This window comes from Diadema antillarum, unplaced genomic scaffold (assembly GCF_040938485.1).
Source record: "Diadema antillarum isolate AM-2024a unplaced genomic scaffold, OU_Dant_1.0 seq00000903_RagTag, whole genome shotgun sequence".
Classification (NCBI taxonomy): domain Eukaryota; kingdom Metazoa; phylum Echinodermata; class Echinoidea; order Diadematoida; family Diadematidae; genus Diadema; species Diadema antillarum.
The window spans coordinates 349,495-410,442 of NW_027271762.1; the positions used below are offsets into that span (position 1 = coordinate 349,495).

Here is a 60,948-nt window from a genome sequence, read left to right on the forward strand (position 1 = left end):
GCCCTTTATTCGACGATGAAGCTGTGTGTTGATAATAGCTATTATAACTGTACTATAAAATGCGCATTAATTAAAAAATCAAATTCCTTACCAAAATCCTCATTCATCCCGCAACAGTGGTCGCATACGAGTTACTGCACAAGGTCTCAAGGACGGTATTGAACATCTTGTACACATCGGTCGCGGCGTGGGTGGGGGCCGGGGATGGTTGGGGGGGGGGGGGGGTGGTGGGGGTGGGGGAGCGTGCCAGATGCGCACTTACCCGGCCCAGCCCTGTACAGGCGCTGGCCTGGGGATCCAATGGGCCATGCCCAAGCAAGTAGACTGGGGTGTCGGAGCTCGTAAAGTGGAGCAGTAGTAGGCCTACGAGGTGACTAACTGTCACCCTGAAATGTAGTAAGGACACGAGGTGAAGACCTTTGGTGTTTGTTTTTTTTCTTTCTTGTTTTTTTTTTTTCTTTTTGCTTGTCAGCGCCGAAGAAACCCGGAAATGGAAGGGGAGAGATGAGTGAAGACCTTTTTTTTTTTTTTGCTTGTCAGCTCATGAAAACTGGAAGTGGGCCCCCACTTAAATCGAAAACGCTCCGCCGGCCCTGTGTGCTAATGTGATCTTCTCATTCAGGTGGAGAAAGAAAGAGAGAAAGAGAGAAAGAAAGAGAGAAAGAAAGAGAGAAAGAAAGAAAGAAAGAAAGAAAGAAAGAAAGAAAGAAAGAGAGAAAGAAAGAAAGAAAGAGAGAAAGAAAGAGAGAAAGAAAGAAAGAGAGAAAGAAAGAGAGAAAGAAAGAAAGAAAGAAAGAAAGAAAGAAAGAAAGAAAGAAAGAAAGAAAGAAAGAAAGAAAGAAGGAAAGAAAGAAAAAAATAAGTTGTGCTTTAACTTACTGTCGTGAGTGTTTGTAGTGGATTCCGTTGAACTACTGTAACAGCTGTAGTGTACTTTGTATGAAAACTATGAATATACTCTATCATATGCTGTTGTTGGTTTTAATTGTATTTTTAATCGTCAAGGATTTTCCTCTCCATAAAATACATGTATAATGGTTCCATAATTATGATCCAATTATATATTTTCTGAAGTTTCAGCATGGCTCGGACAGGGCAACAACAAGCTGATATTTGTCTGATTTCCTCCCTATACGACTAAAAAAAGTATGAATTCTTATCATCTAATTCTCTTCCATTCTCTTCTACTCAGAGTTCTTTCCGTCTCCTCCCTCCCCACCCCTTCTCTCGATCTCTCTTCCTCTCTCCATCTCTCTTCCTTTTTCCTCCTCCCTCCCCCTCTCTCACCCTTTCTCTCTACGTGTAGGACCTACTCATTGATATCGATCCAGTAGATAAATGATTAAAAAAAATTGGGGGTGAAAAAAAAAATACACAAAGAGTGTATCGAGAGTTTATCAGGATGGTTAAAAAAACACTAAAATAGAAAGACATATCATTTGGAGACTGGTAAAAATAAACTACTTTCTTGAAAGATTGGAAGTGTAATAAATATCAGTGTTCTTCATAAATACAGTTAGCTACTGCAGTTTGTTTGGTCTTGACCCATCCGGTCCAAGAAAATAAATTTCTACGTTTTTTTTTTTCTGTCCTACTTCTTTCTAATCTAATGATATTTGAAGAATTTGATCACAAAAAAAAAAAAGATTAAGTAACACTTTCAAAAATCACTAGACATAGCAAAATATAAAACCATTCCAACGATGCCTCACTTTTTCCATAACAAGGCATATTCGCAAAGTTATGGTAAACATATATCTTATATTTTCTCATTCTCTGTTTTTGTTAGATTTTATTGCAAATATCTAAAATTTACAAGAATGCTCATGCTCCTACATGCCACTTTTTTTTTGTTGTTGATCATGCTGAATACTTGTTGTAGTTCTAATGCAACAACAGTCTTGTGCATACAAAATTATACTATACACAAAATGTTTTACTCTGAAAACAAAAGATTTGGTCACAATGATGGTTCACATTTTAGTTTAGTTTCTATCATAATAGGCATTCCTCATTTCCCTTGTTTTGTATCAATTCATCTGGTCTTTCTTATTTGCTCTCCGTTAGATAGCAGAGAAAGAAAAAATGCATCAAATATATTTCTGACTAAACATTCTTCTGCATGTACTTCCACAAATGAGCAATACCAATAACATTATGAATGTATAAATTGGGAGTCTATTTTCAATGGCTAAGCAATTCATTCAAAATAAATTATTTTATGTGATGGCGACTTTTGTGGAGTTGACTATACTTTCAAATCCCTTCATACCTCTGGCTTCCTGACATAATTAATACAAAATTAATTTGTATTAATTATGTTTATCATATCCAATGAATAACTGTGCAATAGAATTATAAAAACCTTTGACAATTAACCTGCATGTTTATTTTTGCTTTAAATTGTATTGTATTGTTTTAGTTCAGTTGTTGTTTTTGTTTCATGTTGCCTATGACCAATGTATTGTTAATCCTGTAGTCCTCTGAATTCAGAACTTTCTGTTTTAGGTTTATTTTGACATATATGTATCATTCAAAACTGTGATTTTTAAACTAGGCTGACATTGTAAAGAAAATCTCCATTTCCAAGCCCCAGGCTTTTGCCCAATTTCCTCCTCTGACTCACACATCTCTGTAAATATTTTGAATGTGATTTTATTAAATGAATAAATTGAATTGAAATTGAGTATCTGAATATAAGAACGACCCAAGTCCATGGAAGACCATTTCAAGGAAACTTAAAAAAACTTCATATCTTTTTTAATTGTCCAATAATAGTCTATTCATCTGTGATGGGAAGGCAACATTGTATATACAAACTAGAACATATATTATTATGACAATTAACATTTACATTAATTGTGGAGAGGCCATTTTGTGTGATGGACTTGGGTCGTTCTTTGAATCATATATATGATATTCTGCTATAGAGATGAGAGAAGGATGAGAGAGGGCGCTATAATATGAATGTAAAAATGACCCAAGTCCTTCATTCTTACATTCATATAAGATTTAACTCATTTATTTCAGGCACTTCCGGGGGTGATTAGGATTTATCATTTATACACAAGATGAGTCCATGCATAAGCTACAATTTTCCATGTCAAACTGAATTTGGCCAAAAATTGGACTTGTCTTCAATTGTACATTTTATTTTTCTCATTCAAATGAGTCTACTCTCACAGTCAGTATCAAAATCTTCTTCTCACAATCAAAGAAAAAACAAGAAACCACCATGGTGTTTACGAAGACAAAGTTTACTTTTAATATAAACGGCAAATGCACAGCTATTCCACAAAATATTACAAAATAAACAGGACTCTAAGTTACAAAGAAACAAGGGGAAAGGCAAGCTACATTGGCTCTCCTTTTCAAGGTGAATACAAAAGAATATATTTAAAAAATGGAGAAAAAAAAATCTATTACTGCATAATTTCATCCACCACTGGGCATAAAACAATTTGGCATCTGATTACTACTATGCACTTACCATTTACAACATTAATCTCCTAACATGTTCGCTATTTGGTATATTATGTACACATGCTGTCAAAGATCTGTAGCTTTACTTTTCTGGAAAATACAACAACAAAAAGCTACACATTATGAAAAAAAAAAGAAAGAATGGCAGCATATTTATCTAATCATCTTTGACTATGTCATTACAATTTGGCTCTAAGAATACTACACATTGCTTTCAACCAGCTTTTACAGTTTGTTTGTACATGTACATGTCATCATTCACATTGGGACTTCAGTTCTTTGCTTTTCTGCTATTAACAGGTTGAAAACTAGTCCCAAGTATACTTGGACAGGTGTCTATGGGCAAAGTGATATATAGCAAAATGAGTTTGTCCTCAAGGGTTAACCTACTGTTTGAGGCCAGGAGTCAAAGACTTTTGCAATCTATTAAATTTTGTTACCACTACTGTATCTGATGAATGTTCTTTGCCGCAACAATCCAGGAAGATATAACAAATTGGCCTTTACAAATTCTTTGTATGTACTGAGACAGGTTTCTACGGTGTATGTTGATGATCCTTTGTCTGAGGAAGTAAATGATACACCCTTAAGGTGTGAGCCGACCACAGAGGATGGCTGGCTACCACAAGAGGGCGCTCTATTGAATTACTGAGAGAATCATTTCATATTAGAGCAGATACTCCCCCAGAGCCCCAGTTCATTTAGCAGCTCATTTCCTCCTACAGGTTCGATCCCAAATGTGAGTGCACAGCACAACGCCCCCACAGAGTCCCCTTTCACTCTCTGAAGACTGGTCCCATTTCTGCTTGGGCAGGTTACACCAAAATCAGCTCGTCCGCAACAGGATAAATGGCAATGTTATATTCAATTCAGCAAGAAACACATTGTATACACATGCAGTAAACATACAAAGTAAATGACACACCACCAAGTCTCTTCTATAATGTGACCTTACATTATGAAAGGTTTCTATCAAATCTGAAAGATCAGTTAATCTTGCTAGGTTTTCAACAATGTTGCACGGTCATAGCTACATGTCTAGTACACTCATAACACAATACAAAAAAGTTAACTCTTGCTGTAATTGACTTCCCTATACAGCATGTACACTTTTACAAGCAGTAAATCTCACTGGAAGAATGACATACACAGGTGTAACCGATACACCTTATTTGCTTTTCACATAATCTGTCGTTCCAAAAAAATGGATGCCAAAATTGTACACGTTGGTCCTATCTGCATTTCATCCATCACACATAATTATAGCAGCAAAACTGCACACGTTTCAGAAAATATCAGTGAAATTTTCTCACCAAATGCATGTGAACTTTAATGCAGAATTGGAAATGCTTGACCACAGTCCTTGTTGAATATGTTGCATGGTTACAATGCACAGGGCATACACTTTGTCATCTTTTTCTTTTCTTTTTTCCAAAACAAAGTTCTTAAATACTTTCTGATTCAACTACACTCTGTACCAAATCCTGGAAAGCCTGGCAGTGCATATGGCTAGGAAAAATTTAATCATTTCATGAGCATTCACACAGAATCTTTCCAGATACAGTCAACTCATCTAGGATGGTCACTACAAGGGGACAAAGGAAGTGACCACCATAGGAAACTGGATTCTCTGCAAGGGCTACCTATTGGTCATTGAGCACAGAAGGGTGCTACACAAGGTGGTCACTAGGTTTGACCGTATCAAGACTTGGATTAGCTCTTTCCAGTGTCATGCATAAAAAAGTGGACTTTGTCTAGGTAGATCTTCTCTGCTATAGAAGAGGAAATAAAGCTGCTATTCTCATGGCAAACTCCAAACCCTTTGTTTTTACCCCAACTATATGTGACCCTGCACCTCAAAACAAACAAAAAGTCGCCAGACATGAATTTTTAGTTAAGACCATATTATGAAAGAGCAGAGTTTAAGCTTTAAAATGATGTATAACTCAAATCAAATGGACTCTCCTAACCTATCTAAATATTGGAAAGAAAGCACAAACTCAGGAAAAGTGTGAACTGAGAAAAGAGGCTCTGAAGTACAGTGTCTATTCAAGCGCTTAATCTTTACCAAACCGTGCTGGCTGTGCGATGAATGGGACAAAAAACAGGAAGCAAACCACCAGAGTAACAACAATGAAGGGATTATCAGATTAAACTGAAATTAAGCATGCCTCATAAACACATTCTGTCCATAATTAATGCCAACTTTCAAAGCAGTAGCACTATCCTTTCAAAAGTTATTAGAGTTGAAAGTGAAGAGTGTGGACGAGGTTTTTCAGAAATGAAAAAGGGATTCTAAAGACACACCTAATCACACTATTCTACCAAAAATGTTTGAGATAAACTGCTCAAAAACACACTTTCCTGCCCATTTTATGATACCAAATTTTAGCATAATGTAAAAGACCCGCTCTTTCAGAAAATATGAAAAAGTCAAGTTCGGTTAGGTTGACCCATTTCACTTATTTTCAGTCCTCACGCAAAATCAGTGTGTGCGACTTTATGTTCGTTTTGAGGTGCACGGTCACATATCTCAATATCTGAAGGGACAGAGAATGATGCAGGAGGCAAGGGTCACTAGTTGAGCATGTCCTCAGATTCGACTGGAGACCCACTTTCACACTGGAGACTTTGAACATCCTGAATTAAAACTATACCTCACTAGAGACCAATGTTGTGTTTCTTGAGAATTCAAGTCTAAAGGAAAACAAACAAACCATTATATTTCTCAATGCATGGCATTTCGTCTTCCAAATGCAATAAATGCATAAAATCTTCTCCAAGTATAGACATCAAATCTCTTCATATCGTCTTTGTGCTAACATTGAAAATGTTATATATTCATTATAGTGATGAACTTTCCTAATGATACTCATTGAAAATCCTTGGTTTCCATGATATAACATATCATATAGGATGTAAAGAACTGTATGTGTATACATTGTATGTTGCACTGGTATGAGATTCTATTATTGTTCCACTGTCAAAGAATGAAATATCAACCAAAAATTTACCTTATATGAGCCTAGTTTTCACTTTTGAGCATCACACACATAGTGCCATAAATGTCAGGCGAATCAAATATGGATTATTTTTGAAGGAATATAATCAAGGAAACTATCACAGTAACTTGTAATCACTATAATGAAACCACTGCAGTTAACATTCATATTTCACCATTTTAAAATCTATGAAAGGGGCAACAGTCAGCATTAATCCATTTCTCATTCAGAAACCAATAGTCAGCAATGTACGGTCAATGATTCCAGAGTTACCTCAGGAGAAATAATATAGAACTACATGTAGGTTCACAGTTATCTTAGAGTCGTCACTAGCCAAAATCACACTGGCATAGTAGTATGCCGGGCTAAACAGACTTGATCAGACAAACATCTTGTTAAAAGGTGTGCATGTCTTATAAAAACAAAACAAACAAAAGAACAGAAAAAAAAAAAAACATTAGAACAAGAAAAATTATGATTAAAGGTACACAGTTCCTAGCAACACATCTTTGGTCAAGCTCTATAAGAATACAAAATTACTGATTCTATTGCTTTTCACTTTGAAAGTGTAGATTGCTTGGCCCCAGTAGTGCCAGAACCTATGCAAAGCTCACAGCCTATGCATGCACCTGTATGATACGGCCACAGATGCTGTCCTTCAACGCCAGTCACATGTTAGCTGGTTGTCATGGGAACAATATTTACATCTCATCTACAAATTCATGACGATGGGTAAGAACAAGATTGATGTGCCTTGCTACGCTGCATACTTACTTCAAGACTGGTAAACAATCCTGTTCAGACTTGTGTCTTCAAAGCAACGCTTATACTTAACAAGTACCATGATTTAATTTAAAAAAAAAATACTGAATTCATGTTGGCTCATAGTACACAGCATGATCAGCTCCATGAAAAAAACAACAAACAAACAAACAAATTTCAACCACGGCTTGGACATAAGTGACATTGCTGGACCAATTCAATGATTAAAAGCTATTGCTCATTTCTGATCTAGTGAAACAAGAAGACACAAGCATCTAGGCATATTTTACACCCCTAAATAGTAAATGAACTCTGTTCTTAGGAGCACAATACTGGAGAATGAATAAAATCTGTCACCTGCAACCGAAGTGTACCTTAAATAAAAAACAAACAAACAACACAAAAACAAACAAAGTCCTACTCTTTTCCTTAATGGCTGTCTTTCACCTTATAAAAGGGGCACATTTTGTCATACATACAAAAAATTTTCATGAAATTCATTTGGTGTGTGCTATTAGAGATCAAGCAATATATAATACATTAGCCGTCATCATTTAAGCAATTGTCGTGACATTCACACCCTTTAAAGAACCAAAGGGATAGGAATAAGACTTGAACCGCAGAAAGAAACCAATATTACATGACCATTTCTACAATATATCATACCACCACTACTTTCATACAACCCGACTGACATACATTATTATTCCTCTCTGCTGATAACTAGAGTCGAATGCATCATTTTAACCAAGGTCAAAATCTTCATCTTACATTGTATCTTTACAAACACTATCATTGGCATCGCATGAAATCTGCAGCAAATTTCCACCTTATGTTTCTACCAACATCCATGTACAGTTTGTACACTGTAAATAATACTTGATTGTTCCGTACAATTATTGCTAGAGCTAAACTACCATCCATGTACCTTATGGCTAGAAGAGATTGTTGATTATGCAAGACATTTTTCTTCTTTTCTGTGTTGCATTATTCCTTGCAGAACACATAATATCCGATCCTTTCTGCAACTATATTTACATTATGTACACAATGCACTATTTGCAGCCGTTCTGTTGAGCTAAAGTAAGCCCACTATTTATAACATAGAGGTGGGGGAGAAGACCAAGTCGCGTTGCCAATTTGGCCGGCAGTTTCTGGCAAATTTGGGTCTTGATGCAGGCCAGATATCAAACTATTAAGCATACAGATGCTGGCTATTCAGTTAAGAACTCTAAGTTCTGTCAAAATGATGCACTGGAGAAAAAAAAGAAGAGTAAAAGAAATTCCTTCAATTCAGGATAAAAATGAGAACTTATTGTCCACATTCCTTCAGGTTCTTGAGTAATAAAATGCTCTGTACACACAGCCTACAGTCAGTGACATATGATAGCATTTTTGACGTGTAATCATATTATTGGCTGAAACCCTTGAAAAGTTAACTTGGTGTAAAGCAAGATACAAATCACCTTTTCCCTACCCACACTGTATATCTAAAAAAAATAACAAAGAGATAATGATTTCTATTTCATTAATTTTTGGGTAGGGGTAAAGGTATTCTTGTCTACATACACGACACATTGGGGTCCGCATGGTATTGAGTTTTTTAAATCACATCCTAATTGTGGTTCACACAACACAGTAGGTGCCTAATCAGCAGTAAGTGTCACATTTTGACACACAGGCAAGATATACATGTAACTTTGATACAAAAAAAACAATCTATCAAACTTAATATACACGTATATGGAATTGTCAAGACAAAAAAACAGAAATGATTGTCTTTCATGTTCTTGGGACAGGGGCGGATCCAGGAATTCCATACAGAGGGGCCGTCCTTTACAAATCATTACAGGGGGCACGAGGGTATTATAATAATAAAGAGGGGGCGCGCCCTCAGTGGGCCCCCTCTGGATCCGCCATTGTTGGGAGCCTGCATGTGATGCTTCTTTGCCAGTTGGCTGCTTTGATTTTGTTTTGTTTTCTTTCTAATTTCAGGTTGTTGTTGTTGTTGTTGTTGTTGATGTTGTTGTTGTTATTGCTGCTGCTGCTGTTGTTGTTGTTGTTGTTGTTGTTGTTGTTGTTGTTGTTGTTGTTGTTGTTGAATGATGCAGTGCAAAGTGGTAGAAACATGGTTTCTGAGACTTGCAGCTGGATAATGGTAACTTCAAACTTCCATGAAGATGAACAACCTTTTGTATGTAATCCAATCATTGTTATGGCAGCCATGAATATGTCATGAGTTGTCAACAGCTACAGTTGTACACAAAACCTTCCCTAGTGCTTAGTAGGGCAAAAAAAGGGGGGGGGGGGGAAATGATAATGATAATTAACAGAGAGTCCACAATGATTGTAAAAGCTGTACACACTACATAACCTGTAACATGCATCATAGAAATGAAGACACATATTGTACAGGATGGGTGCTGGGTTTAAAAATAACATCAAAGAACAAAGGAGGAGATTGTCTTCTATTTTGTAATTATTTGTATCTTTTAGTCCCACTAATGAAAGACGCAATTGTAATACATATACTACAGTACTACTACTATGGCAATGGCTACAAATCCATAAGGTTGATTGTCCACCATTGTCTACTTTGCAGCCAGAGTTTTTGTAATGTGCCAGGATTTGTCGTGTCTGCATGCACACAACGTACCATCTCAACCTACACGAGTATCAACATGCCGGCAGCATTTCCATCTTACTGCCGGTATGTGTTCACACTTGACAAGCGTCCAAATTTTATGTGTTTTACTGAATATGCATAACCCCAAATCTGATTCTGTATTCACGTATCACTTGCATTGAGTAAACTGTGTCTGAACACACTACAGCCTTATAAAGTTAAGTCCATCTCCCATTACAAAGAGCATAATTATAACCACTCATGATAAACACAGAGAACTCTACATACTCCAGGAAGGGACATGCTGAAATTTAGTATCATCAGCAGGAATCAACTCCACTAAAACTCTTTATCAAGATATCTAGGCATATGAGGAGACAGTTATCTCTTTTAGACTGTTGCAGACATCGGCATCAACAACAGAAGTAACCTCTTTGTGTTAAACTGAACTTCCCTGCTATTCTTCACGCTGGTGTATGTATAGCCCTACAGTTCGCATGTTTTGGCAAACGTGGTATTCCACAATGAAAAGCTCACTACTCCTGACATACACTGTACAGCAGTATGGCTTCCAAGGAGGAATTTCTGGTTCAAAATCAGCACAAGAGACAGAAGAGAGCTTGTATTATTAAAAAGATACACAGTAGGCCTATCTTACTCACTGCCTCAAGTTATATTCTAGTAGTCATCCACTGTAATCCGTATGCATAGGATAGCAGACGCTAAATGCTACACCAAGACAAGTGTGTAAAAAGTACACTGACATTAAGCTATACCCTTCCAAACAAATATGTTGTACACATAGTCAAAATACAAATATCTCGCACTACACAGCTTGAACTAGCGCTACACAAACACGTAACACTGCAGAGTTAGTGTACGCTATACTCAAATGACCAAGTAGACATTGTATTACACTCTCACTCCACGCACAGATCTTATCTGACACTGGCTTGTGTGCCAGATGTAACAAATCTACAAGAGCTTCAAAAGATATATATTTCTCAATACACTAACGTCACACGACCTCATGTCCAAAAAAGGCTATCAATGACAGCCTTTCACTGGATACACACCAACAACAAAAAATCAGATTTACTCTTTGGATCAATTATACATCACTTCTAGTATTACATAAACTATAAAAGTGATATTCTTTCAATAAAAGGAAGAAACACAACATAAAATTGTCTTGCGGACAATCATCACAAGACTACAAACTATTGGCAAATTCTGGTGTCAAATTTGCATTCATTGGTTATTAATGATCTCCAGTCTTACTCTAAAAGGTCCTAGACTCAATATCGTTTTAAAAACACTTCAGACCTTCCAACGTAACACCCACAATATTGCCATTCTCGAAGACTTACTTTATAGTCACGCCGATACAAAGCTGTGACGCAAACTGTTGTTAAATACATAGATAATGCTGCTAAATGCTGGATACTTTGGTTCAAACGCTTTGCATAATACTCATACACATACAACAGGGAAGTCTGAACGTGAAGAAAGCAATAACAGATGGTTAAGTAGAGAAAGTTACACAGGCTCTGCACATGACATGATACAGAAAGGGAATGAAACCAGAGTGCTGCCAACACAAAGATCTACGTGTCGGACCAAGCATTGCCCTTGCAGACGAAAGTAATTCGCATGATACTTTAAAAAGTCTGCATCAATGTCTTTGTGCTGTGGCAGCAAAAAATATCTGCCGTAGCAATATCCCTCATCCAACAAGTGACAACAGAGCACAGTTTTTTGTGGAAATGGAAAAAAAAAAGAGTGGTTGAACAACTGAAAAAAAAAGAGAGAGAGAGAAAGAAATGAGTTGCTTAGAATTCAATGCTGCAGTATGAACATGTCTGCCATGACTTGCCCAGTATGCATGGATATTACACTGCACTAGGAACATCATTATAAGATAGAATTCACACAGAAGATGACCAGTGTGGGTGGGGAAGCAGACAATGACCACTGTAGAGGATTTGAAATGCTCCTTTAGAATATGGACTGATAACATCCTCAAACTACTGCATACGCCATATATTTCGCGAGTTTAAATTTTCGAGAATCGGGACTTCCCGACAATTTCGAGAGTGGTTGAATTTGCGATCATGGAGTCCTGTACTGAACAGAGAATGTATACGCGTACGTCACATTCATATTGACATCAGAGTCAATATTTTTGCGTGTTTTTAATTTCGCAAAAAAGCAGCTGACTCATAAAATTCATGAAAATAAAAACCTCACAAAATATTTGGCGTATACACTTAGTAAAAGTACCTTCCCACACACACATCATAATATGGAGTGTGTTATGGGCTTTTTCAAGTACTTTCACAGGAAAGTACCAGGTATAAACAAGGTTCTGTGACATCAAATGACGCATTGCTCGAGGGCAAAAACAAATCATGTGTATATTAAAGTGCATAGCTCTAGCGCACAACTGTACAACATAGCCGCCTCATGGGACCTGGGATGCAATGCTTATGCGCTTGCTCATGCGTACAGGGGCCCCCACATACAGTTTTTGCCCCTCGGCATAGCTTGATGACGTCAATGGAACCTCATCTATACCTTCACATTGGACTTTCTGTGCTACAGTGTAGCCAGTTTTGCAGCACAGCAAACAAGCCCACATGAAGCTATTCTAAGTATGGACAGCTGAATGCAGCTTTAAACTCAGTGTCTTTGGGCCTCAAGTGGACAGAGCGTGTCCATAGCTACATACCATTATTACACAAAACAGGCTTGTCCATTTTACATTGCTCCTCACCATTCATTTTACAAATTTTACATCAAAATGTTCTCCCTCATGTGAACATTCCTAAGAGTGATATGCCCATGGGAGAACAAAAATGGTCCATTATCATGTGAGCCATTATCATGTGATCGATGGTCAAGTATCATGTGAACCAAGGTCTGCTATCATGTGATCCAGGGTCTGCTATCATGTGATCAACAGTCTGCTATCATGTGATCACATTTACCCAACCATTGACTAGTACATGTATTTCAATGACACATTAAAGAGATTGTCATCTGCAAAATTCACATGATCATGTGATCGATGGTCAAGTGTCATGTGAACCAAGGTCTGCTATCATGTGAACTAGGGTCTGTGAACATTTGATCACATTTATCCAACCATTGACTGGTATTTGACTGACACATAAAAGAGATTGTCATCTGCAAAATTCACACTGTCTTGAGTTGAAGCAGAGCCGAAAGTCAATGATCTAAAAAAAATTCACTTCATTTTGAAAGCGGGAATACAAATTAAGTCCATTTGTAATGCTTTGGTGCTGGGAAGAAAGTCCAATTAAAGTGGGGCTAAGCACAACACAGAGGGTCAAAACTACTCCTGGCATCAATACACTTTAAAAAGATATACAAACAAATAAACAAATACACAGACTCACAGCTGCCATCTACTGCACATACCGTGCTGGGGCTAACACTACCAACACTATTCGCGATGCTTTGACAGTGAAAACGCCGTCCTTTACTTGTGGTTTCGTTGTGAATTAGTCGTGCAAAAGTCGTGCTCTTGCACTTACATATTGTCCCCGTGGTTTTGCCGTGATTGCGTTGTGATTAGATGGTGAACGAGTTGTGAAAATGTGCTGGAATCGATGTGATATTACCGTGGATTAGTAGTTGTTACGTCGTGAAAAAGTCGTGCTTTTCGGGCAGAACAATCACCGACATCCTGCCTCGCCCCCTCGCCGGCTAGAGTGACTCTTTTGTTATGCAGCGTGAAAATCGAACAAAAGACACATGCTATTCATGGTGATAATCCGCCGATTGTTACATCGGCTTTTGTCCGCAGCTCTTGGGCTCCAAAACCACGACTTTTTCACTACTAGTTCACGGCCGAAGAACGATCAAATCATGCTGTTTCAGTGCTTCTGGAGCGTTGCAAAGTTTGATAATCCGCTGATAATCTTGGTTCCAGCACCTTGTTTATCCATTTCGATACAACAAACGAAGCTCCACTTGCATTGTTCATGTCGTTTGTAACAGTATAGTATGGTTTCGTCGATCGACGCGAGCACCTAGAATAGCATGAAAAGACATGCAACGAAGCATGTGTATTCGTCTTCGTAAATCCCTGTGTTCGTCTTCGTAAATCCCTGCGTTCGCTACCACATTAATTACGACAAATCGCATGCGTGTTTATGTACGTTACCATGCAGGTTCTTCAATGCGTTATATCGCGGCAGGCGCGTACCACGTGTCGTGTTTACCAAGACCATAAATTAAAGAAGTGCAAGATGCCTGAGCGGGACGTGAGACATGTCGTTTAATATTCATTCAGCTTCTAATTTTATCGTATCGTCCTTATTTCTACATCGGTATTGAAAGCCTAAAACAAACAAAATTGTATTAAAAGCAATCATCCAATTTTACTATTATTTAAGCACCTTACGGAGCCGAATGTTGCCGTTAATCATTTTCAAATGTAAAAGCAAAGAACCGACATTCATTTTAGCATCTTACGGAGCTGAATATTATCCTTAGGCCCTATTCATTTCCGAACGTGAAAGTAAACATCCGCTATTTATGTTAGCACCTAACTGAGCCGATAGATACCGTTAATCATTTCCAAATGTAAAAACAACAATGTGTTATTTATTTTAGCATCGTACGGAGCAGAATATTACCGTTATTCATTTCCAGATTTAAGAGTCAACATCCAACATTTATTTCATTATCGCATGGAGCCGAATGCTATTGCTGTCCACTTCCGAAAGTGAAATGAATAATCTGACAATTGTTTAGCATCGTATATACGGAGCCGAATGTTACTGTTTTCATTTTTGAACGTCAAAGCAGACATCAGACATTATTTTCCCATGCAACGCAACTGAATGTTATTCATTTCGAAATGCTATAGCAAAATACTGACATTTATTTTAGCATCGTATGTTGCAGAATGTTACTGCTATTCACTTCCAAACGAATGTAGGCCTAAAAGCAATCATCTGATATTTATTTTGGCATCTTCCGGAGCGAATGTTATTGCTCTTTACTTTCGAAAGTAAAAGCAAACACCCGACATTTATTTAATCATTGTACGGAGTTGAATATTATTGGTATGCATTTCCGAACGTTAAAGGGATCTTTCGATATCTATTCTAGCATCTTCCGGAGCTGAATGTTATTGCTATTTACTTTCGAACGTAGAAGCAAGCATCCGGCACTTATTTTATCATCATACGGAGTTTAATATTATTGTTATTCATTTCCGAACGTCAAAGGGATCATTCGACATTTACTTTAGCTTCTTCCGGAGCTGAATGTTATTGCTATTTACTTTCGAACGTATAAAAGCAAACATCCGGCATCTATTTCATCATCGTATCCGGAGTTGAATATCATTCTTATTTATTTCCGAACGGCAACGCAAACATTCGACATTTATTTCAGCATCTTCCGAAGCCGAATGTTAAGAATCCTTTTCATTTCCGAACGCAAAATCAAATATCTGACATTAATGTTAGCACCGTACGAGGCCGAATCTTACCGTTATTCATTTCAAAAAGTATAAGCAAACATCCAACATTTGTTTTAGTATCATACGGAGTCGAATATTCCCGTTATTCATTTCCAAAGTTAAAAGCAAACATCTGACATTATTTTTTAGCATCTTACGGAGCTGATTGTTACCGCTGTTCATTTTCAAAAGTAGGCCTATAGGCAAACATCCGACTTTTTTTAGTGGCCCGATCGGGCCACCAAAATCTTAATATCGGAAATTTTAGGGGCCCGACGTGTTTTTTTGGTGGCCCCGGGCCACCGTTAGTGTCGAGCCCTATGACGTTGAAAATTTTTTTTAATGCTTTCGATGATGATAATGATGGATCGAGGGCGCTTGTGATAATGATGAAGACGAGGTGTTACGATAATGACAGTGATATATTCGGCCCCTGACAGCGTGCAAATGCGGACGAAACTTCCACGCAGAGCAGTGGCAAACTGAAAGTCTCTTGCAGTTTCTCTTTCAGATATAGAACCTTGTTGATAACACAGCCTACAGACAGAAAAATTTCCGTAGTTTAAATCATGAAGCTTAAAACGCTGATATGGATATTCTCTTAAAGAAAATTATATATCTGCTCAAGAATCAGAAGTGCTAAGAAGTTGCCGCTAATTTATCCAATCATTTTATCGAGCGGGATATCGTGAACTATGTCATAATGTACAGTATAATACGCAGGGCGAGTGATTGTGTCTTGGCCCGTTCAAAATATGACGGAGTATTGTTACAAACAACATATCGACGACATATACTGCACGCGGAAATAACTAAGCGGCACTCGTTATTCTGATTATAGCAACATTCCGTATCATTAACAGCAATATTACGATTCAGTGCAAGGTAAATTATCGTAATTACGGCATCATGAATTCCGTTATCAACAATAATGCAATTCTGTCCTTAACAAAATTTGATAGAATTAATACGGGATAATCTTCATGTATATTCTTTGTGGATAGATCAGATTTTAAGTGCCCATGCATGTCCAGTCAAGTAATTTTCATTTGTATTCACGAATTCACAGTTTACGTCGATATAAAACAAATTTTCAATTGGTTGTAATGAAAACAATACGAGGCAAGAATTTCATTTATTGATATTTTCGAGTAATATAAACAACATGATCATGACAATGCAAAACCCATACGCTCTCACGTTTTACCGAATTGCATGTAATAAACTGCTTACGAGATTAAAGGGAGTTAAATTTTGAACTGTGAAATTACTCTGAATACTACTTCGAGGATTTGGTGATCAACAGTAAATAACTGTTAGTCGTTTTCTGACGACGAAGTGCACTATAATGTCCATGTTACCTTCTACATCGAACCAGGGAGGTGGAAAAGATCCATCTCCAAACCGACCCATTATATCGGCACAGCTCGGTCATCGTTGGTCATGCATGCGCAGCTCAGCGACTCAATGCCGTTCCACCTTTTGATATCATCATCAAGCACAAAAGCTTCCAGCCGCAAGGAGTTAATGAATATCCGGGTCATTGTTAAACAACCTACGATGGGGCAGGGAGCACCTTGGCTTTTATGTCAAGAAACAGTTTGTATATACGTTTGTAAAATTAAATGCAAACAAAATAGAAAAAAAGAACATCAGGCTTTACAAATCGGGGTTGGCCCCTATATGATTATCTATGAACAGTTCTTTTTATTAGTGACCCGACTGATGTGACCTCTATGGTAAGAGCTTAATTTAAGAGAGTACCTATGGTAATTGTTACTTATCTACGCGGTTTTTTATTCATATAGCGTAAGCAACATCTGGCGGAAACTCCATGTAACGATTGTATTTTTTTTTGGGGGGGGGGGGGGAGGGGTTAATCATACCCTCGTATGGAACAGTGTCCAAAGATACATGTAACAGGTATAGGCACTATATCCATATTTACGTGTGCGGGAGGGGAAGAGCACGTAATCGAGGGAGAGCTGGAGCATAATAGAGAGCACAGAGCTTGTGACAGACCATCGCGGGTGCATTTGTATTTTTAGATATGATATTCAACACCATTTTTATGGAATTCATCATGTGTACATTTTTTTTTAAAGAAAATGTAAGAAATTTAATACTCTGGGACAGTGGGCATGGCTATAAAATCGTGATTTTTCTGTCACCTCGTGAGTCCCGTGCGCGTCTGTCACTGTGTAAGAACTTTATAAATGATGATTAAAGGTGCGAGGAAAGTTTGTATCGAGATCTGAATTTCAACGATCTAATTCACACTTTGTTACAATATTTTTATTCTTTTTCAACAAAAAAAAAAACAAGAAAAAGAAAATGTGTACTGATCGATCGGGGAACAATGAGAATGGCTACAACCATCTTCTGATGGACGTGTGCGTCTTTCACTGTAACCAACTTTATGTGAGTGAAGAGAAGTCTATACTAGTAATGTGTGGAGAAGGGGGTGTCCCCCTCTCACACGGGGGAGCTTTTGCATTTTTAGAACTGAAATACAACAATCTGGTATAGACACTTGGTGGAATATTTGAAATATTTTCTAACGATGTTTAATATTCTGAAGAGGTTGGCAGGAAGCCTACAATGTCTTCTTATACACGCATACAAATTAGCAGGTTACAAAACTCGGGAGATTTGTAATCCGCTAGCAAACTTTTTCGCACGTAAGAAAGACACAAGACACAAATATTGGCGCGAACAGCATGCTAAACTTGTGAACGGTCGACCAACTGCGTTCTTGTTTTTTATTCCATCATTAAAAAGAACGTTTCAACGGCATACGCTCCACACCACTGTGAGGCACAAGAACGATAGTTTTAACTTTATCGATTTATCGATAAGCAATTAGCAGGTTACATTTGTTCTTATTAATGGTTTTAAAAAAGAAATATTACTCAGTTGCCTTGGAAATTCCCGAAATTATTGTCTGAGTATAGAGCAAGTTCGAAGGTTCACGACGAACGAACGCTCTCAGGCATGCATGCATCATGATCAACATGTGAAGCACATGAAATAAACCTACTCGACGGTTATTACATTTCAGACTTCGAAGAAAGAAATGGCAGAAGAATACACGCCCTGTCTAGTAGTATGCGCGCATTCCTTACGTGCCAAACATGATAAACAAGACACACCGCAAGTTCATGAACTTTAGTTTCTGAGGGCCGTGGGAAAGGCAATGAATTAATATTCGAGAAATTATAGCTTCAAGTTAAGAATGTATTAAACTATAATGTACATGTATTAAACTAACGCTAACAGTATTCTGATTGTTTGTTTCCCACCCCCCTCTCTCTCCCTCTTTCTCTTTGTGCCTGACAAGAGAAACGAATACATGTAAGTTTGTACTAGTATTCCATCGACTCATGAGAGAAAGTATACTTCGGAAATATATAGGCCTACAGACCCCATATTGGAAGTGAATAAAAAGGCTGTGCTGAAATTCTTATCCATGCAGGCATAATCAGTGTGAATACTAGTCATCTTTTAATTGATTTGTGATCGACGCTTGTACCCGTCGCGTCGATCTTGTCCGGTCTTCTCATCCATGTGGAAGGAGTTTAAGGTTCACGCCAGTGCCGTATATAAAGAGAGTCTGGCCAACTGCTAATTTGGACGCCATGTCGTTACCGCGCGTATTGCACGTAACAGGGTTAGCGTGTACGCTCAGACGTAACAAAATAACCAAGCCAAAGGGGTCGTAAACACAGAGTTCTGTGGTCGTAAACAGTGGGCACTGCATTATGAGCGCACTTTAGTAACGACATGGCGCCTGTAGATCATGGGACCAGCTTTTGACCAATCACAGGCTTCAAAACACATAAGCCAAAAAGCGAGATGGCCACTCTCTTTATACGGCCCTGCATGGTTCACGCCAGAGTATCAGGTGCACGTATCACTTTGTACAAGTGCTCTGCGCACCTGCACTGACCGCTCACTGGTAGTGCGGACGCACGTGGATGCATGGCAACCAAAGAGATTATAGGTATAATCTCTTTGATGGCAACGCATTACTCTCATGGACTCGTGTTAGCTACAATGTATGTAGTGTGGCGTGGTAATAAGGTACATTGATAGAGGTTTACTCGAATGTAGTTTGTGACAGTCATTCGGATTCCGCCACACGGCATGGGAGAAATGAGATGTTTATCTGAATTTTAAATACCCTCATGACAAAATACGAACGATCACGCTTCCTACATAATTTAAATGTTGATAACTCTCGCTGTACGTCAACATTTATCAAGTGGCATAACTATACACAGCCCAGTCGTAGTAAAAATCACATTCGTGCGCTTCTATACTCTTTAAAAAAAACACGGCGTCCGATCGGGCTAACATGCCAATGACCTTGATCAGGGCTCCACACTAACTTTCTGGTGGCCCGAAAAAAAAAAAAAAAATCAAGAAAAACTTAAGAAAAACTACATCGGTCCTACTACAAAGAAAAACAAATATCAAATATTACTGAAGTGCGTCATGTTGAAAATAAATGAATAGAACATTCAATCATCTTACTGTTATTCTGAGTTCTAAGATTTAGCAAATAGGCTTATAGATTATTATGAATGTTATTGCAATTTACTTTCGAACATAAAAGCAAACATCAGACATTTAGTTTATGGGTGCTGTTCGTTATTCCGATGGTTTGCTATTCCGAAGGTTCGTTAATCCAAAACACACAAAGTCTCCCTAGGATGATACCTAGAGGTTCGTTAATCCAAAAATGAAAACGGGTTCTTTAATCTGGACAATAATTGTGGCGTTATTCCGAAGGTTCGTTATTCCGAAGAATAGTCAATCAGAAAATGAAATTCGGAACAACGCCGGGAACCTTGGGAATAACGAATCTTCGTACCGAAGAGCCTTCAACGAACCTTCGGGATAACGAGCTGTAATCTATTTAATCATCGTACGGAGTTGAATATTATTGTTATTCATTTCCAAACGTCAAAGGGATCATTCGACATTTCTTTTAGCATCTTCCGGAGCTGAATGTTATTGCTATTTAATTTCGAACGGAAAAGCAAACATCCGGCATATATTTCATCATCGTACGGAGTTGAATACTATATTGTTATTCATTCCGTACGTCAAAGCAATTAAACATGAAACGTTAATATTACCATCGAATGCATCTAAATGTTACTGTTATTCATTTCGAAATTTAAAAGCAAACATCCGAAAGTTATCTTAGCTTCGTACGGAGCAGAATATTACTGCTATTCACTTTCCAACGTAAAAGCAATCATCATGACATTATTTTTATTTTAACATCTTCCGGAGCCGAATGTTATTGCTATCTACTTTCGAAAGTAAAAGCAAGCATCCGACATTTTAATCATCGTACGGAGTTGAATATTATTGTTTTTCATCTCCGAACGGGAAAGTAATCATTCGACATTTACTTTAGCATCATCAGGAGCTGAATGTTATTGTTATTTACTTTCGAACGTAAAGGCAAATATTATATCCGGCATTTATTTTATCATCGTACGGAGTTGAAAGTTATCATTATCCCTTACCGAAAGTCAAAGCAACCATTCGACATTATTTTATTTCAGCATCTTCCGGAGCCGAATGTTATCCTTATTCATTTCCGAACGCAAAATCAAATACTAGTATCTGACATTAATTTCAGCACCGTACGGAGCTGAATCTTACCGTTATTCATTTTCAAAAGTATGAGCAAAGATCCGACATTCATTTTTGTATCATACGGAGTCGAATATTACCGTTATTCATTGCCAAAATTGAAAGCAAACATCTGACATTTATTTCAGCATCTTCCGGAGCTGAATGTTATTGTTATTGACTTTCGAACGTAAAAGCAAATATCCGGCATTTATTTTGTCATCGTACGGAGTTGAAAATTATTGTTATTTATTTCCGAAAGTCAAAGCAAATATTCGACATTATTTTATTTCAGCATCTTCCGGAGCCGAATGTTATCTTTATTCATTTCCGAACGCAAAATCAAATACGAGTATCTGACGTTAATTTCAGGACCGTACGGAGCTGAATCTTACCGTTATTCATTTCCAAAAGTACAATGTATGAGCAAAGATCCGACATTCATTATTGTATCATACGGAGTCGAATATTACCGTTATTCATTGCCAAAAATAAAGCAAACATCTGACATTAATTTTAGCATCTTACGGAGCCGATTGTTACCGCTGTTCATTTCCAAAAGTAAAGGCAAACATCCGACCTTTTTTGGTGGCCCGATCGGGCCATCAAAATCTTAATTTCTGAAATTTTGGACTACCGGGCCACCGTTAGTGTCGAGCCCTGCCTTTGATACATCGGAATATTCGGAAAGTCATTTTCAGTACCATTGATGTTCTAGACATTTTCGTTACGGCGACAGGAACGGATTACAAACTCCATCGAAGTGAAATTTGGAGTGGAAATCGATGCAGATTAAGGGAGAGTATACAGATGTTTTGAGTGAGGCAGGGTGTTTACTGTTTCTCCGATTTTACCGAGTTCACGCTTTACGTTGACATTGCGTTCACGGAGGTCTTATAAAACGTTTTTACGTAAAATACAAATGATTTTGTTGCACATTTTACCATGTAATTTGCGACGGAAAATAAGCGATCGATTAGACGCATGTTTTCAGAATATACCTAGAGTCTGATCATGCACTTTCGCTAAAGTTTATATCTTCTTCTTTTTTTTTCCGTCCTCACTGTGTGCACTTCGCAGTCGAAGCGATTATCGTGTGCCCGGGCGGCAAAGCGCGATGAACTGAGGGAATTCAAACAATGTAGTAATCTAACGGTAAGCCATGGTAGTAATCTAATCCACGCGACTATAGAAATTTGCGGACGGCTTGCTGCGCTATAACAAAAGCTTTCGAGAGTCCGATCAAGACACCCTCGCCAGAACTGTGCTTTTGTTCCGATTGTTACATTTTCTAAAGAGGGCGAACAAAGATCTATTAACATGACAAAGGGGCTACCTCATTATCTACCTCGTCGATTTCACAGCGATATCACAATAAAACCACGACTTTTTCACGACGAAAGCACAACCATAGGACGACTAAATCACGGTGTAAGGACGGCGTTTTCACTGTCAAAGCATCGCGAATAGTGTTGGTAGTGTAACGTCGACATGATACGACAGGAAAGGGATGCATATTAAACCGAATATGCATGAAAAATGCCTGGAAATTGCATATCTTGATTTCAATATAGCTACATTGTTTCGCATTATATCTCTGTTACAAATTTGAAATGTCTAGTCACCATGATTAGCTGATTTAATAGAGATTTGCTCCTTAGTTTTAATACACAAGTCCTCTTTTGTGTTTACACTCACACCTACGGAGAATCTAGGACTTCAAATAATCAGACTAGTGGGCAAGACTACCGCGCACAAGGGGTTGGGGGAGGGGGGAAGAAGTGGTCTTGGGGCAGACTTGTCCTGGGAATTACCAGACAAACCGCTGAAGTGGCGCCAGCTCCAAATCTTTATGTAGGGTCTTCAGTGCCTGCTCCCGGATAGTGCACCGACCTACTGGAAGTGACATATGTAAATGATCACAAGATATGAAGAAGACTAGAATTTTAACGACATTTTGTACCATTTGCAGATGAAACAAAAACCCAGTTTTTGTGCTTCAAAACAGTTCAAAAATGTGTGTTAGGGATAGAAACAACCAGTGTAAAAAAGTTAATCAGTATAATCAATGTTGAGCATTGTTAAATGTACAAAATATGAACAATAGTCAACATAGCACTGTTTCTAGACCAAACCGTCTACAGTTACAGTTTAGTGAGAAAATAGTGATATCTCCTATTTAAATAAATATTTTAGACTTTATTCCAAAATTTTTATAAGGTAGGATGTTTTGTGATACAACTGACATACACATATGCATTAGATTTGATAACTCAAACATTTTTTTTTAATCACTGCTCTCAATGGTAAACAGTACCTTTAAATCAATGTTTCAAAGCAGTCTCTTGCTGTATTCACAGCAAACTCATGAGCAATTGTAGCCCAGACTTATGTATATCAGGACAAGATTTCCTACCCAAACAAGGTCCTTATTTGTAGCATCCCACCTGAAGATGCACGTTGGTTTCTCTGACATTAGATCTTAACATTATTGTACATGGTACTCAGTCAAGAGTCAAAATGTAACGGTTACACAAAAATGTTGACTTTACAATAATGATGCCAGCAATACGATGTATATTGGCAGGACAGCACAATAGCTGAGAAATTTCTGAAAATTTACTCTCTCAAATTTGACACATACGTACGATTGTATTGACTTGATATACTCACCAAATCAAGTTGAAATTTGATGCGTTTGATTCAAATAAATCATAATTCCAAAGTTGCATTTCGTAGTCTATTCTGAGCAAGAGTTGTCAAATGAAAAGGAAAGTCTCTCTCAACAAATCAATTTTACTGAATGATTAGTCTCTAAAACCAATCTCACCTCTTGAAAATGATCTGCCGGTGCATCCGCTTGGCTTCGTTATTCAGCTTGGTGCGGATAGCATCCTTCACTGCCCTGACCGGTACACCGGTCACTCGCTGGACATAATCTACAACGTGACCAGAAAAGGATAATCACGCTGGAATGTAAGTTGTGTCTAGCCTGAGCAAATGCTCACGGCCCTATAATTGCATCAGTTTGCATTGCAATGTACTTTATTACTCCAGTTCCATGAAGACAGCTGAATGATATAGGAAAAGTCCACTGTGTTGAAGATGTTACATTACATAGCACGATGACTTTACACGTATAATTTCTCACAAAATTCACCAAAAAATATCTTTATATGCTATTAATACAGTTGCTGTTTACAAATCCTACCTTACATTCTAGATTAAAACATGGACTTGAATGGACTTTCCTATCATAATTGCTGAAGATACAAGGACAACAACACACAAGCTTTCTTTGGATTGAGCAAGAACCTGTCCTTGTTAGATCAGACTTTTAACCCTAACTAGGCCGCGGGGGGGGGGGGGGGGGGGGGGGCCTCGGAGCCCCCCCCCCCACCCCCACCCCCCCCTCGACGTTCCGCGCGATGTATCGCAATCGCAAAAAGCTATCGCCGCGACATTTCATGACTTTTTTTTTAGAGTCTCCCGCATCTTTTGACACCAAATTTGCGACGCCCGGGCGCGCGGTTCCGAAGTTACGCATAAATGTGTACATGCATGTCAGACCAAAAATTGCTCAAAAACATGAATTCGTGTACAATTTCAATGCAAACTGTGCTTGCAGGCAAATTTCATAAAAGCATGATTATTTTGGTGTTTTATTGATTAAAATCAATGAATAACATATTTTCTTATTCGGAGTGATGTCGCGAACAAATTTCATCGAAAAAACAATGAAAAACATAAAGTCGAAAAACAACGAAATACATAAGAAATTCAAAAAACAATAAAATACTTAAGATTTTTTTCTGATATCACAATTTTTTTTTGTTACATTTGCTAAGGACACTAAAAAGAATATTTACACAAAAAATGTGCCAGTTTTGAGCTTTATTTTGTGATTTATACCAAAATAGTCTGATTTCATGCATCATTATGCATAAATTAGCATAATTTAGCATAAATGATAATTTTTTTTAAAAATTAACTTCATGGTATTTTAGATAACATCATAGGCAATGTGTGTGCCAATTTTCGTCGCGATCGTGCAGTCGACGGCCGAGATCTGGAGGGGGGGCCTGGGAGGCCCCCCCCCCCCCCCCGGCTCTATCAACTACCTAAATAGCCCAGCCTAGTTAGGGTTAATCTAGCGTCAGATACGAAAGAATGTGTAATGTCCGGTTGCAATTTCTAACGGAAAAGAAGCACATGAGTTTTCTGTGGAACGCTCGAGAACCCATCTTCATTTAATCATTAAGGGTCTCATTCCTGCCCATTCTGCAAACAAAAGCAGAAATTTACACTAGTCCTCCGGCGGAAAGGAAGATCATCGGGCCTTTTGTTTGATTAAAGAGATGGTAAAGTTTTGGTTGAGATGGGGCTTTAGGTTTCCAACATTTTTTTGCTGGATAATGAGAAATATCTTGTGAAATATGAAATAGCATACAATTCTAAGAAGAATTCAAAGTTTATTTGATGAAAATTGGTTCAAAAAATGACTGAGATATCCAACATCAAAGAGGTCCTAATAAAAGGTAGGACCAATCTTTTATTAAGACCACTTCGTTTTACTTTGTTTTTGGATATCTCAGCTATTTCAAAACTGATTTTCATCAAATAAGCTTTGAATTTCTCTAGATTTGTGTGCTCTTTAACATTTCATAAAGTGGTTTCTGATTATCTCGCATAAAAGTGAACAGCTGAAGTCTCATCCTTTAATACTTCATACGTGGTATACAATTAGCTCACAATAAGTTAAAACCTGAATCCCTCATCTTGACCAAAAGCTACACCATCCCTTTAAAGATAATATAAAGTTTTGGTACCTCAAAAGTTTCCCTGAGTTTCCTTGTCTTCGTTTGTGTTTCAGATTAAAGTACCTTTCATATAACTAACACTGTGAGACTTACTCGCCCCAAAGTGCTCTCATGTCATAGTAATCATGCAATAATGGTTTCGTACAATACGTGTATATTGATTCTCGAGGTACCACGTCGAGTCAAACTAACGGCTCGTTCGAATTTTTCAGAGCCCGCTCTGCTCTGGTACGAAACCATTATTGCATGATTACTAAGACATGAGAGCACTGTGGGGTGAGTAAGTCTCAGTGTTAGTTATATGAAAGGTACTTTAATCTGAAACACAAACTAAGACAAGGAAACTCAGCGAAACTTTTGAGGTACCAAAACTTTATATTATCTTTAACCTGTTGAGAATGAGTACCAAGTATACTTGGGCAGGTGTCTATGGGAAATGCGTGTTGTAGCAGAATCAAACCGTCCATAACGGGTTAAAGTCCCCATTCTGAACCTGAGCAGAGCCCCTATAGAACACCAGTGCCATTTGTCTGTTGGGCCTGATGTTTGCTGCTTCATCTCAATACCCACCAATAATCGCTTCCACTTTGTCTGGGTCCAGCCGGGTCTTGTTGGTCGGGAGTCCCGTCGTCCTGGAGATGGAGTGGCTGGTCCCGCCCAGCGTCGACCGGCTCAGCACCTTCCGCGAGAAGAGACACATCAGGAGGTCGGAGGTCAGCTTGCGGAAGTTGGTGTGGTTGCAGCGGTCAAGCAGCTTCTTGTCCACTTTCACCCGGTTGCTCAGCGTGATCTCAATCTGTGGAAACGCAGGGCAGATCGGAGAGCAAAAACGGATGTCTCATATTTGCAAAATCATGGTGTATGTTTACATGAAAGGATTCAAAAAGGCAGACTTATGACACACATCCCTATTCTTTGGCCAATGAGACATGTAAAACTATCTAATGGTCACAATTTAAAGGGATTGTATAGTTTTGGTTGAGACCTAATTTCAGGTTTCTAACATCAGGCCATACATCAAGTTTTAAAAAAAACCTTCAGCCTATTGCATTTTAAGGAAAGTAGTGATATTTTGAGGAGTTGACCTTGACCTTTGACCCCCTGACCTTTGACCCATGACCCCCCAACTTCCCTAGATAATCACTGCCCATCAGTACAAGCATATATACTAAGTTCCATGAAGATACCTTGAACCATTTGCGAGATATGGAGAAAAACATGAAATTTCAATTTTTTTTTTCACAAAATAAACCTGTGACCTTTGACCTTTGACCCTGTGACCCTAAAATCCACACAAAGTATTATCCCCCAAGGATATACCCTCATACCAAGTTTGATGTAAAACCACCACACGGTTCTTGAGATATCGACAAAAACAAAACGGGACGGACGGACGTACGGACGGACGGACGGACGGACGGACGGACGGACGGACGGACGACCCGAAAACATAATGCCTCCGGCCACTTCGTTGCGGAGGCATAAAAACAAGTGAAAGACATCACAGAAGTACAAAAGTAATCAAATTTACTCATTGTGACCCAACCCCCCCCCCCCCCAAAAAAAAAAAACCAGACAGCTTGCCTGAGGCACACCTGAAATTACAATAAAAAATACAAACATATCGGATTTAAAGTCCTAGAATGTAGAAAACATGCAAAGTTGAATTCCATGACTTCTTACCAGGTCTGCAGGGCAAAAATATTCCAGTATGAAATATTACTAGATCAGAATAGAGACTTTCTATCTAGCCAGCAAGACATAATGTGGTACTCTAAAACCAGAAATATCTGTGGCATGAATTTTTTGCGAATTGGAGCCCGAGGCCTTTTACACTGCACGAAACTTTCGCACCCTGCCACTGGCATTTGATGCATTATGTGGAAAAAAAAAAAAACTTTCGTGTGCTTTTTATTTTCACAAATCTCGGATAATTGCAAAATCTGCAACAGTTTTTTTGCACAAGAAAATTTCTGGTTTTTCAGCATGCCACAGTCAGATACTGAGGTCACGTCTAGTTGGGAATTCCCCTAAAATTTCTGAGGGGTGACGTACCGTCTCTTCCGTCTGTTTACCCCCGCTCGTGGGGGCACCTTGCCCCTCATCCTCAGCATGGTAGGTGGTGCCATTCCGGACAGCACCACCTGGGAGGGTGACTGGGGGACCTGACTGGGCAGGCTCTGCTGCAGCATGGCTAGCTGGGACGGTGCCCCTGGTGGTACCATTGGTGTCGGGTTAGCTAAAGTCATCTGGATGCTCGGCGCCAGGACAGGAACCACTGGTGCTCTTGGAATGTGCACCTGCAACACAACAGAATAAAGGGCATCAACACTAATCATCAAGATATATGTCATATACTGAGATAATGTTCTTAAATACAAACAAACAAACAAAACAGGAGCAAGCGGAAGTAAATTCCTATCTCAGGTGTTCCATTTTGCTAATATCAACTGACAACATATTGTAGCACCAAACACACAATAAAATCAATGAACCATATGCAGATGGTGAGTTTGACCATAAAAGCTTCTAATTAATGCCTTGTAAAGTGTAGTTTCTAATAATAATACTTTACTGTCATGTTGAAGTCAATGGTAAGGTCGTTGCTTGTGTCATTGTTGTTCCAGTCCAAAGAGTCAGCAAAAGTTTGTAGATTAAATTTTCAAACCTGATACCTGGTATTAACACAAATGAGTTTGAGAGGAACTCCACATGATACTGCTTTCATAGCAAGAGAATGGAAACAATAGGGAAAGATTGCTGAAGTGTTTCCTGCTATGGGTTAAAGGGAAAATCATATGAGATTGTTACCTCTGCTGAGATTATATTTTTGCCACATTGGTTTGCTTGTTTGTATGTTTGTTTGTTTGCAAAATAACTCAAAAAGTGACATGACAGACGTTGATTGCTGCTTTCATTCATTTATTCTTTATTTTTATATGTATATAATATATATATTTTTTTATGAAATGGTGGTAATGACACAAGAAAGACAGAATTAAATTTTGGTAACAGTTTAGATGACCATCTGGATCCAGGAATCTTTTTGAAAATCATGGGAGGAAATCACAACATATAGTGTACATGTAGGTGGAAATAGCAGCTTGGCGGAGGTCTGTGTTCTCAGAGTGCCTTTCTAGTCTTTGATGTTTTGCAGTAATATCAATTCCATATAGAAAAATGGCTCAAAGTGTCACATGATACTGAGAAGCTAAGACTGACCGGCTGCTGGGAAACCTGCTGAATGGTCAGGGGTGGAAGGAGCTCTTGCTCCACCACAGTGACCGGTGGCTGGCTAGTCTGAGGGATGGCCATCCGGTCCACGATGGACATCTGCGAGACGGTGGTCGGCACGCCGGACTTTGGTACATGTACCTCCTGCGGAACCATCACCGTGGCGATCTCGGAGATGGGCGGGGCGCCGTCAACATCGCCGGGCGTCGACGAGATGGTGTATGCCGCTTGCTCCTCGTTGGCCAGGCTGTGGCATTTGGAGATGGTGATGGTGGAGGGAGTGGACGAGGGGGTCTGGATAGCAGGCAGTGTGGCTGAGGTGCCCTGACCAGAGCCGGCTTCCTGGGGATGCTCCCCTCTCAGGGAAGCCAGAAGACTAGGAAGAGCTGGAATGGGGAGCAGCGAAAAATAACAAACATTTCACTGTCTCTACATCAATGATAGAACCCAAATACAGGTAGTGACAACTTGAGGTATTCCCCTTTACTTCACCTATAATTGCACTATATAAATATATAGCTGAGAATCTTTCCTGTTTCCTCTTCCCTTACTCTCTGCAGGAATTCACTTGTAGAAATAAAATACTATAAGCTGTCATTTTCACATAAAGATATTTTCCCGAATGAGGAGGTCATGGACATTTTTGCGAGATGCTGTTTTCGCAAATTGACACCAACTCAAACGTAAATGCACTATTACTCTCGTGCCTGGCGACATATTCACGTGTCGTTAAATTCGCTGTTCAAGTGTGATTGTGAAATTCACGAAAATTAATAACTTCTTATACAATATAAGGGGGCAGTATTGGGGAAGCACTAGTACAAGTATGTAGCAGCAAAAGTTGGAAACTATTGTGATGGACAGAATGCCTCTTTTCAGATGTTTCCTCATTTATCCACAGAAAGACTGCCTCATGTATTGACACTTTTCAGGTTTTATTTTTACATGCATTTCATAGCTTGTGCACCTTGCAAGTTGAGTAGGTCTCATTATCTTGTTCCACCCACCCCCCCCCCCCCCCAAAAAAGCAAAGCTTTATCTTGGAAAGATGGCATCCATATACAGTAAAGGTCTGTGCATTATGACAGTCCTACATCAATCTCCCACTTGTATCGATATACTGCACAACTTAGACTCCTAGCTTGCTATACATGTATGTTACAAATCAGATGAGAGTGTGCACAATGGTAAAGGACGTAGTACTCTATTCCTATTGCATCACGCATTGCTCTATGTTTGCAAACTGTACCATTCATTTCATTCCATTCATTGAGAAATTTATCAAACACACAAAGTATCAAATCAACCAACAAATTAACTGCATCAATAAGGGAAGTCAATAGATAACTACGTTGACCAACTACTGAGGAAAAACGAGGAATGTTCGAGTGCATTTTAATTTCGCAAATTTCTCGAGAGCCAAGATTAGCAAAATTAAAATGCACAAGTAAGTACTTGTCTACACTATACACATTGAATGTTATGTGTAGAGGCAACTCGCACATATTTCATGCCGCGAAAAGAGACCGTCGGCTCCAATTCGCGAAAATTTCATGCCGCGAAAATACCCGGTATCATGTTTCACTGTACCAGTCTCATCAAATCCATCATTACCATCATTGAGGGCGATAGTTTCCACAAGGCGGTCCACCTTGTTTCGGAGTTCTGTGTTTTCCTTCCTCAGGGCTTCGTTCTCCTCCCGCAAGACCGACAGCTCGTCATCTGGAAACTGTATGAAGATGCCACAAATTTACATTTTGCGGTGTTAAAAGAGATGATTAACGAGATCACATCCCTCCTAAAAGCCCACATTGGGAGATTCTATGTCAGTAAAAGTGGCCCCAATCTGCATACTTAAAAAAAAAAATGATAATAATAATAATGGTAATAATTCACAATGGTGTGCCCTGCCTTGAAACAGTGAACATTATACCTGTGGATTAGATTACCGCAAAGTCTGTAAATGAGTGAGACTATGTCTCTAGATGCTGTTTCGTTCTTAATATCTTGTGGTTAGAAAAAAGGATTGAAGTTTCTGCACATTCATACAATCTTTTGGAGGAAAAGGTCCTGCATGAACCATTCTAAATATATAGAATAGACATTTTTCTATATCTCCTCATGCTTTATGAAAATAAGTAATTGACTGATTAGTGATTGATTCAAGAAGAGTTCTAGGTTTTCTATGTCTTTGGGGAAAAAAAAAGATATGTAGAGAAACTCAAACTGTGATTTTAACTGTGCCCCAGTTCTGAAAAAAAAAGTTCACTGGCAACATGCACATGAGAATTTCTTGAACTCGAATTGCATTTCTTTGTTAAAATTTAGATGAAGAAATATGTTTCAGGCATGTTACGCCAATTCCTTCACAAGTGTCTATGGTTTGAAGAGAGAGATTTAGAAACTGATCTAAAATATTTGGAGGGGAAGGGGAAGGGGGAAAGAGAATGGGCTTTTAAAGGGATAGTACAGTATTGGTGGAGATGAGAAGTGGACTTTTAACTTTTTGCGAGATACCAAGAAAACACTTATGAAATAGTTCAGAACAAACCATTTTAAGAGGAATTCAAAGTTTCTTTGATAAAAATCGGGTTTGAAATGACTGAAACATCCAAAAAACAAAGTAAAACAAAGTGATCATGATAAAGTGTGGGTCCCACACTTATTAGAATCACTCTGTTTTGGATATCTCCGGAATTTCAAAACCAATTTTCATCAAATAAATGTTGACATGCTCTTTCATATTTCATATGAAGTTTCTCATTATCTCACCAAAAAATGTTAGAAACCTGAAATTAGGTCTCAACCAAAACTAAACGATCCCTTTAAACTAGAAGACACTTGTCTTGAGACTTACCTGCATACATGCGTCTTTTTTCCCAGAGGTTGACGTCGTGCGGCAAACAAACGGTTCTACTGCCCTCTGCTGTCTTCTCACCTATAGTCAGAGAAATGAATGTAGCAGAGCTCACATACAAAATACAATAAACGTTCACTGCACAAACAAGGTGCACAACAGCCTCCCAACAGTAATGTTGCACAGACATCCCGTACATGTACAAAGTAGGTCACATTCCTTTGTATCGTATGACCCCTCACTTCCCCACAAAGCCAGGCAAAGCCAAAGTAAAAAAGAGTTCAAAGAGTTTATATAGACAATCTTTGGTAGTCTGGAGTTTCACTTTTTGATTGTTTTTTTAATTGAGGTCAAACATTTAAAAAGCCGGAGAGGAATGAATTGCAAAATGTTTAACGACACCTTGTCATCTATTAACACATTCATGCAATATCACCAAAAGTTCAATCATAGAATCATGTACACTCTGTATTTTGTACACACCAAGTACAAGTAGGACACCGCATTTACTGTTGTACACTTTGTACATGTTCATTTCTTTCTTTCTTTTCTTTTCTTTTTTTTTTTTTGGGGGGGGGGGGCGGGGATGGGGGACAAAAAAAAACATTTGGTGTATAAATCATGCACTTCTGCCCAATGTTGTTGCAACATTGCATCTCTGGGATTGACATATATTTCTCAGACTGTCTTTTTATGGTGACACAACATGTGTTCCTGCGACAATTGTTGCAGTCTATACAGCACTTTCTTTAAGGTCTTTAGGATTAGGGTTAGTGTTGTGATAGGGTTTAAGGTATAGTTTGATGCGAGGATTAGAATTACAACGTAGGGTTAGGGTTATGTTTGTGGGTAGAAATTACGTACTATGGCTCAGCATGCAGTACATGTTTTGATTTTCTTTACCCCCATTGTTTCAGCCATGTACTGTACATGAGGCAAAGATTTTATCAGCATAATGGCACATTTTCTACTGACAGAGTTTAACATCATAAAGTCAAGTGGATGCAGGAGATGTGTCAAGTCAATGCATACAGTCCTATTAATAGGCAATGAGATCATGTACAAGACCCCTATATCCAAACAGTCAGAATAATACTGACTCCTTTCTTTTCTGAATGCTGTGAATAGCCTAGTACATGTCACATTCTCAATCATCCCACAGAGCAGACCTCAAAATATATTTCAGTGCAAAATACTAAAGATCTATAAACCTTTACCGCACAACTATCGGCATGCTATGATGGAACATATTGTAGGGCATAGCTTTGCTGTTCCTGTTTAGAATGTTAATGTTATGATTTTTAAAAATGCACATATTTTACATTGTATGTCATAGATACAATATTCAACACGAAACCAATGTAAAAATTGTGGGTCCATTGGCATTTGTATTGCTTTAAAATCATTCAAAAACTGTTGTGGCAGGAACATGAAATGCTGACATACCCTTGTATCTTTTCTTGTGTTTTTCCTTGTGAAATGACATTTGATTTTTTTTTTTTTTTTTTTTTTTTTTTTGGGGGGGGGGGGTTAAGCTTCAGAGTGTAGTCCAAAGCTTATAAAGTATTTAACTTTAACATAAAATTGAATTTTCACAACATTTCATCCTTAGTAGACACTTTGTGAAAATAACTCCCACATTTCCTTTGGCAATTAAATACTAAACAAGATGACAATGGTGATTATAGTGGCCCTATCAAATAATGGAAATTCAATTGTCACAACCTTGGTAAATTCTGCAGGTATTAAGAAAACTATAAACTATTTCAAACCTTTGTGAACTCAACCTTAACAGGCACACACTTTTAAAATCAACTAATAAAAATTATCGAGATTCTTAACAAAGATGTACGTCAAAAATAGATTAGACAAGTTTCTGAAATGGGCTGTACAACTATACAAGTGTACCTCTGATGTAATCTGCATTACAGCACAGTATACACTCACTACAATGAGAACTGAGTTGCACTACCACAATCACATCTAGGAAAGATTCAACGCTATCTGTATATTTGATTATTAATTTTACTGGAATCCTGTTGGGACAGGGTTTTAGAGATTTCAAAGTTTATGTTTTCTTTAATAATAATCACTAACTCTACAGGGAGTCATGTTTCAGCACAGATTTATTTGAAATCAAAATTTTGTCATGTCCAAATGCCAATTGATATTTTTTCATGGTAAAAAAAAGAAAAGTATCTTTCAAATCAATACATACAGCCAAATTTCATTTGAACTGCTTTGAACATGAAGAGAAAAAAAAATGAGGAAGATGTGTGCACCTAAAGATTTGTTTGATGTTGTTTTTTTCATCATTTTCTTCGAGGAGTCGGGGCATTGACTTACTTTGTTAAGTCATTACCATGGCAACACGTAAACCTGCCATTCTTCAAAAATAAGAAAATGTGCGTCTTGCATTTATTGAAAAGTAATCAAAATTAAGTGTACCTTGTACACTGTAAAAACAATGTCTGCATAAATAAAAATAAAAAATAAAAATCACTACAAACCTAAGGAAGAATTTTGCTCTACAGTACAAGCTTTCAGAATATGATCAAACAGCAGACTATAAACTGACCGACAACAGATACTGTATAGGCCTCATAATATGCAAGGTTTTTATTTTTCATGAACTTTGCGAGTCAGGTGGTTGCAAATTTTAAAACATGCAAAAATATTGGCTCTGATCCCGACATGAATGTACAGTGCATCTGTGCATGAATACATAATTTCTCTCTTCAGTACTCTACTCTGTAATTGCCAATTTAACGACTTACGAAATCAACAGGAAGTTGCGATTCGCAAAGAATTAGACCCGCTTTTATTGTATATATGGTGCATTCACCATGACCAGCTAAAGTATCTAATAGACTAATTTGAGACACCCCTTTCAAACGTTACGGGTTGCAATAACTTCATCTGGTGGGAATAATTTTATATTCACGTAATTCATTACTTATGACTCTGCCCTCCCCCCCCCCCCCCCCCCCCGCCCCACATAAAAGGATATTATTCATGTGACCCCGACCTACATTGTACAAGCTTACATTGAATGTCTGCAGACACTGCACACATTTTTAGTTCATTATGTGTACACATAATACACATGTATAGAAACTTCTACTGGGTGTGGGTATGTACCCAGACAAAAAAGAAAATACCATCATGTTCTGGGTATTTTTTTTCATAATGCCTGTCTTCTTTGCTGTTTAATGTTTTTCGTGCAGACACCCAAGCACACTTTGCAGCCCTCACAGAAGCATTTCTTCTCAAACTTGTATGACAACATCAGATACACAAAGCATCGGATACACACATGATTGAGCGCATAAGAAATTATGTCTGCCATGGTAGATTACATTCAAATGCATTGTACAATGCAAAAACAGCATTAAAATAGAACATATTTGTACCATGTACCATGACATACCTGTACCACAAAAAAAAAGGAGAAAAACCAAGAAAAATAAAAAACCACTTGAAGGGGAGCAGTACCTCATTTTCCCCACCTCCCTCTCTCATTCTCCCTGATCTGTCACCCATAACATACCGACATCGTAAGATGAGTAAAAATACAATAGTATGTGTATTAAAATGTAACACAATAGACAAATTTGTGAAAACCTACTTGTAAGATGTAGACAAGAGGTTTGAGGTAGCACCATGTACCGTGTATGTCGTCTTTGAAAGGACTGTGGTTTGACGGAAGAAGATTCTAAAAAGATGGCGTTACCGCAAATCTCTCTCCCTCGTTTACTGTATACATCACCATGCAAACTTTCAAGCAACACACCTACAGGTGTTAAGATGAGTGTGCACGTACACATGTGTTGACAATTGACACATACACTACTTGTATGCAACATGCAATGTACGTATAATGTGCACTGCCCACTGAAAAGGACACATTAATGGACTAACGTTTAATGGTAACTGTCATGGGAAGACTACACAGAGAATGCTCTATCCTCTAGGTTTTACAATGCTACGCTGAGGGACTGAATAATAACCTCAAAATAGCCTTTTGTTTTTAAACTCAATAGAACACACTACATTTAAAAAAAAAATTAAAAAACATAAAAAAACATACTGAGAACACATTATGTACTGCACTGCATGGGATACAGTTCCTAGGTGGGATAGTCAAAGTATACTGTACAGTACTTTGAAAAGGAACACACGCTTACTAACCAAATTTTTCTGTTTTATTAAGTGTAAATTTGTAAATTTCTATATCACAGAAAAAAAACACATTTGCCAAGCCAAAACTGTACCAGCTCTATACAGTAATGTATTAAATTAAAAATAACAAAAAAATGCTTTGTGTAGAATATTGACCCTAAATGTCATACAGTGCACACTTCATCTCTAAATGTACAGTGTGATAATGACCCAAAACGTGACACATTTTGATTCATGTAACAGCAACACTAAATGTAATTTTGACTCTCTAACTGACCCTTTTACTGTCAAACATTCCAATAATTGAAATGTTGACTTTAAAATGTAATATTTACTCTTCATATACCGTATTTAAAGCATTTTAACACAATGCATTATACGGAGACAACCTGTATAAAATACTAAACATCATAAATCTAAGACGTAATATCCACCCTAGATATAAAACAAAATCCATTTAAACTTTAAATGTACAAATGTACTACATCATTAAATGTGTCATCTACACCAAATGTGCATTTAATATCTAAATGTAATCATCTAGTACAGGGCTGACGGACCGTTTTTAAAAGTGGGTGGGGGGGGGGGGGGGTTGGGGCCCACTTCTGGGTTTCATAAGCAAAAAAAAAAGGCCTTCAGCTCATCTTTCTCCTTCCACTTCAAGGTTTCTTCAGCCGACAAGCAAAAAAAAAGAAAGGCCTTCAGCGCAAAAACATCACCTTCCCCCCCCCCCCCCCCCCTCACACTTCAAGGTCTCTGTATGTTATCTATTTCTTTCTAGTGCCACTAACGCACTTCCGGGGTAAAAAAAAAAAGTGGAGGAGGAATGTACATTCCTCTTGCATATGGTTTGTCAATTCCTCTTGTTTGTACTTTACAGGTAGCTGGTTTATGTGTAACTTATATCATGAATAAATAATGGGGTGAGTCATAAAAATTAGATTGTGATTAATGATACAGCACTTTTCTGTATAAACAACACAGAATTTGGATTTACACAACACACATAATTTCTACCTGCAATATTGTGATCATGGTCATTAATGAATTACATGGTATGTTGTATTTAATATTCGGTATACATTGCAGGTATGCATTTATTCATGCATGCTTCGAACCATAAACTGTATAGTGCAATATGAAATATGAGTCACTTTATTCACCTAGGAATGTACAAGTAGCTACATTATGTGAGTAAAGCATCCATAGAATTCAAGATTACTTCTTCTACAAAAGTTGTACATCTATCTATAGGCAGAATATTCATTTTATTACTTCTTGAATATAATGTATGTCTGGCAAATGTCTGGCAGAGTATAACATGCACACAAAATCTAGTCAGGTTTTTACATATTATGAGAATGAGCCCCAAGCAAGTAGCTAATTTCTATGTGTTCCTTACTTGTTTTTGTATTTAAAAAAAAACCCACCAAAAACAACATTTAAACAAAGTTTTGTTTTGTCGCATTGTTTTTGTTTATATTTTGTTTATATTTCAGCCAGTGTGAAAACAAGAGTGATTGCTGTCTTTATAATGGCAACTCAACATCTCCTGTTAACTGGGAAATCCCTCAATTGTGCAGATCTATGTAGGCGTACTATGGTGGGATAACCTTTAAATATGAAGTAAAATTTGTAACACATAGACAACAACAAGAGAAAAAATCAAATCAGTCTTCTCAGAAAATGTGACAGTCTCCAACTTAATACACTAATAAAATAACATTACGTCCCGCCATAAAACTGCCTGGTACAAAAGGGAATAAGTACATCTTTGAGGATATTTACTACCGCTAGCATTTCTAATGCACACTAAAGCATTGGAAGCCTCAGAGCAGACCAAGATTAACCCACAAACACCCAAAGCTCTCTTGCCATGTGAACTTTTACTCTCTCAAGGAAACAGTGAATTACTGTAAATGCACAAATTTTCGCAATGCGTTAATATTTGCCCATTTCGCACTATTTTTGGCTAGCGCAAATTCTAAGGCCCGCGAAAATATCTTCACAAGTTTCTCTGCACATTTTGAATGGGTTGACAATTAGCGCAGCGCGAATTCAAGAACCCACACACACGTTTTTGAGCCGCTCAGCGCAAAACAATTAATCACACCAAAATATGGATGTTTACAATACTTGCAGTTTAAAACATGGAGATCAACGTCGATCATAGGGTGATACAGGATCGTTTGACAAGAAACATTTGTGGTATGAAACTTATTGGAACCAACGGCCTTTCTCGCTGCACAAAACTTTCGAAAATTGCCACTGGCACTCAACAGATGCATTGTATAGACAGAAAAAACAAAAATCTGCTCAATTCACAAAAGTTTCAAGCAAGAGAAAATTTCTGGATTTTTAGTACTTTTGTAATACACCCCTCTTCCCTTCCTCCCCCCCCCCCCCCCCCACACACACAATATACAAAAAAAAAAAATACAGACAGCTTCAAATGGAAGATACAGTGATATTGAAGAGCGACAGACATGGGCACTTGAAGTGTGAGAGTTTAATATCAAAGACACTGTATATTAAAGGACAAGTTCACCTTCATAGACATGTGGGTTGAGTGAATGCAGCAATATTAGCAGAACACATCAGTGAGAGTTTGAGCAAAATCGGACAATCCGTTAAAAAGTTATGAATTTTTGAAGTTTCTGCTCAGTCACGGCTGGATGAAAAGACTACTATAGCTTGTGATGTCACATGAGTACAACGATATAAAGAAAGAATAAAGAAAATTCAACATATTTCCATTTTTCTAGCATAACAAAAGAACACTCGACTTCTCTCTTTCAGAAGGCAGGGGGAATAATATTACCCTTAACATACGTTATTAGCAAGTCGAAGAACTGTGCACTTTATTCAAAAAGTAAAGTTTTGTGAAAGTCTCTTTTTATTTTCCTTATGTAGTTGTACGCATGTGACATCATACACTGTAGTAGTCTTCTCTTCCAGCAGTGACTGCGCAGATACTTAAAATATTCGTAACTTTTGAACGGATTGTCCAATTTTCCTCAAACTTTCACTGATGTGTTCTACTAATATTGCTGCATTCTCTCAATCCTTATGCATATGAAGGTGGACTTGTCCTTTAATAACCGAACTCAGTAGCTCAGATAGTGCAATTTGAAAAGCTCTACCCATAATTATCTCTTTTGTCTTTGTTCCAGCACATAAATGTTTTCATGAAATCTGTGGTCCCGGTGGCTGATTACACCAAGAAAGAGTGTTTTAGAATTTGTTTTTTCTTCAAACCAAACTTTAGATGTTAAAGTCACATTTCTGTTGTTTCAAGTTTCATTCTGTAAAGGGTGCATGTTTGTAAAGTATCAGTTTATAATAGACACCATGGATACCAAACTCGCTGGTAGAGTAATCTGTATCATATAAAGTTTATGCACATTCAAAACTTTGTGGATCCAGGGATTAGCCTTACAAACTGCCAGGAATAATCTCAGGCCAGACATAAACCATTTAATCCTTTCATTCACTATCACAGGAAGATCAGGAAGTTTAGATTAGCACAAAATATATTTCTGTTATCTTTACATTGTATGTCCGTCCATACAAACTTCACAACAGAAGATCTATTTATACTTTACACAGAGTTGTTGTATTTAATTGCTCCAACAGTTGCATGTAATTTAGTGGCAAGTCACGGCATAATTGTAAGCCACTATTGCCACTGTACCATGTAATTGGCCTGCAAGCTTTGAATATCTACTGTGATGAAATATTTATTTGATGCCATAATGACAATGATAATAGCAATGACATAATGACTAGTGTCAGCGCATTCTTTACATTAGCATCGGTGATAAAACCAAACTTGAAATCAGACGGCAGGTTGACCTCAAAGTTAATATGACATATTTCTGGTACCAGGAGGGTGTTTCATAAAGTTGTTTGTAACTTTACAAACAGCTTTATGAAACACCCCCCTGGTGTTGGGCCTGGGGGGTGTTTCATAAAGCTGTTCATAAAGTTACGAACAACTTAAGAGCGACTGGTGATCAGTTGCGATGTGCTACACTTACTAGAATTTCAATAATTCACCACAAGAACTGATCACCAGTCGCTCGTAAGTCGTTCGTAACTTTACGAACACCTTTATGAAACAGGGCCCTGGTGTTACAACTGTAAATGTTGTCTGTGAGCTCCACTGTTTGTGTTGGCGATTTACATAATTTTCCCCTTTGGCTAACACTAGCCTCTACGGATTATCATATTTGTCATAAAGTTCAGAATTGGTGTTTAGCGTTGCTACATGCAGTTATAGGCAAGACCCACATTCATGTCTCTAGATGCACATTGCGCATGCAAAGTCTATGCTAGTGCAATGGTTGCTCATGGAATGTACACGAACACTCTAGACATGGCTACACACATCTGACCCTAGCAGCAAAATCAAGATCATCATACTTTGGAGAATGGATGAAATTTGTGGCATTTAATCTGTCTTCCCATCAGGTGACTAGAACTATAAGTAGTCATGACTACATTCTTTATTACTTGACTTGAGCCAAGCACCATCACTTTTTTTTCAACACTCAATTCCCACAGTTTGGGAGATAACACTAGCACCAGCACTAGCACCAAACCTGAAACCACCCACTTTATATGTAAGGTGCTGGTACAGTCAGCAGGTCTTACAACACACTCGAGGTACAGTAACTTCATATCTGAGACAGTGAACAAACACAGACTTGTATAATCCTAAACAGGAGCACTGACAAAGAAATGTTTTCTACAGTTGCCAAGATCCCACTGGGACACCAATAATCAGAAACACTGCTTCAATGACATGGCACAATGGCAAGACTCCTTAAATAGGAGGAATGAATACCATCATGGGTACAGTGTACTATTTTCGCTGTACATACACCACTCAAAGATAACACGACATTGGTTTACAGTAAGTAGGACACATTTCCTTCTTAAAGGTGCTCTTTACCTTTGGGAGCAGTGATTTAAAAAGAATGTTCAAGATATCACATTTGATGCATATATTATGTAGGTCTGTTGTATCACAAAACATCCTACCATATAAATTTTTTGCAATAAAGCCTAAAATATAAGGAGATATAAATATCAGTATTTTTCTCATTAAAGGTAACTGTAGACGGTTTAGTCTGGAAACATTCTTATATAACTATTGTTCACATTTTGTATATTTAACAATACTTAACATCGATAATACGGATTCAAATTTTTACAGCGATTGTTTCTATCCCTAACTCACATTTTAGAACTATTCTAAGGCACTAGTGCTGGGTTTTTGTTTCTTCAGCAAATGGTAAATTATGCCTTTAAGATTCCTACAAAAATACCGCCCCCTAAAATAGAAAAACAAAAAGAAATATGGTACATGAATATATTGATGAATGTAAAAGACTTGGGTATTCCCCATCCTCTGGCCAGCCATGGAAACTACTTCCCACATGAGTATGAAGAAACGCCATGGTACATTGTAGCATACAATGCATCATTTCATGCAGAGCAATGCATTATTCAAGACTTTGCAAGCTACAGTGCAATGTGTTGTAAATCTCCTGTATGATACAGCTGTAAGTTAGTGTTGACTATCAATCTATAACCTTCTTATTTTTCTCCTTCATTTTCTTCATTTTCTCAGAACAAAGAAACTACTGATACCTGTAGTCTTGGAGTCATCTCAATTAAGTGGTGTCGGTCAGGTCAGGTTCTAAAACCAACCCCTCTACATGCAGATGGTTTCAGAACATGACCTGATCGGATCGGATCAGATCGGATCGGATCTTCTTTTCTGAATTCTGTCTGTTTAAATGCTGAGGTGAAAGGCTCCTTGAGGCTGCTATGGGAGGCTTCACATATTGTATAAATGGGGTATCAATGTATTAATGCTGCATTAATGCTCCGGGTGACCATGGAAGCCCTGTTTGCCCAAAAACAATGTGTGCCATGGCAGATGCCCTCCATATTTTACATTTGCTACGAGAGCATCCTCACTCTAGTGAGCATCGAGCTAACGTAAGGCGTCTGGTCAGGCTAGACTACACGTATTTCCTGTTGCCTTCCCAATACTCACCACCTCCAAGTTTTGTTACTGCCTTACTATTACATGTTGTCAAGTTTTGTTGCCGCATTTGACTATAGCGTACTAGGTTTCCCCATCGGCATGATAACTGCCGTCGCAAATTTTTTTGACAATTTAAAAATCTGACACTGCATCCATGGCACGGCCAGTCATGTTTGCTGATCCCAGTCTCCCAGTATTGTCTCCGATTGTCTCACATCCATCCCATTTTGTCCACCATATTTTCTACAGCTTATAAACATGATTGCCATGGCTGCCAGAATCACGTTGTAAACTTGGTATAAAACACTAGGGGCCGAATTCACGAAGGTGGTACAAATGATACCATGGTTTAAACTATGGACAAAAACCATGGAGCGCCAAGTGTCGCATGGAATATTTCTTTACGAAATCAGTCATTTCGTCGATGAAATGATTATTTTGTAACAAAATGACAATATTCTGTAACTAAATTAACATTTCGTCCACGAAATGATAATTTCGTTAACGAAACGGTCTTTTTGTTGACGAAATGACCAATTTCGTAACGAAATATTCCGTGCGACACTTGGCGCTCCATGGTTTTTGTCCATGGTTTAAACCATGGTTTCATTTGTACCACCTTCGTGAATTCGGGCCTAGGTGTATAGGGCTTACCTGGTTGGGTTCCAGGTCCATGGGGTAAGACTGGTAACTGTCTGGGGTCATCTCGATGAACTGTCTCTGTCGGATGAAGGTGCTGGCGCTGGAGTGGCGGCGGTTGTTGAGACTGAAGCGTCCTCCTTGGAGAATGGACTGGGAAGACGTGTGGCCTGCAACGATATCAGCCCGCACAACGCAGAACTTTTAGTTATCGGTTTGTTAAAGGAAGATGTATTTAGGTATAGAGCGAGATGAAAAATTCCTCAAGAAAATGCATTTCATCTTTCACATTGACAGGTGTAAAAGTGCCTAGTTCTTGGGAAAATCCTGTTCCATCAAGTGCTGCTCTACAGAGTGTTTGATGCATGGATGTAACGGTTCAATAAATGACAAGTAAAAACTGCTCAGGACTTTTTCTTGGCCTGGGTTTCAGAGTGTATGTGTGTGTGTGTTGGGGGGGGGGGGGGCGTGGAAGGGGGACAGGAGGCTCAGACCAAAGGCAAAAGGCAAAACATAAACTCACATTCAGCACTGCCTGCTCCTATCTTAATACAACTTAATAAACTTGGGAGTTCAAGCTGCATATTTTTTTTTTTTAGGTTAGCACGATACGCGCACTACAGTGCATGCTCTAGTTTTTGCTAGGGCAACATGAGCCGCACAGCTGGAAGTTGATGACGTAACAAAAGGCTTCTATATTGGGAAATCGGGCAATTTTCAGCATGCGTACGTATGGGTGGAAATCACTGATCACTATGGAAGAACAAGATCATTGGTGGAAATGAGCTGCTTGGTGGAGGTCTGTGCTCTCAGAGTTCTTCCCTTGTGGGGGGGGGGGGGGAGTAAAGAGGAAACCTCTGACAGGAAGTACTATTTCTTGTGACATGAAGAAATTAAACGAGTCTCGCAACTTTCATAGATTCACGTTGTTGCTTTGCATTTTCTGTTATACATCCTCCTGTCTCTCAGGACAGGTAATTTATCCCAGAGCTTGGCATCAAAGTAAGAGTATGTTACATCCAAACTATTATAACCCTTTGGAGCTCATATTGAAGGGGGGTTATCACTTGCAAATGTAGGTACGACCAAAGCTAGAAGATTTAATGTGCGTTATTTTTGCAACAACAACAAAATAATAATGATAATGATAAACTAGAAAAGTACTTGGAGAGTGCAGACCTTCGCCACACAGCTAATTTCCACCCACAGTGTTATTTCCACTCTGTATTATTGTCCTACATTCATATCATCTGCATTATTAGACTTCTCGACCCTCAAAACATACCCTCAGCATTTGGAATCACATTAATATCACTGGTAGAACAAGAGCTATTTACATAATATGACCCTATCTCAAAATAATAAAGAATCCTTCAATTTTTCTGCTTACTCTTTAATTCTTGGATCTGGACGGTGATGGGATCACAACCAAAATTCATCCATCTGCTCCTGGTGTCATTAAATCAACTTTTCCTGGAAATTCTTTCCAAATCCGTTCATAAATATTTGCCAACAAGCAAACAAACAGACAAACAAAATGTCGGCAAAATTACAGCCTTCTAAAGCGGGGTAAAAATTCTCATTCAACCACACAGGACTAATTCAAGGTTCTGTCAACATTTGGGGGGGGGGGGATACAGTGTATGGCACAACAGAAGTGGATAAGACTCTTGACTTTCATTTCAAACCGAGGTCCAGAGTTTGAATTCTGTTAAGTGCTACGTCCTTGCACAAAGATGTTTTCACCCACCATGTCCCTCTCAACCCAGGTGTGTGAAAATGGGTACATTGCAACACTACCTGGTAATGCCAATGGCAGGGCACTCAGATAGAACAGTGCCGACACTGAAGAGGCTACCCTGGATGACGAAGAACATGTTATCATGACAATACAAACTGTGATGCACAGCTTTACTATGTTTTGTGTATCTTTGTAATGAAGTAGTACTGCAGATCTCGACACTAATTTTTTCCCCTGATGGCCCATTCAGGACACTTAACTCCCACAATGTGACAATTTGATGGCCCCCAAAAATAAAACATAGTGGCCCAAAATAAGCAGAAACATGACAATCCATTTTTAATCTTTGAAATAGCCCGCTGAAGACTAGTCCCGAATATACTGTACTTGGGCAGGTGCCTATGAGAAATGCATGCTAAAGCAAAATCAGTCCATGCTCAATGGGTTAAGTGCCCGATAAGGCCACACCAAAAGGTAGCCTTTATGGGAATTTGGTGGTCCGACATTGATTTTTAGTGGCCCCAGGACACAGGCCATCGCTAGTGTCAAGCCCTGAGCAATGAAACACAGATGGCATACCTGTACTCTCTTCGTGGACCTCAAGTGAGTGCGATTCCCCTCTCTCCTCCCCGTCTACTTCGTTGCCCAACGCTGCGGCTCCCGCCTCCCCACCATCCATACCGCGGACTTCGAAGCCCATGACGCCGTCCGTGATGTGGTCGACATTCTCATCCTGGTGGTACCACCTCTTGCTGTCGATCACTTGTATGCCGTCATCGTCTGGGATATCGATGATGTCGTTATCTGCACATGGTGGGGGGGAAGAGGGGGATGAGAAATGGGAGTAACTGGGAGTGAGGGGGGCTTGATAAGCAAGACACGACTGAAGAAATGTGCATATAGATTTACAATGTAGCTTTGTACTTTTTACTTTAAACGTTGAAAAAACAAAATTAGCTGAAAATAAAGCACAATGGCATGAAATCAAAGGAGATTCACATCTAGCCTTATTTCGGAAACGCAATTCACTTATTCAAATAAATCATGCCACAAAATGCTTTGCAAATCATTTGATCTCATTCACGGTCTACCAAAAATTAGTGATTTCTTCTTGTATGTTTTATGCAAATTTCAAAGCATGGCCTAATCTGTACTGGTACACAAAATTCAAAAGAAATACCATGAAATCAAAAGTGCCTTGTAGAATGGTTTCAACAAATCACGTTAAGCCAACTGTATTAAATCTCTTTAGAAGTATTGTGGCTAGGCAACCCTTCTTTCCAACATGCACATTGTGCTGCAAACACAAACAAACAAGAAAAAAAAGTTGTATAGCTGCAACAAAGTTTGCATCAACTTTCTCCCGATAGATCATGTACTGTATTATGTTTCCATAGGAAGTAAAGATAATAACAAAAGAAAAGAAAAACAAGAGAAATATTAGTGTACCTAGTGGAGGGTTCCTCTTTCACAAGTCTGTGTGGAATAACATTACTATGTTGTAGTACTTACTTATGAAATGGCAACATGCCAAATGCTTTTAAAATCTCCAATATTCACAGACAATATGTTACATTGTACAACTGTGCCAGTGTACATGTTGTGTATCAAGTGGTGAAATATTGCACGGCTGCTATTATAACAAAAGGCAATGTTCATCTGTTCAATTGTTGTTGATGTTTTTCCCCCTCACTCCTCTTTCTTCTTAAAAAAAAGAAAAGAAAAAAAAAGTATGTAGCCACCTGCATAGTAAACCCAGACAGTATTCATAAAGCCGCATACGTAGTAATCATTGTCTGGATGCGCACAATGTACAAAGCTTTAGTCCTTCCCTAGCACGCAAATCATTCAGAGCTACCCACATTCACCCACCAAACTCAAGGACTCAGCTCCGATAACAATATTAAAGGAAGACGGCGTGCATGTCTTTGATATCTCATGGGGTAAAGATAATTCCCAAATCAAGAAGATTTTCATATTCTATACAGACATGAGATATTAAAAGTTTCATGAATTATTTCTCTTATTGCTTTCTTGGCCTCCATTTAAAATTCAATTAGATATTTCACATCTTTTTGAGCCATCATACATTTCAGCCAACATCATACAAATGTATACTTTATTTGATGTCTCATTTTTAACTAATTTCCATTATTATCAGTTTTTGTTATACCCTGTGATTGTATTCATTTATTAAATATATAAATGCATGTAAATTTACTTATCTATTTATTCATTTATTTATTTATTTATTTATTCATTATTATTTATGTTAATTAAAATAAGTACAAATGCAACAGGGTGCACCTTACCCGACAAGCATTTGCTTCTTCTAGGAGTTACCGAAAAGAAATCTCTGTAATATTTTACTTCTTTTTTTTTTTAATGCAAAATAAAGGTGAATTAAATTGAAATGTGAAATGAATGACAACTTACGTGTACAATTTGTATGTCGGAATCAGGGAGACTGGGCAGTCTGACTTCATCATCTTTTTTGGTGACACAGTATCTAATAGTGTGGTCCTGAAATGTGTTTAATGCTGATTTGTGCGACTACCGGTACACAGTTTAATTCAAAATTGTAAGCATCTATTGGGTAGTAACGATGTCTTTAACAGGTTCAAAGGTGCTGGTGATCATGAAAGTCCCTTAAATGTTCATCCATACTAATGGTTTTACCATCATACCGTGTATTTTGTCTATCAAAATGTTCTGTGTTGCCTTGATCATGTCATTCATACCAATCACATCATACATACAGTGTACCTTTACATGTATGTAGCAAAGAGACTACTGTACAAGTGGATATCTTCATGCGAGTAATTTTTCGCGCTCGGCTGGGTTAAGATGAATTTTGTGCCTTTTTAATTCAGGACGTCAACCACTGGAACATAAAATGGCATGCAAACAAATAATTTGTGTGATAATTTCTACACTGCAAACATTTCCACTCTTACAGTACTTAATATTTAAGTAATATTCAAGCACTGATGTGTTGGCTCAGTGAGTAGAGCGGCTGCCCTCACAATCGGGAGGTCGTGGGTTCAAACCCCGGCCACGTCATACCAAAAGACGTTAAAAGATGGGAGTTGCTGCTACCTTGTTTGCTGTTCAACAGTTGAAAAGGTAAAGAGCAACATCGACCTGGCGCTGCTCAGTGGCTGCCGGGCCCACGATCAATTGGGTAAAATGAATTTCCATTCTTGGACAATAAAATTTGGAGTTTATATCCAAAACAATTATTATTATTATTAATTATTATCAATATTTAAGAAATAACAAGCTTTGGATGAATTATTCAAACAAAGAAGATTTTTTTTCTATGACAGATTTCAGATACAGATCTACATTTTTAACACTGTCCTGCTCATTCCCAGTTTAACTCTTGATGTGTCTATTAAAAGCACTTTTGTATCTTTATTTGCCAAGCTTTTTCATCAGAATTCACTAATCCATCCAAACTTGACCTACAACTGTAGTTGTAAAGTTATCAAGGCTACTCAGGTGTTTATTAAAATAGCAATGTGCCTCAGTCCAATGGGTAGGCCAGGGAGATACAAAAAGGGTATCTAGGTATCAAGAGGGGATTAGGCAAATCTCTATATATATACAAACCCGTAGACCTATTCGGGTTCGTTGAGGGCAGCAGACAATTTGTGGCACTGGGCACAGCCATTAGCTCATTTTGAGGTGTCTTAGCCGACCCCCCCCCCCTCCTCTCCTCTCCCCCACCCCCGGGCAAACATGTTTATCGCGCACTTGTAAAGGTTCGCGCACTAAGCAAGCATTCGCACACTCAGTACAAGACACCTATTGGCTAAAACGACCATGCATCAGTTTTTCATTCCGTGCGCGGAAGGGGATGGGGGAGAGGGGAGGGGGGGTCGGCTAAGACACCGCGTTAATGGCGCTGCCCATGCCAAAAATACACATAGCGCATCACAGAATCGGTCTATACACTGTACAATCCTGTAGATGCAGTGGCAAAAAGTTTCAAGATGACTGTCCCATTAGCAAACAAAGCCCTCCAGTCTGAGCACCAATCAACAAACAAAGCTCAAAGGGTTAATAGACTTTCAATCAGTCTGTCTCTTTCCCTGAAGTACAAATCTGTCACGTACAGACTGTAGAATGTACTACTGTACGAGCTGAAATTTTCGCGTACAGAGATATTTTCGCGAATTGCTACTTGGAGGACATTTTCGCATGTTATTAATTTCGCGGTTGCGAGGGTCTAACTGAACTAAAATTTGCGCATCGTTATTTTCGCGAGTTGTAATTTTCAGCTCGTACAGTATCAGCTTCTGAGGAGCAGTTGATTACCATGAATAGATTCAAGCACTGTATCCATGGTCTCAATACTTGTGCCTGGTGTACAATGTATGTTTGGATTACTTGTACATTATAAATCCTGGAAAATAGATTCAATTGAGATAATACCGCTCTCTCAGTATGAATGGCATGAATGAACATTATGGCCATTGACTGATAATATCAGTGATTGTTCATACTATATACCGGTACCTTTTTCAGAGAAAATCATGTTGTTTTGATATTCAGTTTTTTCTCCCATAACTTTTTCATCCACAATTTACATGCACATATATGTGCACATGTATGCCCTCCTTGACATGAGCCAAAAAATGAATATTATCTCTTTTCATTAACTTTCTCCCATATTTCAAACAAAATAGGAATTGCATGCAAGTGTTTCTTTTATGTTCACTTGAGAAGATGGTTGTTTAAGGATTTCTATTTAAAATAAGATGCCACAAAGCATGTTTCTCACAGTTAAATTACATGTGTCCATCTCGTGTAACAAGTGTTGTGTGTGTGTGTGTGTGTGTGTGTGTTTTGGCTTGGTTTGATTTGCTTTTTGTTATTGTTATTGTTGTTGAATTTGGGTTTCTGATTTGTTTGTTTGGGTTTTTTGGGGGGTTTTTTTTGGCTGATCTGCTGCTGAGGTGATTTCAAGACAAATAAGCTCTGAAAGCTTCACTAGAGTGACACATGAAACACTCACAGGAACTATTCAGTAGCGCTTAAAATCAAACATTTATCAACAGGCTGATATTCACAGTCCGAGTTGTTTTAGACAATTGTGTGCTTCTTTCTTTTTTTGTTTCTTTGTAGCTGTTGTCTTATGTGACTATAAAAAATAACTATGACAAAGTCAGGTAGGTGTGTGGGATTTGTGTGTGACTCTTTTGACAAAAGTGTAAATAAAGAACATAAATTCTTATCACAGATAAATGATTAACATGTACAGCTGTACAGTGTAATACAGGATTGGAACCTAAATTTTGAGAAATTTCTCACACATATGTAAACACACAAAAACATACACTTAAATGTAGTGTCACATTTTACAGAATTCCAGTGTCCAGCTTAACTGTACAGCTGTTTGCTAGGTTACTGATCTGTTATATGAAAAAAAATAATAAAATTATTATTATTATTATTATTATCATTATTATTATTATTATTATTTATTCATTTATTTATTCATTATTATATTTTGCATTCATTTTTGTATCATTACATTATGAAAAACAAAAGTGCTAATATCACCCCTTCATTGGCATTTGGCTTTTCAGGGTCATCTTTTTGTAATGTCCATGGATCTACTCTCCTTGATTTAAAATGAAATAAAATATAGATACAAAATAAATAAAAGTAGTGAAAACGTTCTCACGAAGGAGTGAATTTCAGAAAAGAGTGAATATAGAGTGAAATCATAGTGACTTAGATGCAGTAAAAAACAAACACGCCAGAGAATTATATAAGGCCAAGTAAAAAAAGAAAGCAGTTTCTCGTCCGGGTTTTTTGAGCAAGGCGATGAGGGAGGTCCTTACTATTTGATATCTTACTATTTTTTCGAGGATTGTCAAAATGAAAGTAACCTGTGTTTCTCGTCCGGTAATTCTGAGAAAGGTAACGAGAGAGGGCTTTACTATTTTCTATATCCAATTTATGAAATGAAATATCACTCTGGTAGCTGTGTTATGAGAGACCAGGTCCCAAGTGTATGTCTTGCCAGCACTCTGTGCATTTTCAAACAAATAGATATAAATATGTACCATACTTGAAATGAAACTTCATGCATGCAGAAATACATTTGCTTTTCCTTTCCACTATAACAGATGTCAAGGGAAAATGACCATCTCAATACTGGTATTTAGTGTTGTAATGGCATTTCTGATACCAGTCGGCAGTGTACTTGCAATTCTGATGTATTGTGCTATTAATTGAAACAGGTATAAAACACTCTATCAACAAATGTACGACTGAAATAAATTCCATGATATTCAAAACACTGCTTTATTTATCATTGGTGTTTGTGACTTTTTGTGTCCACACAGCTGCGCTGTAGGCCTATCTGCATCTCTTCACAGTACAATTGTAGCACATTCAATTGGAAACTGGCTGGTACATGGATGTCAAAATGATACTGATATGGCATTATAGCATTAAACATTTAAAGATGTTTCTTCATGTTCTAAAAAGACATTTGATAATCACTCATCATTTGGATGATGAATGATTCAATCACACTACAGGTGATACGACTCACGGCCGTGTCCATGAATTTACATCGTAAAGAAAAGTATCCCGCAGAAATACGAGACAAACCAGAATCCGTGGAAAAGTTATTTATTTCGTAGATACACCCATTTAATAATTCTACATTTGCTGGAAAAGCGCATTCATTTTCTCTTCAAAATAGATGCAATGTTACAGAGCAGAGTGTTTGGGCATCAACACATTCGAATGTGTTCATTCGTGCGTGCAGACAGCTGACAGACCAGGTAAGGGGGGATGGGGACCCTGACAGCTACAGACACGCATACACGACCGGCACGGCCACTGCACTGGCACCGTACCTTCCGACACTGCACACACATGCACTTAGTCACAATGACATGGAAATGTAATGTATACATACAAACTCGATACAATCCTCACAAGCATTTGTACAGTGCAATTCATCCGCTTAAAATATGAGAAACGGGGAAAAATACGAACAATGCGCGAAATATGCGTGGAATATCAGCGATTGTTCGCAAAAAATGTTGCCGCTATCGCATTCACGACGTACCGAGTACGCTGTACATCACAGCTCAGGCCCGCGCGCCCATCCAACTATACAGTTGGACTGCTTTGTGGGTCATTCCTTCTTGCCGAGCTCGCAGTGTGAAATGCATGCGTTATATTACATACGCACCACAGAAGCAGCTGTACTAAGTAGAGGACGCAAGGCGTATTTAGAAATGAGAAATCACGATTGGTAGGTGAATTTTTATTGTCGATATTTTTTTTTTCGGCGGCCGAAAAAAAAAGTAAATATCAAAAAAGTCGATGCGGCAACTGAAATTCGATGCGGGCGGGGAGCGGGCTGGGACGAGAATTATGAATTTCTTGGTATTTTCAGCGCCATTTTGAAAATAGTAAATAGTAAAAAAATTGATGCGGCGGCCAAAATCGATGCGCGCGAGGACGAGAAACTGGTTTCTTTTTTTACTTGGCCTAAAGTACAGACAGTGAAGTAGGGCCTATCTTTGGATGTGATAAGTTGTGTGTATAAGCTGTTAGTTAGACATGATGTAGACCTACGTATGCCAAAAGTCCTCTCACTCAAAGAACATGAGCCAAGTTTTGCATTGCCTCCCCTTTTTTTTCTCTCTCTCTCTCTCTCTCTTGCTGGCTTCTTGCCCAATAAAATACTTATGTTTCACAGTAAAACAAATATTCATGCTGTGATGACGTGTTGTCGCCCAAGACTCACCATCGGTGCTCTGCAACACTCGGCTTGGATTGTTGCTCTTTCTCCTGGATGAATCCTCAGACATGGTGTCTTGTGGAATTGGTGCTGAAAGGCAAGGAAAATGAGAACATAATGATGTCTAACACTACAGTTTAGCATGGTACTGTATCAATGCTGGACAAATCAAATTGATTCAATCTACTATCTACAGGGTGCTACATAACTAAGCACTTGCCCGATTGCCTGGGGCAAGTAAAGCAAATTCGGGCAAGTGTTTTTGAACAATGAGAACAAATGCTTGCCCGAACTGGGCAAGCAAAAAATTTTGAAGCCACCTTTTTTCACTTAAATCCCCCCAACAAATCCACAAAGTTAACCATACAGAAGTCCAAAGATAATGGGCCCTATTTAGTAATACTAATACAACACACTTAATATTTCCTTTCAGCAACTTTCCAACACTTATGTGAAGAAGTCCCAATGCAATGCAAAAGCAACATTTGATCTGACCAAGTTTGTTACTCCATTGTGTTTAACCCTTTGAACCCGAAAGGCCGGAAAACCGGCCGCGCGCAGAACGTGCAAATACCCTAAAGGCCGGTATACCGGCCAGAAATCATGTGACTTTGATAACTTGAGTTTTAACTGTCAGGTGACCCCGTAAATACATGTATAACGCCATCTCACGACAACGATGTGGAGAGGTTCTTCGGTCTATACTTTCGTTGATTACGGTTTGGATTTGTAAGTTTTGAGCTATAAAAATGGCAAAAAGATGCTATTCTGCAGAGGAGGCTCGTGCGATAATCTTAGGTGAATCATCTGGTGATTATGAGGAAGCTATTGACAAGTCATATTATAGTCAAAATCAGTGATTTTGAAGATGAGACGGACACAGATGATGAGCTAGATGCTGCACAAGGTGATGTACAATCTTAGCCGGGTACCAGCGGGGGAAATAGCAGCTGAGATGCCGTTAGAGCTGGAGCTGGAGGTGATCATGTTGGTGATCGTCGAAGTCAAGGGGGCGTGGCACAGTCAGGGAGTGAGGTTATTGTTTTTATAGCTAACATTACTATTGATGATTATCATTATGATTATAATCATTATACATGTATTGTCATGCTGAGCTATTATTGCAGCTCAAATAAAATTGGAGTAATCATAACCACACTTCACAGACCTGTGGTTATTTGTTTTTGTTGTATTTTTTGTATGTATTACCAATGTATTCAGTCATTTAGCAAAATATGCTCAATATGTGCAAATAATGCAGGGTGAGGGTCACGACCATCTCAAATAATGCAGGGTTCAAAGGGTTAAGCTTGTGAATCAGTGTGTGCTGTTTATTCAAATGATTATGTTTTATTAAGCCCTTGACTTACACATGATTTTCTATATTATTTCCTTATATTTGGGGCTTTCTTTTCAGGCAAGTAAAATTGATACTCGGGCAAGTATTTTGCATCAAATTTGAAAATCTGCTTGCCCGACCGGGCAAGTGGTTAAAGAAAGTTACCCATGTAGCACCCTGTATCTTAGACAGAAAGATCCGTCTGTCCGGAGGACTCTTTTATATTTTGCCATAACCGCTGTCCTCCGTACGGAGGGGATCCATGAAGCCAGACGCAGTCTCCACGGAACATTCCCCGACGGACAGATACAGACCGATCTTTCGGTCAACCTGCATCTAGAACACAGACTATAAAATTTGTGTATTCAAGCAAGCAAGCAGGCAATGCAAGTCAAGTGTACGAGTATGGCATAGAATGTTGGAACTTGAAAGAGTAATAGTAATACTAATAGTTTAATACTGAGATTGCCATTGTGCTACTAATATATAGTAATACTGTTTTTATGCTTGTATAAAAATATTAGAAGTAGAAAGTAGTATAGGTTCTAACGTTACATCAACAAAGACAACATCAACACGATCAAGTCAGAAATAGAATTGAATTTCTTGACAACACAAGTGTGACAAGGAAACAACAGCAATGAAATTCCCGCACAAAGAGATTATCATAATCAAGGCCTTCAGAACTCAAATATGGGACTCTCGTCTAGGGTAGCTTTAGAGCTCCGTTTTATCGAGTAGTGGACACCTTTATTTACGCAGCCAGCAGCCGCAGCAAGCGAGAGCAAGCAGTTCGGTATTATCGTATGAGCGCTCGGCCGTGATAAGGCAAAGGAACGTAACTCAAAATTTGGGCATTTTGAGTTATGAGCATATGGCTCCTAAATAAAATGTGCTCTTTTTAATGGTGAATGTCTCAATTCTCAAATGTTTACCATTTCAGAGATAAAAAGCGTATCTCACACACCTTTTTCACAACGTTGCCGTTTCCAGCTAGGCAAAACAACGTAAGCTGAGATACGTATAGAAATGACAAAGAAAGCATTTTCGCTGTTACGGCAAATGAACGTATCTTTACATACACTGTTTTTTCATGGTGGTTTCTCAAGAAAAAAGAAGGAAATTGCGACGCCAAAAGAACGTATGTCATCATACAGCGCTTTGCTGTATAAAATCAGGGCCATGCGCGCTACAGTCAGCACGGCAAAAGAACGTATGTCATCATACAGCGCTTTGCTGTATAAAATCAGGGCCATGCGCGCTGCAGTCAGCACGGCAAAAGAACGTATGTCATCATACAGCGCTTTGCTGTATAAAATCAGGGCCATGCGCGCTACAGTCAGCACGGCAAAACAACGTATCAATATCGTGGCCATCACAACACACGCTACACTGCATAACTCTATGTGCAAGACCTACGGCTACGTGCTGCAGATCCATTTCAGCCGCGGCAGTGAGTGTAGTGCCGCCGCTGATGCCGGGCCGGGCCGCTTGCGACAACAGCTGCAGCAGTGCTGCAGCAGAGTACTGGTTGACTGGCAGGCAAGCTTTGCTGCAGTGTGAACCATGAAGTCATGCCAGTTGTTCTGTTCTGCAGTCATGGAATGGATATTCTCCTGACCAGTTAATGCTACCACATAGAAAATCAGCGGTAACACCGGTAAGTTTTATTTTGTTTTTGTCAGGTCTAAGTTTGATCCAGCCCGACCAGACGCCGTGCGAAGTACGGCGATTGGGCTGTACAGAGTGGACGACAGTACGCTATGCTAGTAGGGTCCAGTACTTTCAATTATAGTTTTCACTAAGATTTAAGAAAACGATTAGTAAAAAAAAATAAACAAAAAACACAGCAAGCTACGAAAATAAAGAGCAAACATAGATCTATGAGTATGACAGCCTTTCCTGCCGGTGGGCTTTGCAAAACGTGGCTCATTGGTGTTGTTGTGGTTCTACTATTAAAGGACTTTGTAAATGTAGGATACTTGTACTACTACTAGTGGTCTAGTAGATCAAGTAGTGACTCTCAAAAGAAATTTACCTTGGCGCAAAGGAAGTGGACCCCAATATACTGTTATGATCATCGACATCATTCGACTTGAGGTCTTCTACCTCAAATTAAGTTTTGTAAAGTAACAGCTTTATAGTAAACAGAAGACTCGACTTCAAGCAAATGACAATAAAGCTTGATACTGATAAATTCCATTTAGTCTTTAGTGGCTACATGAACTGATGGCAAACGATATGTTCTAATAATGACATTAACATCATTACTTTGGCAAGAAAGGTAGGGATAAAATGTAATGTTTGGTCTACATCTTTGGTTAAACATAAGTAGTCTTAGATCTTGTTTGTTATTTCTTGAAAGGATGAAGAATGTGATTGCGGTGTTTTCATACATACAGGAATTTACTCACTTAAAATTAGCCTAAAAAATAAGGTAATATTTAATTGTACTCTTTACCTGCTAACTATGGAGGCCTGATTTATTTTCTTTTTAATTCTTTGTGCAATTTTAGTCAGCTGTACATATTCTTTAAAACATTATTTTTTTTCATTTCGATACGATATAATGCATTGTTGCCATGGTAGATCCTATACATGCTAATACGTTCCACCCCTCCCCCATAAAAAAGTTGAGGGCAAAAGCTTATGGAATTCAAATATTTATTCTTAAGTTAGGTGGTTTTAAATACTATGTAAAGTTCAAATATTCAGACCCAATCGTCTACTTTAGGTGATATGAACATTCGTGTTGATATACATATTTGCTTGTCTCTCTTTTCAGTGTCCACACCAACCGCCAGCCTAGACCAGCACAGAAAAGGAATGCAGTGTATCAAGTACAATGAAAGGTACACGTTGAACGATCACCTATTAATTCATACAAAAAAAGCATTAGGAGAAGGGGGCAGAAATGAATCCCACCTTTGTCATTATCACTAGCGACACAAGCCGGCTTTTGGAAAAATAAAAAAATAAAAATAAAAGAAGGCAGAATCCATGATGATGACACTCTGATAATTTGAGAATACCACATTTCACAGTTCATTCCTTAGCGATAAAAAATAATAATATTAAATGAAAACTGATGAAATGGTAACCATATTCTATCTCAAAACAAACACACAGCCTTGTGCATCCTCAAGGGGTATTTGTATGATGTTGAATAATAGATATTGTGAGTGTATTTCATTATTTGAAGAGTTTGTTTGCAAAATACGATAAGTCCATATTTGCCAAATGGAGATATTTGCGATTAAGGGTCAAGAAAAATAAAGAGAATAAGAAATTGTTTGCTTCTTTTGACCACAACTTCAAAAATGTTCCATTTTATGGCCTGACCAGTATATAATTTAAAAGATATCATATTGTACTTTAGGAGAGAGACTGTACTTCAAAATCTTCAAAAACGGACTTATCGGTTTTGCGAACAAACTCTTCATAAATACTCATTCTCATATTCTTTGTTTTTTTTAGGAGGAGGGGGGGGGGGTCTGTGAGAGAGGATTTGTTACAAACAACCATGCCTAATGAAGAATTTAATCACATAACTAAAGCAGAATTGAAATTCACTAGCTTTCTTTTATGGAAAATACAGAGTGCCTCATTTTATTTTGTGTTAATTATTCTCTTGCGTTTCTTTTTCATTTTCCTGCAGTGGTCTACCGAGCAGTTCGAAAGCAGAGAAAGGAGCAACTATACAAATTTCAGAACAGCTCTGCACGCCCGTCAGAATCTCATGAAAGATGGAGTGGATTGTGCACTAGATCAGTCAACTCTAAAAGAAAAATAATAATACTCGGATTGTTTACATAGGATCAAGTAAATCTTTCACAGTTAAATTAAGAACTCGCAAAACTCAACTGTGAAATGTTAATGACTATTCTTACGTTATTAAGGCACAAGAAAGATTTCTTTTTTTATATATTGATATGAAACTAAAGATTCTATTTCAAAAAAAAATGTGATGAGGGCTTATTGCCCTTTGAAATGATGATTATCAACTTTAGGCAAAACTATCACTTGTTCATATCAAATATTGTTGTAAATGCTTGCCCTCAAAATCAATATCATGTTGATTGAAAGTTGTCAACATATTTCAGAAAACCAGGGAAATAGTAACCTTTATTTCCTGCATAATTTTGATTTATTTTGAGCCTAATCTCTCCGGGAGCTCTCAGACAATGCAGATGTATTGCAGCACAGCAAATCGCTGTTGTGATAAGACGTTTATTGAAATGTGTTTAAAGTGAATACTGTTTCAAATTCTCCCTTCGTTTCAGCTGCCTGATAATTGTTCTTTACCCAAGTATTTACTTCTTACTACACTTGATCTTCAACAACAGTAAGGATTAAAAATACATTGTGTGCTATTTATAATTTGTAGATGTTCTGATCTTCCAAGGTAAAAATTGATGCGAAGGTCTGATATGGTAATAGTATAACTAAGTATAACTAATCTCCAGAAAAAAAAAAATGTTCTTTTCTATTGGAATTGAAAATTTTGGTCCCATGGTTCTGTTCAACTGTGGTACGTAATAATAAAGGCTACTTTACTCGGGAAGTAAATTACATTTTTTTTTCTATTTCTTTTACCATCATGATAATGTTTATAGTTACTGCTGATTTGCTTTCAATGTGATAAAAGCATAATGGCATATCAAACTCTATCTTAGATTGTAAGAAGAAAGCGTAGATACATATTTCATATTTTTAAGACTTGCAAATAATCGAAAGATTTCTGTAATTCTGTTGTCTTTGAGAAACAGATGTACACACATTTTTTTTCCCTATATTAAACCTTTAAGAAAATGTAAATCAGTCTCTGCATCTACGTTTCTGTCATGTCTATCTCAAAGTTACAGTTTTGTATTCAACTGAGAGAATGTTTGCACCTCTGACAAGTCTGAGATGTGTGTGTGTGTGTGTGTGTGTGTTTTGTACTTGCTTGGTTGTGTGTGTGCGTGTGTGTGTGTGTGTGTGTGGTCAAGTTACACCTAAAAACATTAAAACCTGGATTCATACTTACCTGATAAATCATTGTTATTATTGTTGTTGTTCAAAGAATTGAGGCATTTTAACCTTACGGATACAATTCATGCAATCAACCAAACATCAACAACTTATAACGATAAACAAAGTACTTAATTTTATTCTGTCTGCTCAAATCCTTTCATCTCAATGGAAATCGTTAAATAAATCAAAGAAAAGATAGAAATTAAAACAGGAGTCTCAATATTAACACATGCGTGTATGTGTCTTTGAAACGAAGTGTATGTGCAGATGTCTATACAATTCTTTTTTATACCCATTTTATTTTAGGGGTTTTTTTTGCCAGTTCCCATACAGTCATAATAGTTTCATACTAAAAATTATACATATTTCAAGTTCATCTTAATTGTAGCACATGGCATAAGAAGTGTAATGAAATCCATTTTCAGACTTTACCCAAACTCGTACTTTAGTTGTCAATATTAATCCAAATCCATGCTTTTGTTAAAACAACATGAATGATAAACCACTTACGCTCCCAATGAAAAAAAATCTTACATCAAGAGATAAAAAACATACACTTAAAGATAATAAAAAAGAATGGACATCTCAATAAACTATAAACTGTGTATGCAAATGAAGTAAAATAAAAATATACGGTAATTGGTAGATAACAACTAATTACATTTTAGTACATGCTCGGTAAGTTTTCAGAAAAAAAATGAAAATGTTCAATTGCATCGATAATTTTGCAAGCTAACGTGTTTCACTATTCCTTATGTATATTTAAAAACACATAACTGGACTTTTATCATCCGGTTATAACAAAATTGTCAAAGTAAATAAATCATAGAGATTGTTGCCATAGAGTTGGGATACGTCATTCTGCCTAATTACATTGATGAAAGGGTTGAGGCGCAAATATTTGTAAGTCAAGATACGTTCTTTTGGCATACTGAAGTGGCTTCGCGGGAGAATGCTTACGCGCCGTAAGTCAGGATACGTTCTTTTGCCTATTTGATATGTTGCCGCGTGAGGATTCTCGCACAACGTAAGTAAGGATACGCTCTTTTGGCAAACTAGAATTACTCATCAGCACAGTGCTGTGATTCGGTAAAATGCTGTATCTATTCTAAACATGACAATTACTCTAAAACGGGAAGTCCTATTTTACTGAAATTTTCCCGAGATATTCTTTATTAATGCCTTATAAACTTCGCTGCTTCAAAAGTGTTTTGCTCCTATGACGGAAAAATGGGAACCAATTGAATTTTCAAAGCCGTTTTTCTCAGAACATGATATTCTGAGTTACGTTGTTTTGCCTTATTACGGCCGCGCTCCTTGACTGCATGCGCCCAGTGTGCCCTGTGTATGTAGTGCTGCAGCAGTGCAGATGACGATATTTTCTGCAGGTCAGCGCCTGTCCACTCGATATCCAACGACGGCAACGTTTCGTTTAGACACTAGGTCATTATCGCGATATACACTCATAAAACAAATCACTCTCACAAAATACTTTACCTCAGGTTAGATGTTCATTGGGACACAACCATTAGCAACGTGCATCCTTCCTGGAATACTCTTGGTGATATTTTTGCTCTGGATTCTTGCCATTTATATTTTTCAACTTTGTCAGAATACACACAGCTGTCGGACATTGCTGCTTTTCAGTCAGTAGATGGCGCTGTCCTCGCTGTCAGCAAAAACAAAACGGATGATATTATTATGACTCATCATACTCGCGCTTACTAAGATGATGTTTATTATTCTCGTTCGTGTGGTTCTCAGGACACATTACTTATTCAACTGAATTTTGCTTTTCCGGTGTTGAATGATGACCTTTGTGTCTTGGGACAGTGTTCAAGATCCCCGGATGGTTCTCTGTTTCAATTTTTGTTGTTGTGGTTCAACCTCCAGGATCGCTGCATGCTTCATTCTTATTCTTTCTTTCTTTTTTAAACTCTATCATATTTAATATTTTGGACATCAAAATTGTAACGTTTGGTTTAGGCACTTTGAAGTGGGCAGCTATGTGTAAGTAAACGAGTAACGAATATCGATAGGCCTATCGACTGTCGTTGCTACTAACATTAAATGAGGAAAGAAAGAAGGATAATAACTAGTGATAATTGGTCAATTGTCAATTAACGAATCCGTCTTAGAGTCAGTTGATTCAATATCTCTTCTCGGAATCTGTATTGATGAAAACTTAAATTGGAAGAAACACATCAAGAATGTATGCACTGTTTTAAGCACACAAAAAAATAGGACTTTTGTA

At 38.1% G+C, this 60,948-nt stretch overlaps 1 pseudogene; it reads right to left on the bottom strand.

The window, feature by feature from the left end:
* Positions 1-22,773: 22,773 nt before the first annotated feature.
* LOC139741102 (uncharacterized) lies at positions 22,774-60,320 on the bottom strand (annotated as a pseudogene).
* Positions 60,321-60,948: the final 628 nt, after the last annotated feature.